The sequence below is a fragment of the Erythrolamprus reginae genome, chromosome Z (assembly GCF_031021105.1).
Source record: "Erythrolamprus reginae isolate rEryReg1 chromosome Z, rEryReg1.hap1, whole genome shotgun sequence".
In the NCBI taxonomy this organism is placed as follows: domain Eukaryota; kingdom Metazoa; phylum Chordata; class Lepidosauria; order Squamata; family Dipsadidae; genus Erythrolamprus; species Erythrolamprus reginae.
Genome location: NC_091963.1, coordinates 134,226,377 through 134,287,639, shown reverse-complemented (window position 1 = coordinate 134,287,639; position 61,263 = coordinate 134,226,377). Strand labels below are relative to the sequence as shown.

General features: G+C 41.2%; 3 protein-coding genes across 5 annotated transcripts in view; 2 read left to right on the top strand and 1 right to left on the bottom strand.

The window, feature by feature from the left end:
- The first annotated feature begins 10,553 nt into the window (after positions 1 to 10,553).
- On the top strand, positions 10,554 to 22,268 carry IZUMO3 (IZUMO family member 3). The gene is made up of 7 exons (XM_070728562.1): positions 10,554 to 10,785; positions 11,090 to 11,164; positions 15,765 to 15,854; positions 18,037 to 18,054; positions 18,244 to 18,324; positions 19,900 to 19,990; positions 22,180 to 22,268. The coding sequence occupies exons 1-7, from the start codon at positions 10,554 to 10,556 to the stop codon at positions 22,235 to 22,237; spliced, it is 645 nt and encodes a 214-aa protein (XP_070584663.1). The 3' UTR covers positions 22,238 to 22,268.
- Positions 22,269 to 23,224: 956 nt separating this feature from the next.
- Positions 23,225 to 43,510, bottom strand: IZUMO2 (IZUMO family member 2). Its single transcript, XM_070727554.1, has 6 exons — positions 43,276 to 43,510; positions 35,335 to 35,409; positions 33,693 to 33,779; positions 30,846 to 30,866; positions 27,022 to 27,102; positions 23,225 to 23,352 (listed from the first exon to the last, which is right to left on the bottom strand). Exons 1-6 carry the CDS (start codon positions 43,508 to 43,510, stop codon positions 23,225 to 23,227), a joined length of 627 nt encoding a protein of 208 aa, XP_070583655.1.
- Positions 43,511 to 55,194: 11,684 nt separating this feature from the next.
- Positions 55,195 to 61,263, top strand: part of LOC139153523 (myosin-10-like) — a 119,214-nt gene continuing 113,145 nt past the window's right edge. For all 3 annotated transcript variants that reach the window (XM_070727553.1, XM_070727552.1, XM_070727551.1), the window contains exon 1: positions 55,195 to 55,246. The gene's annotated coding sequence lies outside the window, so the exon portion shown is untranslated. The remainder of the gene's footprint in view (positions 55,247 to 61,263) is intronic.

Below are 61,263 nucleotides of genomic sequence, written 5' to 3'. Positions count from 1 at the left end.
CCATAGACTCGGGGCGGCTCACAGCAATAATAAAAACAATGTACAATAACAAATCTAATATATTTTTAAAAATATCTAAAAACCCCTTATTTAAAAACAAGACATACACACCAAAATACCATACATAAATTATATAGGCCTGGGGAAGATATCTCAATTTCCCCATGCCTGATGGCAGAGGGGAGTTTTAAGAGGTTTATGAAAGGCAAGGAGGGTGGGTCAACCATAATCTCCGGGGGGAGCTGGTTCCAGAAGGTCGGGGCTGCCACAGAGAAGGCTTTTTCCCTGGGTCCCTTCAGACGACATTGTTTAGTCGATGGGACCCGGAGAAGGCCAACTCTGTGTGACCTAACTGGTTGCTGGGATTTGTACGGCAGAAGACGGTCCAGGAGATATTCTGTTCCGATGCCATGAAGGGCTTATAGGTCATAACCAACACTTTGAATTGTGACCGGAAACAGATCGGCAACCAATGCAGACTGCGGAGTGTTGGTGTAACATGGGCATACTTAGGGAAGCCCATGATTGCTCTCGCAGCTGCATTCTGCATGATCTAAAGTTTCCGAATACTTTTCAAAGGTAGCCCCATGTAGAGAGCATTACAGTAGTCGAACCTCGAGGTGATGAGGGCATGAGTGACTGTGAGTAGTGACTCCCAGTCCAGGTAGGTCCGCAACTGGTGCACCAGGTGAACCTGGGCAAACACCCCCTTCGCCACAGCTGAAAGATGGTTCTCTAATGTAAGCTGTGGATCGAGGAAGACGCCCAAGTTGTGGACCCTCTCTGAGGGGGTCAGTAATTCCCCCCCAGGGTAATGGATGGACAGATGGAATTGTTCTTGGGAGGCAAAACCCACAGTCACTCCGTCTTATCAGGGTTGTGTTTGAGTAATCGCAAATATGTTTCTATATCAGAAACTTTATGTGATAGAGCAAAACTAAGCATATTTTTGGAATCAGCACATCAAACTCCATAAAACAGACATATTAACTTTGCTGATGATTTTTTGTGTTGACCAGTGTTATTATTGTAATTTTGTCTGGTACAAAATGTTCATCAAGAAAGCAGAAAAGGTGCAGTGAAGGGCTACCGAAATTTTCGCCACCCCACTGCGTCGCCCCCTCCCATCTGGGCAGTAGCCCACCCCTGGTAAATTTTACTTTCATCCTTTCTTTTTTTTTGCCAAGCTGAAATTTCATTTGGAATTATCGATCTTTTCAGACCAGTTAAGGCATGTTGCATTTGGTCTTTGCGGTGATAAATTTTAATCTATTTTCTACAGTTCATATTTATTGCTGAAAAGTGCTTCAACCTGCAGTGTTGCTTTCTGATTAAAAAATGTTTTGAGTTCATCATAAAGCTCAAAAACACATTTTAAAACTTCTCCTTTTGACGACCATCTCACTTCAGTGTGAAATAGCAGAGCATTGTCCGGCACATCCAACTTCTTGCACAGTTGCGAAAACAGTTGAGTATTTAAAGTGCTCACTTTTACAAAATCGACACAACTTAGGACTGTTTTCATTACTTCTTGTAACTCTTGTGGAGGCGTCTTCGTTGCTAATATTTGCCGAGGAATTATACAGTGGGTTGCAATGGCTTTGGGTGACTCATTTAGTACAAAACGTTGAAATCTAGATTGACATCCTAGTGTAGCTGGAGCACCAGCTGTACAAACACTGCAAACCTTTTCCCAAGAGATCTTGTGCTCTTTCAGAAATGAACCAACTGTGTCAAATACATCGCGTGCAGCAGTTGTCGTTTCAAAAAAGAGGTTTGCAAAAAAAGAAAGTAATCTTTAAAATGGCTATCAAAATGGCATTTTAGTTTGTTCAGCTTCATAGATTCGGCCGACAGAATTTCACAACAAATAACATATTGCAGTTTCTTAGTTCCTGCTGCAATTATTGAGGCAAAACCATACTGTAAAAAAAAATTATATATTTATATCTCTACACAATCCATTGCCATGAGATGGTTTGCTCAAGAAAATAATATATAACAACAGCACGCCATAGATCAGTATGACTATAACTTGTTGCTTGTATCCTAAGATTTTTATTAATATTGATTGTTTCTTCGTTGCTTATTTGACCCCCTAGGACAATCATTAAGTGTTGTATCTCATGATTCTTGAGAAATCTATATTTTCTTTTATGTACACTGAGAACATGTGCACCAAAGACAAATTCCTTGTGTGTCCAATTACACTTGGCCCATAAAGAATTCTGTTCTGTTCTATTCCGTTCCCTTCTGTCAATACAGTTCATTAAAGTTACCTACAATTTACCATTCTGTGTTGTTGTTTTTTACATACCTGATCTATCACAAGGGGGCAGTATTCACATCAACCACGGATGAATTTAAAAAGACCGATCAGCATCCAGATTAAGTTCCCATGGTACAGATATATACAGTACAGTATACATATTTGCAGTGGTTGATGATTTTACAGTGCATGCTTTTTACATTTATCCAGTAAATATAATTCATGAAGTGTCACTTTACCTCCAATATCGGGCTTTCAACACAGTAGCTGCTCTCTACACCTGTGTGACTGGTCCACATAAGAATATTATGGGCTACAAGCTGGAACACTAAATTGTGGTCACCGCCGCGGCTCACCAACACTCCACAGTCTGCATTGGTTGCCAATCAGTTTCCGGTCACAATTCAAAGTGTTGGTTATGACCTATAAAGCCCTTCATGGCACCGGACCAGATTATCTAAGGGATCGCCTTCTGCTGCACGAATCCCAGCGACCAGTTAGGTCCCACAGAGTGGGTCTTCTCCGGGTCCCGTCAACTAAACAATGCCGCTTGGCGGGACCCAGGGGAAGAGCCTTCTCTATGGCGCCCCGGCCCTCTGGAACCAACTCCCCCCAGAGATTAGAATTGCCCCCACCCTCCTTGCCTTTCGTAAGCTACTTAAAACCCACCTCTGCCATCAGGCATGGGGGAATTGAGATACTTTTTCCCCCTAGGCCTTTACAATGGCATGGTATGTCTGTATGTATATTTGGTTTTTATATTAATGGGTTTTTTAATCGTTTTTTGTATTGGATTATTATTGTATACTGTTTTATTATTGCTGTTAGCCGCCCCGAGTCTCCGGAGAGAGGCAGCATACAAATCCAATAAATAATAATAATTAATAAATAATAAGTTCTTGCAGGGCCAGCGCGATTTTGCAGCTGCACCTGTGGAGTAGCAAAATTACGCATGGAGCCGCAGGTGCGCCTGTGTTTCATCAGGTGCAGAAGCAAAAAAACCTCGCTGAAACACGGGTGCACCTGTGGCTCCATGCATGACTTTGCTACCTCCGCAGGTAGCTGGGTGGCATATAAATTTAATTAATAAAAATAAATTTAAAAGATGACAGTTCATTAGAAGGATCAATCATCTAGCTCAGCATGTGATTGTTTTCTGAATAAACAGAAATGGGAGAATTTGTGAGAAGGAAACAGAAAAGGCACGTACTTTCCTTCACAAAAAGATCAGATGCTTCTTCCAAACGCTTGACAAAGCCTGCTTTTTCTGCCTCTGCCTCCTTCATCAGCACTTCATGATCTTTTGGTAGAGAGAAGAGAGACAATAGAAGCCAAGACTTTTGAGATATAGAGGAAGGAGCAGCAGCTTCAGGCTGTGGGAACATAGTGCAAACCAGGGATAAATCAAGCATTCTACAAGAGTTTATTACCATTTCTAAGCAATGTTTTGCTTAGATTAACCAAGAGTAGTGGTTGGAATTTTATTACTTCTGATCTACAATACCTAAACATCTAACTGGAATGAGAATTCAATGGAATTTTTAATTGCATTAGTATGTTATTAACACAATTCTTAATTGTCCCACAGGGACTTTTTCAGGAGATAACTGGACTTTCTTGTTTTTTTTCTTTTGGAGACGTTTCACTTCTCACCCAAGAAGCTTCTTCAGGTCTGACAGAATAGCAGGGAATGGAAGGATTTATATTCCTTGCAGACAGTTGGTCCTTTGCATCCTTTTGTTGTGTGGTTAGCTCTGGCCCTGCTCCTGCCACAAGGACTGTGGATGTGGGGGAGACATCCACATGCTGCAGGCCTGTTTTGCCCCCGGTGGAATCTGCTGATGAAGGCTCCTCTGACCAAGAAGACATGAGTGACAGGGAGGAGGAGAGTGGGGCAGTCAGCTCAGAAGGAGATCAATTATCTAGCTCCTCCTTGGATTCAGAACAAGAGTTAATGATACAGCCACGCATGCGGAGAGCGATGCATAGGCAACAACAACTGAGAGATTATTATCAAAGAAAATGAGGCCACCTGTGGTTGGGTGGGGCTGTGGTAATTAGTGAGGCTGCTATAAATAGCAGCCTGTGGGTTTGGCCATTGTGGAGGATTATCTGATCGTTGTGTTTCGTGACTGTTTTACTGACTTTGACCTTTTGTGTGCTGGTTTTTCCCCGCTTTGAAACTAAAGCAGAGCAAAGTGTGTTTCACTTTGTGAAAGAAGAAGGACTGTGAGTTGCCTCACAGCTGCAAGCTAAGTATCACAGAACTGATAAGGGACTTGTACCAATTACCAGTTTGTTTGGAGACGAGTGCTCTTTGCTATATCAAAAGAGGGCTTGGTTTAAGTGAATTTTCATTATAAAGAACATTGTTTTGAATTTTCAAAAGTTTGTGTGTCTGAAATTTGTACCTGTGAATTTTTGGGAGGAATCTACCAGAGAGCCCGACAGAACACCTTTTAGAGAGTCTTTAAAGCACTTGGACATTTATCTGTGTCCTCAAGGTCACCTACGTAATGTTCCTGGTTCTAAAAGTTGACTTTTAGCTATACAATTTGAGATGAACACCCTTTGAATGGTGTGGGAGTAGAAACGGATTTCCAGAGGAAAAAACTGCAGACTACAGGAACAAGAACCACTACTCAGGTGACCTGGAGGACACAGATAAACCTCCAAGTGCTTCATCAAAAAAGTACAACAAAGAATGTTCTTTCTGTGCCAACTCAGGCAGCTCAAACTGCCCAAGAAGCTGCTGATACAGTTCTACAGAGGAATCATTGAGTCTGTCATCTGTACTTCTATAACTGTCTGGTTTGGTTCTGCAACCCAACAAGACCGACACAGACTTTGGGGGATAATCAGAACTGCAGAAAAAACAATTGCTGCCAACCTGCCTTCCATTGAGGACCTGTATACTGCACAAGTCAAAAAGAGGGCTGTAAAAATATTTACTGACCCCTTGCAACCTGCACATAAACTGCTTCAACTCCTACCCTCAAAACGTCGCTGCAGAGCACTGTACACCAAGACAACTAGGCACAAGAACAGTTTTTTCCTGAACGCCATCACTCTGCTAAACAAATAATTCCCTCAACACTGTCAAACTTTTTACTAAGTCTGCACTTCTATTTCTACTATTTTTTTCTCATCATTCCTATCACCCTTTTCCTCCAACTTAACTTGTAACTTGTTGCTTGTATCCTATTAATATTGATTGTTTCTTGTTTATTTGACTCCTTGGACACTCATAAAGTTTTGTACCATATGATTCTTGACAAATGTATCTTTTTCTTTTATATACACTGAGAGCATATGCACCAAAGACAAATACCTTTTGTGTTCAATCACACTTGGCCAATAAAGAATTCTATTCTATTCTATTCTATTAGCCTCTAAAATGATGCAAATTACCAGCTGTCTGCAAGGAATATAAATCATTCCATTCCCCATTATCCTGTCAGAGCTGAAGAAGCTTCTTGGATGAGAAGCAAAATGTCTTCAAAAGAAAAAACTAGGAAGTCCAGTTGCCTCCTGAAAAAGCACCTTTAGGACAACCATGACTTGGATGACTGAGAATCTCTACAGAATTCTTCATTGCATTAGATAAAATTTTGCCCACCAAAAAAATGAACTCTATATTGTTATTGTTATTGTTATTGTTATTGTTATTATTTATTAGATTTGTATGCCGCCCCTCTCCGAGGACTTGGAGCAGCTTCCAACAAACAATACAGTCTACAAATCCAACACTAAAACAAAACACATTAAGAACCGCTTATTAAAAACAATCACACAACTCAACAAACCATGCATAAAACCATGCATATATTTTTTTTCATTGTAAACCCAGTATAATCATCTTCCCTAATCTAATGCTGGTTTTTGACAAAAAAACATAAATTATGGTCACATAACCACAGGACATTACAAATGGCCTAGGAGTGGATTCCACTTACTTTCACCATTGGTTTGCATTGCAACATTTTGCAATTGTGCGCAAGTGAAGCGCACATCCCCTCATGAGAATTCACTTCCGCACATACTCAGAAGGTGGTTGTCAGGCCCAAGGTCATTATGTGAAGTCAAAGGTTGGCCTGACACATATGGTAGTGATAGAGGAACGGGGAGGTGTGTGTGTGTGTGTGTGAGAGAGAGATATGCCACCACACATTCCTTTCTGCAGATGCCATTGTAACGAACACAGGAAAGAATCAGGAATCCTGCATAGGATTGATTCTCATGACTGCAATTGTGGGTGTGGGGATGTGTTATGGGATTTTGATGTAATCTAAGGGACTCAGAGTTGGAATGATTCAAGTCAAATCCAGATATGGCTGTTAACAAATCGTACCCTGTGAGAAGCACAGGTGTGGAATTGATTTATTTCTCAGATGCTATTTGGTTCGCTGACAGTGGTTTCAGCCCGAAACACAGCTGAACTGCTCAACTGTGCTTCAGGCGAAGAAATAAAGGTCAGCATTAACCTGGGGGTGGGTGGAAGGGCTTTTTTCACAGCAGAGGACTAGGACAAGCCATCCAAACACTGAAAAAAATAGCTGAAAATTCTGAAAAAAGATGGCGGTGCACACAGATCAGCACAAACAAAACCGGATCCATGACACCATCTTCACTGTAGTGATCACTAGCAGGTTGCTAACAGTCTAGGAGATCTGGTCCAAGCCAGGGGGAACCCACCCACTGAAATTACCATAAATGATGGCCAGTTGCCAAAGGCTCAAAATGTAATTACATGATGGGGGAGAAGAGGGGAGGCATTGTAACATTGAATGACCTCTGAGTGGTCAAACATAAGGTGAGAACTAGCTGTAAAGGCACCTCAAATCTTGAAAACCAGGCCATTTTGTCACTACATTTTAGTTACATGACCACTGCATGCAAGACAAACTTGTGTACATAATAATAATAATAATAATAATAATAATAATAATAATAACAACAGCAGCAGCAGCAGCAACAACAACAATAACAACAGAATTGGAAGGGATCTTGGAGGTCTTCTAATCCAACCCCCTACTTAGGCAGGAAACCCTACACTACTTCAGACAGATCCAACATCTTCTTAAAAACTTCCACTGTTGGAGCATTCACAACTTCTGGAGGCAAGCTGTTCCACTGATCAACCGTTCTGACTGTCAGGAAATTTCTCCTTAGTTCTAAGTTACTTCTCTCCTGATGCATGAAATACAAAATTAATTTTCTTGAAACAGAAACATTTCTTTACAGTCAGAACATGTTAGGGCGATATTTTTCAACTTGGCAACTTGTAAGATGTGTGGACTTCAACTCCCAGAATTCCCCAGCCAGTCATTGCGCCTGTTAGGAGATAGCATGAGACCACAAGCAATTTGTAGAAGGAAAGGGCTAATTCATTTCTTACTTGTTTGACTTTTCTGTACAATTAGTTCGAGATGATGAAAGAGATTGCCAGCCTCCCGTTCCATATGTTCTCGTTCTGTGGACAGAAAGAGACACACACAAAATGATTTATGTGGAAACATGCTTATATCAGATCTTCCAAATGGACTCTTCTGCTCTGTCAAAAGTGACCAGGACTATCTTAGAGCTTATCCTACCACAACAGGGGTCTCCAACTTTGGCAACTTTAAAACTTGTGGACTTCAATTCCCAGAATTCCTCAGCCAGCTTTGCTGAATTCTGGGAGTTGAATTCCTCAGGTCTTAAAGTAGCCAAGGTTAGAGACCTCTGTTTTACGGGATGGAGCATTTTCCACTTTAACACTTTTAAGAAATGCAGTGCCTGCTATTATTCTGAGCCAGGATACCCAAACACATTAGAGGATGCCAAGTTCAGGAAATCATTCAGATTGTGTATTATTCACTCATGCTACACCCAGAACTAAGTTAACACAAATGTACTTTTCATCCATGTAGGCAATATATTTAACAGAGAAATCTTTTTCTGGTTTTATTTTGGATTGAGAAAACATTGCAGAGAGTTTTTAATATTTTCTATGATTACGCCCATATCATCTGAGGCACATGAAAAGCTTTGGGATGTTTGCTTTGTTTTTCTGCCAATTCCAAAGAATGTGTTTTGGAACATCTGGAATATGCATAGAGCAATGTTCTGCATGAAGCATTCCCTGCCTGAGTCCTTCATTGGAGCAAATTAATAAACAGATTTCGTGCTACGCTTTTAAAAATGAATATTTGTTTCTCCTTTTTTTTCAAGTTATACACATTTTTAATGAAACCACCAATAATTTTCTCAATCTAGAATTCTCTGTCTAGAATTCCTGATTGGCTGGAAATCTTACACAGATAATCTTCAACTTATGAAGTGGCTGTCACTACCTACTGGTCTCGGCTCGGCTCTCCTTTTTCCCCTTGCTGCAGCTGTTGCAGCTGCTACAGCTGCACTCCTTGCTTTTTTCCTCTTTCCTACTTCCTGGCCTCGGACGAGCTTCCCTCTCTCCTGCCTGGCTCCCACCTGAGGTGCAAGCAGAAGGCATAGGTGGAAGTGGCACTGGCAGTATTTATGCTTCTGGCAGCACCCGTTCGCCTAGCTACCCAGCCTGAGGCGGGGGGGGGGGGTAACCCAGGAAGAAGAGCGCGGGAAACACGAAGCAAATTGTCACCCCAGCGAGCGACACTGGTAAGGTTGTAAGTCAAGGACTTAACAGTTCACTTGAACAATGATGATCGTTCAACCCATTTCCACCTGGTCACATGGCCAAGCCACTCCTACCCAGTCACATGACCATTAAGTCACACCCACAAAATAAGCCACACCCACAGTGTGGCAGTAAAAATTTTGGCTGCCCATTACTGTGCACAGGCCTCACTGAAGTCTGGGGAGTGAAAAAATGGCCAACAGGCAAACCGGAAGTTCAGAGAAATGGACTTCCGGTTTGCCCATTGTGCAGTTTTTTGCACTCCAGGGCTTTAGGAAGCTTCCCTGAACCCTCTGGAGTGCAAAAAAAAACAACCCCAGTACAGTAGGCAAATGGGAAACGTGTTTTCTAAACTTCTGGTTTGTCTTTGGGTGATTTTTTTTTTTTTTTTTTTTTGCATTCCGGAGTTTCAGGGAAGTTTCCCAGAAGTATCTGGAGGGCGAAATGGCCTTTCCCAAGGCTGCAAATCAGCTGGTCAGCATGCGCATGGTGGAGCTAATATAGGACAAGGTCTCACATGCCTCCAGTATGGCTCCATGAGCCACCTCTGGCATGTGTGCCATAGGTTCGGCACCTTTTTTCTAGGCCACTGGTGGCAAACCTTTTTTCCCTCGGGTGCCAAAAGAGCAAGTCTACGTACTATCGTGCATCCATGAGTGCCCACACCCATAATTCAATGCCTTTGGAGGGCGAAAACAGCTTTCCCATACCCCCGGAGGCCCTCTGGAGGTCGGAAATGGTCTTTTTCCCAACTTCTGTTAGGCCCAGTAGGCTCGTCTTTCACCCTCCGCAGGCTCCAAAGGCTTCCCTGGACCTTGGAGGGAGGGTAAAAACGCCCTCTCCCTTCCTCCGGGAGGCTCTCTGGAAGCTAAAAATGCCCTCCCAGAGCCTCCGTACAAACGAAAAATTAGTTGCCGGCACACACATGGAACTGAGCTAGGGCAACGGCTCGCATGCCAGCAGATATGGCTCCGCGTGCCACCTTTGCCACCCGTGCCATGGGTTCGCCATCACTGTTCTAGGCTTTCTCTTACAGCCTCTAGCACAAAACAGACATCGAAAACAGCCTCTGTCTCTCAGCTAGGCCCAGTTTGTGATTCAGAAATGGGCATTTTGTACTCATCCGAAGTTCTTGACAAGAGGTAGTAGCCCTGCTCAGCCCTTCTCTTAATTTTATGTACCCAAATATCCACTGCCGTACGAAGCAGGCTCCTTAACATTTCCCAGGAAAAGTGTCCCCAGCTGATTAGAGGTTGCTGGATCCTTTTGCAGCAGCAACTTAGCATCGTAAATAAAATATGCAGCAGCATCTGGCCAGCAACGGAGGCAGGTCCCAGCCAGTTCCACGGGGCCAGCCCATAGAAGTAATCCAAGCAGGGAGGCTGTAGCCATGAGAACCAGAAATCAAAAACAGCACTTCCTGTGCCAGGATGACGTCAGCAATGGCCCTGTGCAGCATCGTACATCACTTCCTGTTCTATCCCTAGCATCACAAACGCTCACACCCACCGCCTGGTGATCTGTTCTTTCTCCTTGGCAACGTTTCTCTGAGTCAATTTCTCCTGCCATTGCAGCCTTCAGGAAAGAGGTTGCCGTGGTTACAGTCTACAGCCCTGTAAACTCTTGGCCATGTCATGGTGCTTCCAGGTTTCGCTGGCTTGCTTCTTTTGGCCCTTATCCTTCCAGAGGGTGGGCAGCTGCCTTCAGTGTGACCCCCGTTTCTTGAAATGGGTGGTGTCTCTGATGAAGGAGACCCTGCCAGAAGACCTTCCAAACCGAGAGTCCCTGATCACACGGCAGCTCCAAGCCTTGGCAGAGTTGCACAGCACTTTCCTTCGGAGGAATTACGAGCGAATTATAGGTGCGAACAGAAGGCGAATTTATTTATTTATTTATTTTATTTATTATTTAGATTTGTATGCCGCCCCTCTCCGAAGACTCGGGGCGGCTCACAACAAGATAGAACAAATCATAAATAATCCAAATAACTTTAAAATATTTAAAGATTTAAAAGAACCCCATATACTAACAGACACACACACAAGCATACCATGTATAAATTAACCATGCCCGGGGGAGGTTATCTTGAATTATCTTCAAGGCTGGGGAAGGTGGGGATTAGGGCAAGATTACAGGGTGACATCTGTGAATGTCTTTTTTCGCAGATGTCCGAGGAGCGTTCGCGATCAGATTGCATATCGTTAACATGTTGAAAAACATCAAAGAAAGGCAATGGAAAGGTGAGCAAGAAAAAACCTGGGTAGAGATTGCAACCGAGCGTGGACTGTGGTTACAATCTGCCCTCATTTATTTATTTATTTATTTATTTATTTATTTATTTATTCATTCATTCATTCATTCATTCATTCATTCATTCATTCATTCATTCATCCAATACACAAATACATAGGAAGAAAAATAGACATGTAGTAATATATATAAGGATAAAAGTGAACTTAGAGGAGAGGATATATGAAAGAAAGAAAATATATATGATGTGAGAGAAAGGAAAGACAATTGGACAGGGGACGGAAGGCACACCAGTGCACTTATGTACGCCCTTTACTGGCCTCTTAGGAACCTGGAGAGGTCAATCGTGGAGAGTCTAAGGGAGAAATGTTGGGGGTTAGGGGTTGACACAATTGAGTCCGGCAGTGAGTTCCACGCTTCGATAACTCGATTGTTGAAATCATATTTTTTACAGTCAAGTTTGGAGCGGTTTGTATTAAGTTCGAATCTGTTGCGTGCTCTTGTGTTGTTGCGGTTGAAGCTGAAGTAGTCATTGACCGGTAGGACGTTGCAGCATATGATCTTGTGGGCAATACTCAAACCAAATCAGACAATAATCTCCTGTTAATTGTCTCTATGAATGCAATCACTAAAGTGGGCTGTTTTCTCTATAACCAGTGTTGACTGGCCCACAGCTACGCTGCCTCCGAACTGATTTAACTGTTGTCCATAAAATCATACATCACAATGTACTCCCTGTTAGCGACTACTTCACCTTTAACAACAATAACACAAGAGCACGCAATAGATACAAACTGAATGTAAATTGTTCCAAACTAGGCTGCAGAAAATACGATTTCAGCAATAGAGTTGTCAGCGCCTGGAATTCACTACTGGACTCTGTTGTTTCCTCCCCCAATCCCAAAATCTTCAACCTTACATTATCTACAATAGACCTCTCCCCTTTTCTAAGAGGTCTGTAAGGGGCGTGCATAAGTGCACCTTTGTGCCTACCATTCCTGTCCTAATCGTCTTTTTTATCTTGTCTATCTCTACTTTATACTTATATTATGTTAAACATACTACAATACAATAGTATATTTGTATGACAGATAGATAGATAGGTAGGTAGGTAGGTAGGTAGGTAGGTAGGTAGGTAGATAGATAGATAGATAGATAGATAGATAGATAGATAGATAGATAGATAGATAGATAGATGTTGTGGTTGACTCTGGTCCAGCTCCTGCCCCAAGGAATGTGGAGGTGGATGTGGGGGAAACATCCACATGCCACAGGCCTGTTTTGCTCCCGATAGAATCTCCCGACGAAGACTCCTCTGATGAAGGAAGCGTGAGGGGCAGGGAGGAGGGGAGTTTGGGAGACAGCCCAGGAGAAGATCGATCATCCTTATAATCACTGCATTCTGAACAAGAACTTATGACAGACCCACGCATGTGTAGAGTGATGCATAGGAGAGAACAACTGAAGGATTATTACAGGAGATAAGTGAGGCCACCTGTGGTTGGGTGGGGCTGCTGTAATTAGTGCTACAGATAAAAAGAGCAGCGTGCTGGTTTAGCCTCGTGGAAGTTTATCTGATTCATAGTTTTGTCAAGATCGTGGTTTTTGCTGTTTCCCTGTTGAAGATTGTGTGTGGACATTCTGGATTTTGGAATTGGACTCAATTTCCCAGTTACTGGGTGAGAAATTGGATTGCATTTAACCTGTGCCTTGTGTGTACCAGAAAATCCCTTTGACATTTAAAAAGGGAGTTTTTTCTGCTTTTCTGTTGATAAAGACTTTTGGGTTTTCCTTCTATCGTGTGGTGTGTGTCTTTTTGGACCAATTACCCTGTAATTACGGGTGGTTGGGACATGCCGCCAGAATAGATAGATAGATAGATAGATAGATAGATAGATAGATAGATGATAGATAGATAGATAGATAGATAGATAGATGATAGATAGATTGATAAAAGTCATCCAGCCAGCTTTTGTTCCAAGGCAGGATTAGAACTCATAGTCACTTGGTGATTGGTCTGAAGTCATCAGGCTGGCTTTCATGCCTTAAGATGGTGAGAAAGAATTCAGCGTCTATACTGCTGCAATACATATTCTGGCGGTTACAAATCGGTTACTAGTGAGGGATGTTGGAAACATGAAGTCAATAGGAAAATTCCTCTCTTGATCTTGTGGCCTCAGACCTTGCCTCCATTAAACGAATGGATTCAAATACAGCAGAGGTGTCAAATTCAAGCTCCGCAGGCCGGATCTGGCTCACAAGACACTTAAATCTGGCCCGTGAGGCCAGCCTGGAGATAGCAAAGGACCAACCTGCATCCCATTTTGGCCAGCAAAATGCTGCAGGCGTGCATAAGCACACCATTGTGCCTACAGTCCCTGTCCTACCATCCTATTGTCCTAGTTTATCTATACTTATTTTTCTTATGTTTACGTTTATACCAAAACTTGCTAACTTGTACATGTTTTGACAAATAAAGTTATGAGATTTGATTCCTTGAAGCAGCTCCATCTGTTTCCTTTATCGATTTATGGCCAAAAAAACCCTGCCTTCCATCGCCGTTCAAAGATAGGCTGTTTTATTTATTTATTTTTAATATAAATTTTTATTGATTTCAAAAATATATACATCTACACATTTACAAAACCTAACAAAAAAAGAAAAGAAAAGGGCACAAAACAAAACATACAAAGACAAAAATAACAACAACAACAATAATAATAGTTGAATAATTAATTAAATACAATAAACAATATTAACAATGACAATAAACAAACCACAAAATATATATCATTTGTATTCTCTTGTGAGGAGGAAAAAATAAACAGTCTTTTCTGGTATCAAATTATTTTCTGGTGAAAGAAACAATCGGTATTTACTGTTATTCCTTTTGGTTATCAATGTCTTTTTTGTTGTTGTTATTTTCTTAGCCGCTTTCGTACGTTCCTACTTGATTAATTTAATTTCATACAAATTTTATTTTAACAAAGCACTGTATATATATCATACTTGATCTGTTGTATCAAAAAAAGGGAAAAAATTGCTATTGTTATATTTTAATTTAATCTTTTATTTCTTCTTTTAAACCAATCATAAAAAGAATTCCATGTTTTATAGTAACCGGAGTCTTCTTTATTTTTTAATTTAAAGGTTAAAGCATCAGATTCTGCACAGTCCACATGCTGTTTTAATAAAAGAGATCTACACTCACATAATTTATTTATTTTTATTTATTTATTTTGTCCAATACACAATGAGGGCTTTAGTGGGTATATATCTCTATACACATACCGTATTTCCCCGAAAATAAGACAGCGTCTTATATTACCGTAATTTTTGCTCTCAAAGATGTGCTATGTCTTATTTTCAGGGGATGTCTTATTTTTTTCCCCAATGAATTGTATCCTGTACCAAAAACTTGTATCCTGCAGCAAAAACGCATCCAAACATGCAGCCGCATGTTGGATGCATGTTGGATGTGTTTTGAATCTGATTGATGCACTGTTTAGGGATGCAATTTATGGACAGCAGTGTTATATATGTTCTGTTTGGGAATGCTGTGAAACGAAACGTCTCCTACGTCTTACTTTCGGGGGATTATATTATATTCGGGGGATTATAAATATATATATGTCACATGTTTTTTGCTGAATTTGAAAATTAAGGGAGACTAGGATAGATCTATTTCGGCCTTATTTTGGCCTCATCAGTTAGCCATACCCACTGGGACTTGAACCTGCAACCTTTGCCTTGTAAGGCAGAGAATTATCCTGTAGGTTACAGTATCCAATCCCTTCAGCTCTGCACCAGGGAAGGGTTACATATTTTTGTGTCGAATCACCCTGGTGTATTGGAAGGAACATCACAGCTCCTTATTTTGCCTCTCGGCCCAACCCAGAGCCATTTCCAAGGCAGTTAATTTTATTGATAGCCGATAATCCTATCTGTATGTGTCACATGTTTTTATATTATATTATATTTATATTATATTATATTATATTAGGCAATTCTACGAAATCTCTCCTATGTCTTACTTTCGGGGGTGACTTATTTTCGGGGAAACAGGGTAGTAAAATACATGATGAAGGTCATAGAGGAGATACTCATAGTAAAATATATCTAAGAAATAATAGAAAAGAAGATATAGTAATAGAAAATATCAATGAAAGAATAGAAGAAGAGATATAGGAATAGAAGAAAGGTATAGGAGATATAGGAGAGCAATAGGACAGGGGACGGAAGGCACTCTAGTGCACTTGTACTCGCCCCTTACTGACCTCTTAGGAATCTGGATAGGTCAACCGTGGATAATCTAAGGGTAAAGTGTTGGAGGTTTGGGATTTGGATAAGATGTGGAACACTTCTGAACCTGTGGTACTCCCTGACCTTGATTGTTTTTTTTGCAAACATTTCATTACCCAGCTAGGTAACAACCTCTGCAAGAAAACAGCCAAGCTCATAGAGCATCAAGGACCCCTCAGAGTCCAACTATGTTGTGAGCTACAAATATTCTGTTCTACTGGTACTTTTGAATCTTCTCCAACCGAATCTTGGCCAGAACCATCTTATCTTCCATTTTTCTCCTCATAGGAGTTTTACTGTGGCAGCTCTCAATGTACCAGCTACGCTTTTCCCTGAGGGAGAAGATTCACCAGAGTCTGGAAGAATTTGCTGATCTTGGTACCAATTATGAAGAGTGAAAAAAGAGAAGGCAAAACGTCCAGCACAGCCTATTTCCATCACGTATATGTGTATATACACACACACAGAGAGTAATGGGCAGCCAAAATTTTTACTGCCACACTGTGGGTGTGGCTTAATGGTCATGTGACTGGGTAGGAGTGGCTTATCAGCCATGTGACCAGGCGGGAATGACTTGAATGATCAGCATCGTTCAAGTGAACTGTTAAGTCTTCGACTTATAACCTTACCAGTGTCGCTCGCTGGGGTGATAATTTGCTTCGTGTTTCTCGCGCTCTCCTTCCTGGGTCGCCCCCCCCGCCTCAGGCTGGGTAGCTAGACGAATGGGTGCTTCCAGAAGCATAAATGCTGTCAGTGCCGCTTTCACCCACGCCTTCTGCTTGTACCTCAGGTGGGAGGGCCACGTGAGGCTGGAGGGGAGCCAGGCAGGAGAGAGGGAAGCTCGTCCGAAGCTAAGAAGGAGGAAAGAGGAAAAAAGCAAGGAGCACAGACGTAGCAGCAGCAGCAGGGGAAAAAAGGAGAGCCGAGCCAAGATCAGTAATCCAGGAGGTGACAGCCACTGATCAGCTGGAGCTGCACACGCATCTTCATTTTTTGCCAGTGGAACTGTGTTCCACCCCATCCTGCCTACTGCCCACCCCTGCACACACACACACACACACACACACACACACACAAATACACAGACTTGCACATTTAATAACTTTATGACTGTTTTCCAACCTTGTCATCTTTAAGATGGGTGGACTCCAATTGCCAGGAATCTGAGGAGTTTAAATCCACACATCCTTAAGTTGCCAAGATTGGAAAACATTGCTTTATGAATATCTATTTTTATAGTAAGTATTCCAGGTTAAATGGGATGGCGTACAGGCACGGGGACTCCAAAAATAAGTCTCTTAGCCATGTTGGATTGGGGGGGGGGGAGAAAGGATCTCCCAAATCTATAGTTACTGTAGGTAAAAGTATCAGGAGCATTTGCAGCACAGGACATAGAGAAAACCCAGGCAGCTCCATCCAAACCCTGATTTGCCTTTAAAGGCATGTTGGAAAAGGTGCTTCTGCAAGTTGTGTGTGTCCTTTTGGACCTGTCCGTCCTTCTCAGAGCTCCTTGATACTATCATGGCAAGAAATAGAGTGGGGAGAGGGGATATGCCAGGGATCATGGATGTATGTTGAAGTCAGTGAAGGGTTGCAAAAAATGTTACTACTATGCTGTGGGCATGGCTTAATTTGTGGGTGTGGCTTGCCAGCTATGTGACCAGGTGGGAGTGGCTTAAAGGTCATGTGACTGGTTTAAAGATGGCCAACTTCATGTCACTCACGTCAAGGGTTTGGGTTAGGTTTAGGGTGCCTGGCCTCTCCTTGCCTCAAAGAGATATAATTTCCCTTACTATTACTGAGCATATATACAAAATACTGTACACTATTTAATTCTATGTACATATCTATGCCATATATGTACATACATGTTACACACAGGCACACAAAATTATACATTACTATATAACGTGTTTGTACACACACGCGCATGCAACTATTCTAAAATTATACACATTCAACCTCATTTACAGTGATAGGAAAAACATAAACAGAGCCCAGAAGGGGAAATAAGAAAAAAATTCAAATTTTTTCTACCGGTTCTGTGCATCCGACCGTACTTGTAGCAACCCATCACTGGTTGAAGTTCAAATGATGCCTGTAATTATAGCTGCCATCTTGAATTTTACTCTTATTTTGTGGCAGAAAGAAATGTGTTTTTTCCTTATGAAAATTATGGACCTTTGTCATCAATGAAGCAAGATTTAGGAGCCAAGTTGGAGGTGGGGAAGAGTTGGAGTTTATTTCTGTCCCAAATCCCAAACATTCCATACATCTTTCAGTGCCCTTCCTTAGTACTCTAGCTTAGATTCACCCATCAATTTGAAATATATTAATCTTATTTAGAAGATGCTAATATCAAAATTGTCCGTTGGAGGAAAATCTATGAGACAATTCTAGGACCACTGTCTTGATTCTGTATTGTTGAATTTCTTCTTGCTTACTTAGCATTCTGTACTCCTGGGTCATCTGATTCAATTATGTATTAGCTGGGAAAAAGTCTCTTATGAGTTTTCATTCTCTAAAACAATCCTCTTTTCTTTTTCTTTGCACTTTCTAGCTTGTTCAGAGGATTGCAGTAAGTATGACAAGTTTCAACTCTCTTCACCTTCAGTTATTTACTACTTACATTACTGTTTCCCAACCTTGGCCACCTGAAGTTATATGGACTTCAACTCCCAGAATTCCTCAGCCAGCCACACAAGTAGCCAACACCTATTTAGACTATGGGTGCTTTTCTGAAGTTTACTACATTCTTCTTTTGCAGCAGTGATAGAAGGACCAATTCTGGACTGCTGGACATGTCTGCGTATCAACACACAGTGTTTTGATGGAGAAGTCTGTGGAGGTATGGATTTAGAAAGGGAAGGGTGATTTTTTTATTTATTCTGCATCTCAAATCTTTTGGAATAGTCTTCTCATCTCCAGATACGTTAAAATATTGTTAGCCATAAAAGTTAGCAAGATTCCTTAATCTGTTAAAGATTAAAGAATGCAGTTTACAGTGTGGTTTACAGATATCTGGGACCTCGTTTTACTGATGTTGGAAGGAAGGTTAGCCCTAAGATAGATCCACCATAACTTCAAACAATCATTAAATTACCAATTATAAATCAAGGTCTACCTCTATTCCTCTTTTCTTGCTCACTTAAAGGTGCCTTTTGGGCAATTGAAACAATAAACTAATAGCAATAGCATTTAGACTTATATACCACTTCATAATGCTTTTATATCCCTCTCTAAGCACTTTACAGAATCAGCATGTTGCCCCCAACAATCTGGGTCCTCATTTTACCCACCTCCAAGGATGGAAGGCTGAGTCAACCTTGAGCTGGTGGTGAGATTTGAACTGCTGAACTACAGCTAGAAGTTATCTATCTATCTATTTATTTATTTATTTATTTATTGTTAGAGTTGGAAGGGACCATGCAGGTCATCAAGTCCAACCCCGTGCCTAAGCAGGAACCCTATAGCATCCTAGCCAAATGGCAGTCCAATTTTCTCTTTAAGATGTTCAGAGTATTGAAGTAGCCTGCAGTGCTGCACTCTAACCACTGCGTCACTCCAGCTCTTAATGGGGCAGAAATGTACTCTATCCCAGCATTAAATTTTATGTCGGTTCAGAGGTGGATTCCTCCCTTCGATAGAACCGGTAGCAAACTGCTGGTGATGTCACGGAGCAGGTTCTGTGAGTGCTGGTCCGTGGACGCTGACATCTTTTCTGGGGATTTTTTTTTTTAAAGTTGGGGATTTTTTTGCTGAGTTTTTCCCTTGTGCACATGCGCAGAAGTTGAGTTAGTGGCACTGTGCATGCGCCACCAATTTGTTTTTGGCTTTTTGTGTGGATTTTTTTGCAATTTTTCAGCACTGTGTATGCACACCCACGCAACGCAGGAGCAAGCGAACCAATGGCGAGGTAAGTTAGAACCCACCCCTGTGTGGGTTCACACAAGGCTCTAAAACAGTGGTTCTCAACCTGGGGGGTCAGAACCCCTTTGGGGGTCGAACGACCATTTCACAGGGGTCTCTGAAGACCATGGGAAAAGACAAATTTCCCATGGTGTTAGGAAGTAAAGTTTCTATTCTGGCGCCTTGGAACATATTTTTACAATCCGACCAATCAGGCGTTTACAGTGGGAGTGTCCCTCTGACCTTCCTGCCAATCAGCCCAAAGCTCTGTTGGGAGAATTGGTGTTAGACTTATGGTTGGGGATCACCACAACATTAGAAAGGTTGAGAACCACTGCTCTAAAAGAGGTTTTTGTGATGGAAGCTGCTTCTGACTTGAAAAGTGAGCCCATCGAATTATGATCTAATCGAAAAATATTAAGCAATCCCAATATTCACCAGGCGTGAAGAGTCCTTGCTTCCATTCAAAGCTTCTTGATCATAAAAAGCTAAAAAATTATTTTCTCTTCTTCAGTGGAAGACAGGCGTCTGGCAGAATACAATGAAATCGTTCTTTATGTTTTCCTTGTTTGCGAGTCGGTCGTAATAACCTCAGTCATACTTATGTGAGTAAACTCTCCAAACCCTAAGAATTTTCCCAAATGTTTAGGAATACAATCATTAGATTAATTCTCCTTACTTTCCTTTATTCCTAAAGAAATCAAAGGATGTTAATGAAAGGTATTTTCTTGTGATTATGCTTACCGCCTAAAGCAGTGATGGCGAACCTCTAGCACGGGTGACACAGGTGACACGTGGAGCCATAACCGACGGCACGTGAGGCGTTGCCCTATGTCAGCTCCAGCGCGCATGTGCGCCCTGGTCAGCTGATTTTCAACCTTCCTTTTTGCTCTCCCCAGGTCTCAGGAAAGCCTCCTGAACCCTGGAGATGGCGAAAAATGGCCCAACGGGCCTACCGTAAGTCTAAAGGCTTCAGTGAGGCCTATGTGCAAGCACAGGGGGACAGTGTGGGGGGACACATATATGCGAGGGAAGGGCATTGCATTATGGATGTGGGCACGCACTGGCGTGCACACACCCTTTTGGCACCCCGGGCCAACAAAGGTTCTCCATCACTGCCCTAAAGGATCTGGACTGGGGTCCCCAAACCTGGCAACTTTAAGACTCATGGACTTTTGCCGCACGAATCCCAGCTGCCAATGAGGTCCCACAGTTTGTTTGTTTGTTTGTTTATTTGTTTGTTTATTTGTTTGTTTGTTTGTCAAACAATTATAGGGTGGTAATTTGTACATATTAAACATTTGATAAGTAATGATAAAAAGTAGACAATAGGACAGGGACGGTAGGCACAATGCCTTCTCCGGGTCCCGTCGACTAAACAATGCCATTTGGTGGGACCAAGGGGAAGAGCCTTCTCTGTGGCGGCCCCGGCCCTCTGGAATCAACTCCCCCCAGAGATTCGAATTGCCCCTACTCTTCCCACCTTCCACAAGATGTTGAAGACCTATCTAAGTCACCAGGCATGGGGGGAATAACTATCTTTTTCCCCCATTACCACCTTTTTCTGACTGTAATATATGAGAATGGTGTGACTGTGTAGTAATGATCGTTTTTAGTATTTCTGGGTTTTAAATTAGTTTTTTTAAAACTTATATTGGATTTGTACTTTGTATATTGTATTGTTGTTGTTGTGAGCCGCCCCGAGTCTTCAGAGAGGGGCAGCATACAAATCTAATAAATCCAAAGCCAAATCCAACTCCCAGAATTCTCCAGCCAGATACCTGGGACTTGAAGTCGACAAGTCTTAAAGTTGCCAAGTTTGAAGACCTCTGATCTGGACACTCTCCCTATTCTATACATTGCTGGAAAAGTTTCTGTACAAGCATGGAATTAACATTTATAAAATGAAAACCTTGATTTTTTTTTTTAAGTAAAAAAGCAAGATTTCCAAAGCAATTTTCCTCAATTTTGACAGCTTTAAGACATACGGATTTCAGCGCCCAGAATTCCCTAGCCAGCATGAATGCTGGGACTTGAAGTCCACAAAATTGCCAAGGTTGAAAAACATTGCAGAGAAAGAATAGGAATGCCTTCATAGGTATAACTATTTTGTCACATTCCCTGGTTTGTATGCCTGTGTTATGCTTTTTTGGGGCACAATATTAATGAGCAAGATCATCCTGTGGTGTATGTAGGGCATATAAAAATATGGTATAAAGAAAGCAAACAGAAATCTGAAAGGTTTGGGCAGAACATTTCTTGGATGGTCAAGAATTTGCGTAGTTTATTCGTTTATATAATGGGTCCTCTACTTATGAGCACAATTGAGATCAGAATTTCTGTTGCTAAGCAAGAGGGTTGTTGAGCAAGTTGTGCCACAGTTTTTACCACAGTTGTTAAGTTAATCACTGTGGTTGTTAAGTGAATCACACAGTTGTTAAGCAAATCTGACTTCCCCCATGGACTTTGCTTGTTGGGAGCTGACTGGGAAGATTACAAAGGGTGATCACATGATCCCAGGACTTTGCAACTGTTGTAAATTCATTCTTTATGCCAAACCCCCAAATTTTGGTCACATGATCATAGGGACGGTATGATGTAAGTGTGAGAACCAGTCATGTCAATGCTACTGTAGTTACTACGGTGACAACGAATAGTTGTAAATAGAGGACAACCTGTAAAGCAGAATAGTATAATTAACCACCAGATTTGTCTGTTATTATATGTAGATTCGAACTCAGTTCAGATCATCAAACCTAAGAATCCTCTCCTAACCATATTTACTCACTTGCAGATACACAGTGTGTTTCAAGTACAGGAAGCGCATGCTGCTAAAATCTTTGGGCTATTAATTGCATATATAGGCCAGAAAGCCAATCTCAGTGACTTTTCTTCGCTCAAAGTATTTTTGATCTTCATTCTTGACAAGCCTGAATAATAATTAAAAAATCCATTTGTACAGAATAGAATACCTGTCATTTTTTGAGCAGACTAGAATCACTTGTTTTAAACTATGGAGTAAGTTTGCAGTCACAAAGACATTTCTGTTTATTACGGGGAAGAGGATCAGGAGACAAAATATGTGGGAATACCAATCTGTGTCTTGAAGTTTGTGTTGGGCTGGTCAGGCTTCATACACTGAAGGTTTAAGAATGAGGAAGGAGTAGGTCACAGCTAAACATACCGATAGAGCTGACTTTTCCAGTACACAAAAATCCTAGGAGAAAAGCAGAATTAATAATGACTCCCAAAAATCTTTATGAGGTGTGGTTATTTGTATCACCTTTGGAAAAATCCATTGTATATAAAATAGTTTAAGTTTTATTTTAAGAAGACCAGTGTCTGCTGTTTTAGGTTCTAGTTTAACAAGATAAGTGTTTGCTGTTTAAGTTTTGTGATAAGAAAATAAGCGTCTGCTGCTCTTGTGGAAGGGACTGTCTACCCAATTTGTATGTTAAGAACATATGATAAACCATATAAGGTACTATTCATGTTTAGGAGAAAGGAAACAGGATGTAGACCATATTTAGGCAGGAATTCTGTGTACCTCTGTTGTAGGTTATAACCTACCACGCTAGATTAGCTAGCGTAGGATTGGGAGGTCTTGTAATAGTATATTAATCTGCTCTTTAGCTTCTGTCTGATGTGTCTTCTTGTGAAGAGTACCATGTTTTACAAATTGTTTTTGATATGCCCAGAGAGCGTAAACATTTCTGTTCTCATGTTCAAAAGTCTTATGTGAACTTTTTCATCAAATTTCAACGCACAGTATGGAAGAAAATTTTAAACCTTTAAACTAAAAATTGCTTTCTATGGGGATGGCAAGCTGTTTGCAATACTTACGAGCCCATAATTACCAGGAACAACACTCCGCCCATACACAGGACAATGGCAACTCCAGTTCGAGCAATGTCGGGATCCACCAACGGTTCCCCGAAGCGAAGGGCCAGGCGCTCTTGGTTATCAACTGAAGATAAAGAGCCAAGATTTGTGTTTAAAACAGCAAAGCACAATCACTTCTCCTTCCCAGAGCTAAAGTACTCCAAGCAACCCTCATTTATTTCTTCCAGCGGTGAAATTCACCAGGTTCTGGAAAACCGATAGCAGAAATTTTGAGTAGTTTGGGACAACCGGCAAATACCACCTGTGGTTGTAGGACTGGTATATAATATTATCAGATAATATTATATACCAATCTGATATATATATTATATATACTCTCAAAAAAATAAAGGGAACACTCAAATAACATGTCCTAGATCTGAATGAATGAAATATTCTCATGGAATACTTTGTTCTGTACAAAGTTGAATGTGCACAACAGCATGTGAAATTGATTGTCAATCACTTTTGCTGCCTAAGTGGACAGATTGATTTCACAGAAGTTTGATTTATTTGGAGTTATATTGTGTTGTTTAAGTGTTCCCTTTATTTATTTTTTTGAACAGTGTATATCAGATAACATAGCCGCTTGGAGTTCTCGGATAGTGGTGGCATACAAATCTAATAAATTATTATTATTATTAATTATTACCAAAAAGCATTATAAAACAGTTAGTTCAGACTTGAAGAATTGCACTCTTTTAACGTGGTCAGATGGATATATTAGGGTGCCTCAAAACCTTCCCTCCAACAATAACTGTGCAAAACAAAATTACACTGTAGTACATTATAAATTTTCAAATGTTTAAAAATCTCCCTGACCTCTTCCTTATCTGCTTATTATGTATAGCATCATTGTGTCCTGTTAACTATTTTTTATACTGTGTCCGCATCTAACTGCTTTGATGCTATAGTTAATTTTATATTTGCTCCAAGTTGGATGGTCCAATTTTTTTAAAAATATGGTTTTTACAATTAACACAATTAAACTACAATTCAGTAGGAGTTTTATTGCTAGTCAATTATGTTACAAAAATTTTGCCTGTTAAAGTATTTCTCAGCTGTGACTTGTTAGACAATTTGAGAGGTGATTTATACCAGCTACTTTATAAGCACCAATCTACATTAGCCCAGGTATGTTCCACTATACATTAAAGAGAGCAATTGATGGTTATTTTTGCTATCAGGGATGAAATGTCGCAAGGGGAAACAAAGAAAAGCAAATCCACCAATTGAATTATTGAATTGGATTCCCCATTAAAATAATAAGTACAACTCGGCAGATTAATTACTGGAGCAAAATAGGCCTTGTCAGTGAGGGCAGGACAATTTATGCTGGCATGTTATTTTGCTATAGCATGCAAAGTATTTTAAAATGGCAGTCTGGTTATATTCACAAAACAATTGTAAGTGCTGCCCTCTGCTGATCAAGACAACACACAACAGGCTTTGAACCAAATCCTGTTTTTCAGTCATTCTCTGAAACATTTGCAGACAATCTTTATGGCTGGCTTTCAACCAGCAAAGTCAATGGGGAAACCTCCAGGAAGTTGAGAATCGGAGTCAGGTGATGTTCAGTTATGTGACATTGCACTTAATAAAATTTGGAACTATAACTGCAGCTGGAACTCACATTTTAAGCAGTGAAGGGCTGCAAAATTTTTTACTATCGCACAGTGGGCGTGGCTTATTTTGTGGATGTGGCTTGCTAGCCATGTGAGCAGGTGGGAGTGGCTTGATGATCATGTGACCAGGGATGCCTTAAAAGGTTTGGGTTAAGGTTACGGTGCCTGAACTCTCCTCGCCTCAGAGAGATACAATTTCCCTATCTATTTACTATTATTGAACATCCAAAATATACTATTTAATTCTATGTATATATGCTATATGTGTGCATACATATTACACACAGGCAGATAAAAATATACATTATCTACTATATAAACTATGTGTATTGTTCTGTCTGGGTCCCCCCAGACGCAAACCCCAACCAAAAAGAGTAGCCAGACACACTGGTAAAAAGCAAAGGCAGTTTATATACTTCAAAGCAAACACAGGTAACAAAAACTGTTCTTACAGACAGGAACACTATGAAGCTTCACAGAGGTTTCATGAAGGCCAGGCAATAAAACAGGATTCTTGCTGGCAAAAACAACGCTGGAGATAATAAAACCCACGCCTCCCCCAAGTCTTCCAGACTTCTAGGCCACAAGCCAAGATCAGAGATGCCGAGAATCGAAGCAAGGTCACAGGACTCCTAGTTGATAACTCTCCACAAGACTGTAAGGGCGGGCCTGCCTTTTCAACCCTGCTGAGGAGAACCACACCCAAACCCAGCTGTTGCCAATTCAGGGATGGAAATATCTTTCTAATTGGCCCCGTCTTTGAGCTGCACGTCGCTGCCTCATGTCTATTATAGCCTGTGCGTCTTCATCCAATGAATCCAGGCTACTAGCTGGGGAGAGCCCCCCCCCCCCCGGGGGTCTCAGGCTGCTATCCCTCCTTCTCTTCCTGACGTTCCTCTCCCCCGTCTGCCTGGTCCTCCCCCTCCTGTTCACTGTCCTCCTCCTCTGGGCTTGGATCCGGCAGAGATCCAGCCGGTCCCTGAGGAGCCTCAGGCTGAATCACAACAGTGTATGTACACAGACACACACACGCACAGCTCTTCTAAAATTATACACATTCAATCTCATTTACTGTGATAAGAAAAACATACCCAGAACCTAGAAGGGAAAAATACCTGACCAAAACTTTTCTACCGATTCTGTGAACCTGATCATATCCGTAGGAGCCCATCACTGATTGTAAGTCAGCATGTTCATGTGACATTTCGCTTTACGACAGCTTCATTTAGTTATGGAGTTGCTGTCCAAACAGTTGGGAAATGAGGACTACTGGTAGCTTAAGTCCAAACTTCTCATATATCTTCTCTTCTATACCTATATCTTTTTCTGCTCTTCTCTCATAGTTATATTTCACTCCTTTATTTTCTCCTCTATTCCCCCTTTAATACATTCTACCTGATTATATCCTCTATAACAGTGATTTTCAACCTTTTTTGAGCCGCGGCACATTTTTTACATTTACAAAATCCTGGGGCACACCACCAACCAAAATGACACCCTAAGATACTCTCCTCTCTTTTTCCATTCCTGTCTCCTCCCCACCCTTGTATGTGTGTGTGTGTGTGTGTGTGTGTGTGTGTGTGTATACACACTCTTGAACTATTTCCAAAAAAAGGTGAGGGCTGGGGTTTTTTATTCTCTTATTCTTTGGGTGCTTTTTATCATATGCTTTAAATCAAGAGTCACTTCTCTCTCTCCTTTGTTTCTCTCTCTTTCCTGTCATTCTCTGCCTCAATCATTTTCTCATTTCTCTTTTTTCCTTCCCTTTTTGCTCATTTCTCTCTCTCTCTCTCTCTCTCTCCCTTCCTCTACTTTTCTCTCTCTCTCTCTCTTTCTTTCTTTCTCTCTCTCTCTTGCCTCCTTTCTCTCACTCTTGCTTTCTCTCTCTCTTTTCTTTCTCTCTTGCTTTCTCTTTCTCTTTCTCTCTCTTGCTTTCTTTCTCTCTCTCTTTCTCACTCACTCTCAGCAAAAAGTTGCGAAACCGGAACCTGAGCTTCCTTCTTTGCGGCACACCTGACCATGTCTCACGGTACACTGGTTGAAAAACACTGCTCTATAATCTTCATTGTGTATTATTGTGTATTGGACAAAACAAATAAAAAAATAAATAAATAAATAAATTTACTTACCAAAGCACTGACTTAGTGACAAGCAGTATGCCGCTGTTGGTTGGCATCTTCTGCAATTAATTACTCTATATGTCAGTGATCCTGCAAGGGTATGGGTGGATAGAATGTGCAAGAAATTGACTTTTAAAATTGCCACACGAGAAATGAATATATCAAGATAACCTACCTGCTCTAACCCCGATTCATGCAACAAATGGGCATAGCACATTTATTAATGGTCCCAGTCAATCACAAAGAAAATAAAACAAATTTAGCCAGGACTCTGTCATTTACTTGAGAAAGGGCTGTGCTGAATTTATGTTATAAAAAACTGCACGGCTGTTCATAGAATGGAGTCCAAAATTCAAGGTGGCAACTGCAATAATGTGATTGAAGTTCACCTGTTTTTTTAATCTTTGAACAAGAAATGTTTTCCCCTCTTTCTTTTAATATTGACCAATAGAAAATATATCAAGACTGCTCATAATTTGTTCTTTTGTATGTTTTGCTTATTATTGTCTGCTATTTGTACATTTGTTTGTTTATGATTTGGGTTTGGTATTAATTGGATTTTTTGGTATTTGGGGAGGTTTTTTTTTAAGGTAATTAAATCATCCACCCATCCAGGTTTTCAGTCCTGTAGAATATCCAGCAACATTCCAATGAATCAAGCAGGGTGAAAGATATAACATGAAGTTTCACAATCTTATGAACCTGAGAGCTTGTCCGTCAAGAATGCAAATTGTGGCAATTATAAAACAGATCAGTCAAATTACTAAGCTGATTTTATAACCTTTTTTGTGGCAGTCTAAAGCAAACACTGCAGTCATAAAACAAACTGTTATGCTGCTTTGGTTCGCTACAGGCATGATGCTAAAAATGAAAGTAAGTGATGGTGGTCACTTGACTGCAGGACATTGTAAAAGGCCATTTCGCCAAGCCCCTAAAATTCCATCATGTGACCCTGGAGATGGTTCAATCATTGGCACTTCAGAACTAGTTCCAGGTACAGTGGTAACTCTACCTAAGAACGCCTCTACTTAAGAACCTTTCTAGATAAGAACCGGATGTTCAAGATTTTTTTGCCTCTACTTAAGAACCATTTTCTACTAAGAACCCGAGCCCGGAAAAATTTCCCAGGAAATTTGAGAGCGGCACGAAGACTCGGACATTTTCCTGTCATTCTCCCTTTAATCCTGGCCATCTTGGGCTTTTCTCGGCTGCCAGAGGAGCCTTTCGGTGGCGCTTAAAGAGGCTTTGGCAATCCAGAGGGAACAAAGCATTTTCCTTTCTCTGGGCACTTGGAGAGGGAATAAAACACTTGGCTGTGGTGACTCACTCGTGCTGCCTCCCATACACCCAGCGTGAGGTTGCTTCCCGGAGTGTCTGGACGCGGAAAGGCAAAAGGGGACACTTCGCCCCAGCCAATCAACTTGGCTTCAGCCAAAGCGAGGAGTCACCACAGTGAAGGAAAGGCGCTGGCTAGAAAGTGAGCGAGCGAGTGGAGAGGGGAGCCCTTCAGCATGGGAAGGAAGAGGAAGCAGGTAGCAGCAGCAGCAGCCGTCTTTCGGTCAAAGAAGCAGGAGATTCCCCCCTCTTGCCTGCCTGGGTTTCTCTCTCTGGCGCAGTGTATGGGAGGCAGCCTCATGCCGGGTGTATGGGAGGTGTGTGCTCCTCCTCGCCACCTCAGACTCCCTCTTTTTTTTTAAGCCTTAAAGTTTTGAATTTTTTTGATTCCCCTCACCTCACCTTCTTCCTTCGGCAGTGACTGTCCTCCTCCTCTTCTTCCTCCTCCTCCTCCCACTCAAATTCCGAGCTTTTATTTCTTTCTTAATGGGTTTGCACACATTATTTGCTTTTACATTGATTCCTATGGGAAAAATTGCTTCTACTTACAAACATTTCTACTTAAGAACCTGGTCACGGAACGAATTAAGTTCTTAAGTAGAGGTACCACTGTAATTGTAAATAACCTAAGGGTGTGTTTGTTTTAACTTTGAATAGTTGCTAAGCAAGTGGTCATAAATTGAGGACTATTTGTACCTCTAGAATTCAGTTCCCTTTCCCAAATGTGGCGCCCTAGACCTTGGTCTGAACTGCCTCTATTTACAAACATTTCCTTAGAGTCAACCCTTGGCTAGACTTCAGGGGTGGGATCCTACCAGTGTGATTCCGGTAGTGGTCCACCGATGATGCAATTTTGGGGCAACGGGTTCAGTGCTGTCTTTGTGTGCCACCATTTTTTTTTGGTAATTTTCAGCTATTTTCTTTGGCTCTCTGAGCATACATGGAATTAAAATAATCCCCCTGAGCATGCGCAAAAGTGAAATCATGTAGCGAGAGCACACTGGCAAAACATTGCAATGCGCACCCGTAGGAAAAGATAAAAGGAACCCACCCCTGCTGCACAAAATGTATAAGGTAAGAAAGGTAAAGATTTTGACAGGCAAATGCAAGAATAATTACCTAAGCCAGTGATGGCGAACCTATGGCACAGGTGCCACGGGGGACACGCGGAGCCATATCGGAGGGCACCCGAGGCACTGCTCTATGTGAATTCCAGCATGTATGTGTGCGCTACTCAGCTGATTTTCGACCTTCTTTTTGGCTGTTTTTGCTCTCCCCAGGCTTCAGGAAAGCCTCCTGAACACTGGGGATGGCGAAAAACAGCCCAACAGGCCTACCAGAAGTCCGGAGGCTTCAGTGAGGTCTATGTGCATGCGGGGGGGAGGGGGGACAGTGTGGGGGATTGTGTGCATGTGCGTGGGAAGGGCATTGCCTTATGGATGTGGACACACACATGAATGCTATCGCATGCGCGCACACCTTTTTGGCACCCAAGCCAAAAAAGGTTCGCCATCATTGACCTAGGCAAAGGAGCCATATTTTTTTGAAAGAATCTTGAAAAATGAGATAACGTTTAGAAGTGGTATCGGCAGACACCTCCCTATTTCAATAAAGTAAAATAAAGGACGAGGGGAGCAGTCTATCACCATTCAACTTGTACAATTCTGTTTTAGAATGGAATAGAATAGAATTAGAATAGAATAGAATTTTATTGGCCAAGTGTGATTGGACACACAAGGAATTTGTTTTGAAGTCAAAATCTCAATAAAAGTAGTTTTAATCTTCCTTATCAATAGCATTTAGACTTATATACTGCTTGATTGTGCTTTATAAACCCTCCCTAAGCGTTTACAGGCTCAATATGTTGCCTCCAATGATTGGGACCCCCATTTTACCAGCCTCAGAAGGATGGAGGTCTGAGTCAACCTTGAGTCGGTAAGATCGAATTGCTGACAGTCAGCAGAGTTAGCCCGCAGTACTGCCTTCTAACCACTGCGCCACCACAGCTCTTGATTCCCTGGTCTGACCCATCTAATGGGGCGGACACATAGATGGGTCAATCATTGGGTCAATTCTCCACCTTGTTCAACCTACTCCAACCCAATATTCTGTTTTGTGACCATAATGAAAAATATTTAAAATATTTTAATACTAAATATTAAAAATACTAACCACGAAGTCAGGGATTTCTAGAAGTTCCACATCTAAAGTGCACCATGTTGGGGAAAGCTAATGAAGCTCAGATGCATCGGCTCCCCCTCCTGTTACCCTCCAGTAATTCTTTCTTCCTTTTGTTGCTCTGTTGTGGTTTCTCACTGTTTGATCCACATGTGTGCAAGATAATTTCCTACACACTTCTGGGTTTTTTGCCTTGATCCCTCAGGGGCCACCCCTGAGTTCCTCCCAAGCCACATCCTTTCCTCATTATTCAATCACGCAAGGCAGATTTATCTGGCAGATTCTTGTTCCACCCACCCACTTAAAACCGAGCAACTCACCACATGTTTCTGCATCGCAACCTACAAGGAAAGAGATTCCAAAAATGAATGCCCATGCCTCCAATGATACATCCTCCGTAGATATTTTCCCCTTCACATCCAAATTGTTCCCACATTCCCTTCAGTTGCAGCACCAAATGTTACAGTTCCACAGAACCAAATTATGAAGCTTTTACACCTTTTTGGTCTGTGTAACCTGTGAAGGGCTGCAAAGTTTTTACTTCCACACTGTGAGCAATGGCTTATTTTTTGGGTGTGGCTTACTGGTCATATGACCAGGTGGGAGTGGCTTGGTGATCATGTGATGGGGGGTGGCTTAAAATTATGTGACTGGCTTAAAGGTGGCCAATTTGACGTCACTCACGTCAAGAGTTTGAGTTAGGGTTTGGGTGCCTGGCCTCTCCTCGCCTCACAGAGATACAATTTACCTATCTATTTACTATTACTGAACACCCCAAATATGCTGTTTAATTCTATTTATGTATGCCATATGTGTACATACATATTACACACCGGGGCACAAAAATATACATTATCTACTATATAAACTATATGTGTATGTACATGCATACACACAATGCACAGCTCTTCTAAAATTATACACATTCAACCTCATTTACTGTGATAGAAAAAACATACCCAGAGCCCAGAGGGGAAAAAAGAAGAAAAAAAATCATTTTTTTTCTACCGGTTCTGCGTACCTGACTGTACCGTAAGAGCCCATCGCTGTGTGTAACAATGAGAAAAGGTTTGTACAGGTAGTCTTTGACTTAACAACTATTTGTTTAGTGACTGTTCAAAATTACAATGGTACTGAAAAAAGTCACACGAACATTTTTTTAAATGCTCGCAGCATCCCCATAGTCATGTAATGAAAATTCGGATGCTTGGCAACTGAGATGTATTTATGTTCAGTATCCTGAGGTCATGTGATCACCTTTTCTGACCTTCCGACAAGCAAAGTCAACGGGGAACCCAGATTCACCTAACTGTGTTACTAACTTAACAACTGTAATGATTCACTTGATAACTGTGGCAACAAAAGTCATTAAATGAGGCAAAACTCTTCAGTAGAAAATCTAAAGACAAATTTTATGACAATCTGGCCACCAGTATCAAGAAAATTCCTGAGAAAGAATCGCTGTTTATCCTTGGAGATTTTAATGCCAGTGTCAGAGCTGATAATAATAATAATAATAATAATAATAATAATAATAATAATAATGAAAAGAAAGTATGGATCATCAACATCGCAATCCCAGGAGGCAGCAGAATTGAGGAGAAGCAGCTAGAGAAATTAGTGAAATACGAAGATCTAAAAATCGAGCTGCAACGACTCTGGCATAAGCCAGTGAAAGTGATCCCAGTGGTACTTGGCACGCTGGGCGCAGTGCCAAAGGATCTCAGCGGACATTTGAAAACCATTGGAATTGACAAAATCTCCATCTGTCAATTGCAATAGGCCGCTTTACTGGGATTGGCAAACATAATTCGCCACTACATCACACAGTCCTAGGTGCTTGGTAAGTGCCCGACTGGTGATGAAATACGAAATCCAGCATAGTGATCTCATTTGCTGTGTTGTACTGACATAATAATAATAATAATAATAATAATAATAATAATAATAATAATAATAATAGTAATAATAATAATAATAATAATAATAATAATAATAATAATAATAATATATTAGATTTGTATGCTGCCACTCTCTAAGGACTCGGGGCGGCTCACAACAATAATAAAATACAATAAACAGTGGTACAAAACTAATATTAGTAAAACTGAAGTTAAAACCCCTTAATATTAAAAAAACAACCAATACTACACAATCTTACCATTCTCAAGTGTTATAATCAGCAAAGTAGGGGGGAATCAATCCACCCACGCCTGGTGACCTAAGTGGGTCTTTAACATCGTGCGGAAGATGAGGAGGGTGGGGGCAATTTGAATCTCTGGGGGGAGTTGATTCCAGAGGGATGGGGCCGCCACAGAGAAGGCTCTTCCTCTGGGTCCCACCAGATGGCATTGTTTAATTGATGGGACCTGGAGAAGGCCAACTCTGTGGGACCTAATCGGCTGCTGGGACTCTTGCGGCCGCTGGGACTCATTTAGGTCAATTTGGTGTTGGGAAGATGAATGAAAATGGCCAATGCTTGCTGGAGTTTTGCTGCTACTACAGTTTATGTGTTAGAAATACATTCTTCAAAACAAAGCCTCAACAGAATCTCTTAGAGGCATCCCAAGATAGAGGCACTGACACCAGCTCAACTTAATCCTTACCAGGCGTTCTAATCTTCCTAGTATTACAATCACACATTTTATTGCTTTTTACTATTATTATTATTATTATTATTATTATTATTATTATTATTATTTATTATTATTATTATTATTATTATTATTATTATTATTTATCATTATTATTATTATTATTATTATTATTATTATTATTATTATTATTATTATTATTGTATGCTGCCTTTCTCCGAAGACTCTGGGCGGCTCACAGGGTACAAAAGCAACACAACAAATCTAATTAATTAAAAGTTACTACTAAAATCCCATATATAATAAAAAACAGTCAACCAATTCATTCACAACCACACATTACATCTCGTAAACAGAGGAAGGGGGCTTGATCTAATTGCCCCATGCCTGGCAACATAAATGAGTTTTGAGGCTCTTGCGAAAGACGAGGAGGGTGGGGGCAGTGCGAATCTCTGGAGGGAGCTGATTCCATACCTTCTACTATGAAATAACAAAAGAAAGGACAGACAAGATTTTCAGATTAGAAAAAAACCTCCTAAAGCAGATGAGCAGAAATTAGGAAAGATCCAAAACCTTCTACTTGGTGCCTCTTTAAGGCTTTCTTGAGTTTCATGGTTGTCTCTCTCCGGAATTCCACCAATTTGTCCAGCAGTTCCTCATCTGCAGAAATACAAAGCATTTGAATTTTGATCTCATGACCGTGGTATTAGGTAGGAGACATGGCTGGGTAATTAACTGTGGTTTATTAAGTCCAGCATGGAGAACGAACGATACAAGCAATAAAACGAACTCAGGTAACTTAGGCTGGTGACAGCTCTTTTATACTCCACCCCAATAGTAAATCTACCAATTGGCAAACAATAATGTTCCCGCCAAGAATTGTCCCTACCCAGTGACAGGAATACCCAATGGCTATTTCTCTAACAGTCACTGGGCAGAGACATAACACGTGGGATGCTGCAATGGGGTGAAAAATGGCCATAAGCACCAGTGTGTGATTATCTGTATGGTAGGGGACGGCGTACCGATAGTGGCCGCCAGATTGCTCAATTTGCACGTGGCCACTATGGTGCCAGCCCTGTTTTTTCCGCCATCTTTTTTCTTCATTTTTCCGTATTTTTGCTTCGTGTGCATGCACAGAAACAAAATCTTGCGAGGGGATGTGCATGCAAGAAATATTTTGGTGAATGTTTTGCTTCTGCGCATGCATGGAAGCAAAAAGATCACCGAAATGTCACACATGTGCACGACCCTTCACAAGATTTCAGCATGGTTTCTTCCTCTGTATGAGCAGAAGCAAAACCACACTGGGACGCATGCGCATAGCACATGCGCACACACGAGAGAACTGAAGAATTAATTTATTCGAAAGGGAAAGACTGGAGGATAGATTCAGCTTCAGCCACAACAACACACAAACACACAGCAGTTACAAATCTAAAGTAAACTGCTCCAAACTCAACTGCAGGAAATACGACATCAGTAACTGAGTAGTTGATGCATGGAACCCACTACCAGACACTGTAGTATCATCACCTAACCCCCAAAACTTTACCCTTAGACTATCCACTGTTGACCTCTCCCGATTCCTAAGAGGTCAGTAAGGGCCGTGCATAAGTTCACCAGAGTGCCTTCTGTCCCCTGTCCTAATGTTTCTCTTTACTAGTATCACGTAGGTACAAAAATATTATTATATCTTTGTATACCACCCATACATACATGACAAAACAAATAAAAATAAATAAATAAAATGGTAGATATAGACAGACAGACAGACAGACAGACAGATGGTGGATGGATGGATGGATAGATAGATAGATAGATAGATAGATAGATAGATAGATAGATAGATAGATAGATAGATAGATAAATGATGATGGACAGAAAATCAGATAGATGATAAATGATGGTTTCATGAATAATGAATGAATGGATGGATTGATGATGGATAGATGGATGGACAGACATAGATGGATAATGATGGATAGATGATGGAAGGATTGAGACAGAAAGAAAGACAGATATGATATGATATATGATATGATATGATCGATAGATGATAGATAGATACATAGATAGATAGATAGATAGACAGACAGACAGACAGACAGACAGATAGACAGACATGTAGATGATATACATAGACATACAAGCTTGTAGATAATGGATAAATAGATGATAGAGATATATGTATAACTGTTGCTGGGATTCTCACCTGTAAGTTTGGTTTGTAGTAGTTTTTCTATTGTGACCTTCACCTCTTGGATCAAGGCATCAACCATTGCTTTAACTGAAAAGAAGAGAATAAGAGACAGTCACAAAAGGTGGTGGGGGGATCAATTTTTAATTATGTTTTTAAAGGTGGGGTATGTTACAACTCAGAGGTGGGCCACATTTTAGTGGTGGAGGAAACTTTGGGAAGGAAAGAATAAGACTTAATCTTAGCTGGAATAAATACAAAGGACATGAAAATAGCTAGGATTCTCAGGGGTGGTTTGGGTTTTTTTAAAGATCATAGCAGAGATGCACAAGTTTCTTAGGCTAAAGTCACACACATTATCTGTGTGCAATGCAAGACACTCTAAATTTAATTTAATTTAATGATTTATGCATTGAATTTAATTTAATTTAATTAACCATTCAAATTAAATTTAAATTAATTAAGCATTAAAAATAAATTAAAATTTAAACATTAAAAAAGAAAATTAAAAATACATTAATTTAAATTCAAACAGACAAATTAAATTAAATATCTTAAAGCATATGAAATTAATTATTCACCTCCCATTTATGAATAGTTCTCTTTGGTGGAAAATTTGGTAAATGCCCAAATTGTTTACCTGTATTTACTCTTTGTGTAACACCCCGCCAAATTTGGGGTGCATGCAATTTGCAGCCTCAGACTGTGAAACCTTCACAGTGTTTGCATTCCTCTCCTCAGAGCAGTGGAAAATGGCATTAAAAAATCACAGATATTTTCCCAAGCACATTTTCAAGTTTGATGGTACATTTAGAAGAGCTCTTGAATAAAGCTGGGGAGGGCGGGGGGAGCTTTTTTCCTATCATTCCTGTACGGCTTAAAGCTTAAAGGATACAATTTTCTTACCAAGCTTCCAGACATCTAACATCTTGCAAAATAACACTTTCTATTTATTTATTTATTCATTCATTCATTCATTCATTCATTCGTTCGTTCATTCGTTCATTCATTTATTTCCCATCTAGATTTTTTAAATAACTCATTCAAGTCAGTGAACACATTCAACACACTTTCCTAATAACAACAACCCAACGTCATTGAGCTGACTTTAATGGCTAAGGCAGGACCTGAACTCAGGATCTGTCTGCTTTCTAGCTCTGTGCCTTAACCGCTAGGCCAAACTGGCTGTCCCAAATTGCTCTTTAAAAACTCATCTTTTCAATGAATTTTTTGGTGTGAATATTAGCCCACCTTAATTCTCAGTTAACTCCCAGGTAGATAATTCTATCAATGTATGTTTCCTGTCCTCATGTACAGTGTTCGCTCGATTTTCGTGGGGGATGCGTTCCGAGACCGCCCGCGAAAGTTGAATTTCCGCGAAGTAGAGATGCGGAAGTAAATACACCATTTTTGGCTATGGACAGTATCACAAGCCTTCCCTTAACACTTTAAACCCCTAAATTACCATTTCCCATTCCCTTAACAACCATTTACTCACCATTATTACTGGTACTCACCATTGAATAAGACACTTAGTGATCCTGATATTTATAAACATATTTATTAACAATAATTATTTTTTTGTTATTTATTTACAAAATTTATTAGTTTGGCGATGACGTATGACGTCATCGGGTGGGAAAAACCAAGGTATTAATTAATATTTTTTGAAAAACCGTGGTATAGGCTATTCACGGAGTTTGAACCTGCGAAAATTGAGGGAACACTGTATACCAGTTTCTATGTCTGTCTCCTTTTCCTGTTTTTATCTATTAGGTTTCATCTCACTTTGATTACTATATAAGTAACCCAAGGAGGTGAACATACATCATACTTCTTCCACCTCCTATTTTCCTGGAGTGAAATGTGGGATTCTGAGCAGAATAGTCTGACCTCGTTCTTACAGAATCAGCAAAACTTTATGTTATAGAATAGAATAGAATTGAATTTTTATTGGCCAAATGTGATTGGACACACAAGGAATTTGTCTTGGTGCATATGCTCTCAGCGTACATAGAAGAAAAAGATACATTTGTCAGGAATCATGTAGTACAACACAATGATTGTCATAGGGGTCAAATAAGCAATGAAGAAACACTATTAATAAAAATCTTAGGATACAAGCAACAAGTTACAGTCATACAGTCCTAAGTGGGAGGAAATGGGTGATAGGAATGATGAGAAAAACTAGTAGAATAGAAGTGCAGATTTAGTAAAAAGTCTGACAGTGTTGAGGGAATCATTTGTTTAGTAGAGTGATGGCATTCGGGAAAAAACTGTTCTTGTATCTAGTTGTCTTGGTGTGCAATGCTCTGTAGCGACGTTTTGAGGGTAGGAGTTGAAACAGTTTGTGTCCAGGATGTGAGGGGTCAGTAAATATTTTCCCCGCCCTCTTTTTGACTTGTGCAGTATACAGGTCCTCAATGGAAGGCAGGTTGGCAGCTATTGTTTTTTCTGCAGTTCTGATTATCCTCTGAAGTCTGTGTCGGTCTTGTTGGGTTGCAGCATCAAACCAGACAGTTATAGAGGTGCAGATGACAGACTCAGTGATTCCTCTGTAGAACTGTATCAGCAGCTCCTTGGGCAATTTGAGTTTCCTGAGCTGGCGCAGAAAGAACATTGTTTGTTGTGCTTTTTTGATGTTAGGTGACTATTTTAGGTCTTGAGATAAGACAGAACCTAGAAATTTGAAGGTCTCTACTGTTGATACTGAGTTGTCTAGTATTGTGAGAGGTGGAAGGATGGAAGGGTTTCTCCTAGTCTACCACCATTTCTATGGTTATGAGTGTGTTCAGTTCTAGATTGTTCTGGTCACACCACAAGGATAGTTGTTCAACCTCCCGTCTGTATGCGGATTCATCATTGTCTCAAATGAGTCCAATCATTGTTGTATTGTCTGCAAACTTCAGAAGTTTAACAGATGGTTCGTTTGAGATGCAGTCATTAGTGCATAGAGAGAAGTGGTGAGAGTACACAGCCTTGGGAGGCACCTGTGCTAATTGAACATATATCTGATGAGATTTTTCCTAGCTTCACCTGCTGCTTCCTGTCTGTTAGTGGCGTTATTTAGAGCAGTGTTTCCCAACCTTGGCAACTTGAAGATATTTGGACTTCAACTCCCAGAATTCCCCAGCCAGCATTCGCTGGCTGGGGAATTCTGGAAGTTGAAGTCCAAATATCTTCAAGTTGCCAAGGTTGGGAAACACTGATTTAGAGCACCACAAGAATTCCCTCCAGTCACAGTTTTACCTTCTGCTTCTATGGAGTCATAGATATAGGACAAAAGCAGGCAGAGCTGGGGAGGTGGAATTAAATGAGTCATGAGTTTAGAATCCTTGCATTGCCATAAAAGATCCAGATTCAGCCCACAAATTCTGTGGACCCTTATCTAGCTGCAATGCAGTGCTGTTACATTCTTGCATACAGGCGTGAATAAATATTCTATATCTGCAACTTGGTTAATGGTCCTGATTCTTTGCACCTGATAATAGTGATAGAAGACCTTGGAGGTCTTCCGGTCCAAGGACCCTTCCAACTTGCCTTGATCTTAAGCTATGATTTGCCAGACCTACCTGTCTGTTTTCCCTCCCACAGAAAAAAAACCCAGCAGCCACAAAACAAGACAATTTGTTTTAATGCTTCTATTTCCACCTGTCATCGCAACAAAGGTTGGGTTACATTAAGGGAGGAAAAATTGTCTGTTAGAGTGCTTTAGACCTGCTAAAATCCCTGGGGATATGACGATGATTCACTTATTCGTCCCATAGATTTCAGCACCAATTCACTCAGCAGAGCTCCAGTCTAGTAATCATTATTTGCAGGGTTGGGGGAAAATTATAGTTGAATTGCATTAGACACACCCAAATTGGAGACCAAAGAACTGCCTGTGGCTGATGCTTTTTCCAAAAGGATTTTTGAATGAGGAATGTTATTGTGTATTCTTTGTTTCTTTTTGATTCATGTTCCTCCCATGGATATTTTATTGGATTTTAATGGTTGCAAGCTGCTAAAAGTATCAGCTGTGATCGACAGAAATAAAATAATAAGCTAGAACCTGAAACAATAACAGCATGTGTTATTTTATTGACCCATCTGTAGAGATATTTGTAATACCGTATTTTTCAGAGTATAAGATGCAGCTTCTTCCTTCCTAAAAGAGACTGAAATTTTGGGTGCGCCTTATACTCTGAATGTAGCTTTTGAAAGCTTTGTTCCCAGCTCTAACAAGGTGCTAATAATTTTCCCAGCTCTTTCATTGTTACTCTCTCCAAATAATGTTTTTCCAGCCTTAAGTCTTGGCAGGCTTTTTTTCATTGCTCTACTTGCTCTGAAAATGTTTCTTTCCAGCCCTAACAAGGTGCTAATGAACTTCCCAGCTCTTACTGGCTTGCAAGCTCTTTCATTGTTACTCTCTCCAATTAAGTTTTTTTAAAGCCCTAACCAGGGGATAAAATAATGTCTTGAAGCTGACCAGACTAAGGCTGCTAGCCAGATGAATACCTGATTCTTTTCCCTACTTTCCTCCCCAAAAACTAAGGTGTGTCTTATACTCCGGTGCATTTTATACTCCGAAAAATATGGTACCTATATCCTTCATCTTTTACATCAGTATCCTGGAAGATCTGACAATGCTTATAAAGTGATACCATGTCTTATGAACTTAATTGCTTTCAGGACGAGGTTCATAAGGTGAAAAGTTTGTAAGACGAAACAATGTTTCCCATAGGAATCAATGGAAAAGCAATTATTGTGTGCAAGCCCAAAATTCATCCCTTTTGCCAGCTGAAATGCCCATTTTTGTGCTGGTGGGATTTCCCTGAGGCTCCCCTCCATGGGAAACCCCATCTCCGGATTTGGCGATGCTGCAGGGGAATTCCCAGCAGGGGAATCCCACCAGTGCAAAAACGGGCGCTTCGGCTGGCAACGGAAGTCCGGAGGCGGGGCATCCCAGCGGCGGTGGCGGGTTCATAAGGTGAAAATATTTTGGAAGAAGAGGCAAAAAAATCTTAAACCCTGGGTTCGTATCTCGAAAAGTCCGTATGACGAGGGGTTCGTAAGACGAGGTATCACTGTATATTCATCGTTTCCCCCCATTGTAATTTTTTTCTAATTCAGGTTGCAGCTAAATATTGTGCAGCTGCTGTGAAAATTAGACACCAGTTGGTGAATGGTCTCCCGCATTGTAACATACTTTTTATATCAACTGTTACAATTGCCTGTATTAGTGTACTTTTGTTTAATTATTTTTTTAGCTGTTTTCAGTTATATTCTCTCTCTCCGGCCCTTAGTTGCACTAAAAATTCATTCAATATGGTGCAGCATATTTTTACAAAATCTGTAAGATACGGTAGCTAACTACTTTAAAATTAAGAGAGGTGGTTGTATTTATTTATTTATTTGATTTCTACTCCACGTTTGTTACTTTATAAGTAACTCAAGGTAGCAAACATACATAATATTCCTTCTTCCATCTATTTTCCCCACGACAACCTTGTGAGGTAGGTTGGATTGAGACAGAACAACTGGCCCAAAGTTACCCAGCTGTCTTTCATGCTTAAGGCAAAACTAGAACTCACTGTCTCCCAGTTTCTAGTATTGTTAATATCTCTGTACAAAGAAAAAATGGTATATTTGTCAGATGTAGGGTTTTTGGCACTTTCCATGGGTTTTGTCATTCCTTTCTCTTTTTTATTTATGTTCCTTTGTATTTTAATGCATGATGTTGAAACTTTATAAAGACATTTATAGAGAGGGAGGGAGGGAGATGACTATGAAATATTAACATAATGGCAGATTTATTTATATTTTAATAGCAAGGGGGGAAGACTCTTGCAGTGATGCAGCCTGAGGGAAATCAGACCATTCAGGGAGAAAAATAATGTATTGACTAATAAATATTAATTTAATTATAATAATATTTAGAATAAATTCTTCTAACTAGCTGTATTTCCAGGAATGAGTCACTAGGTGCAAATTTATTGTCCCAAGGACAGAAACTCCCAAAATACAACATCATGAATAAATGAAATCTCCCTTCTCTACTTCCTCCACTCCTGTTCCTGATCTTATTTTTAGAAGGGGTGTGATGGGAAAAACTAAGAAAAGAAAAGAAAGATGAAAGATGTGATGATAGAAGAGGAATGTTGGGGTTCACTCCTGGCAGTGTTATTGTGTTTTAGGATAATATAATTACAGGTGCTTCTCGACACACGATCACAATTGAACCTCACATTTCTGTTGTTGAGCAAGACAGTTGTTAAGTGAGTTTTGTCTCATTTTATAACTGTTCTTGCCATTCATTGTTAAACGAACCATTGCAGCTGTTAACTTAGTAACACAGTTGTTAAAGCGAATCTGGTTTCCTCATTGACTTTGCTTGTCAGAAGGTCGCATAAGGAGATCATGTGACCCTGGGACACATCAACCATTATAAAAATATGACTCAGTTGCCAAGCATCTGAATTTTGATCACATGACCATGCTGCAAATGTCGTAATCAGTAGTGGGTTGCTAACGGCATAGTAAAGGATGGCACACATTGTTTTGAATTTTCAAACGTGTGTGTGTCTGAAATTTGTACCCTTGAATTTTCGGGAGGCTCCTACCAGAGATCCCGACAGAACAGCACCCAATTTGCACTGAAAGATGCTGAAAGAAAATGCAGGGCATCTTGCATAAGTCACACCCACAGTGTGGTAGTAAAAATGTTGGTAGCCCTTCACTGGAAGATACTGTATATCAACCGTGATGCCACTAGCCTCCGTGAGCGCCCCGTGCTACATTTCATAAAGTGATTCACAACCTGCACTGCAATTCACAATTTAATGAAAGAGGGTAGGCAGACTGAACGATTTTCCTAGCTGCAAACCATATCAGTGCGCAGAAAGACATTTTAATCATTGCTGTATAGAAGCAAAGGGGCTTCAATTTATTTATTTGATTGGATTGATTGATTGATTGATTGATTGATTGATTATTTATTTATTTATTTATTTATTTGTTTGTTTGTTTGTTTGTTTGTTTGTTTATTTATTTATTTATTTATTTAACAGATTTATATAGGGGCCCAACATACATCAAGGTGCTGATAGGCGGGTTACAATTTTTTTAAAAAAAAATTTCAAAGATATAATTAAAAAATCTAATTTAAAAAAAACAGCACCACCCCCATAGGATCAATAATACAATCAAAGCAGACATTTAATCAGCTCTATCACTATTGGGGTCCCCATGATTGCTAATTAAACCATGTTTTAGATCTTTCAAAAAAGCAACAGGGTAGGGGGGCCAACCATACCTCAGGAGGAATGATGTTCTGTAGAGAAGGGACCACTACCGAAAAGACACTTTTTGTGATCTCACTAGTCTCTGGTTCTCAACCTGAGGGCCGGGTTGAATTATCATTTCATAGGAGTCACCTAACACCATGTGAAAAAATAAATTTCACATGGTGTTTGGAACTAAAGCTTCTATTCCGGCGCCTTGGAACATATTTTTACAATCCAACCAATCAGGTGTTTGCAGTGGGGGGTGTCCCTCTGACCTTCCTGCCAATCAGCTTAAAGCTCTGTTAGGAGAATTGGTGCTAGACTTATGGTTGAGGGTCACCACAACATGAGGAACTGTATTAAGAGGTCGCGGCATTAGAAAGGTTGAGAACCACTGTGTACATTCCTAATTGCTAGGACCTGCAACATACTCTGCCTTCCCATCCTGGCGAGCTGAGTGGACAAAATAGACAAGAGACAATTCTTCAAACAGCCTTTAAATCAGGAATGTCCAACCTTGGCAACTTTAAGGCTTGTGGACTTCCACTCCCAGAATTCAGCAAGGCTGGCTGGGGAATTCTGGGAGATGAAGTCCACAAATCTTAAATTTACCAAGGCTGGGCCCTTGCTTTGGATGAAAGGCCCAGAAGGCAAAGGATTACAGAGGCAAAGGACTACAGAGTTGTACCTGCCAATCCTGAAAACTGGCTAGTGGCATAATGCAGGAAGAAATCCCCCTCAAGGCCTCTGAGCAGGACTTCCGCCCGTGACTTCAAGCGAGTGTCCCGTATGTTTTTCGGAACGAGGTCAGTCCGGAGCTTAGCTATATTGTTCTTAAACTCTGGGTCACATTGTAAGCAGGCCCAGATTCTGGTGGGAATCCATACCAGGAAGAACAATGAGGAAAATCCTAGGAGCGGCATGAGGAAAAAGGAGAACCACCAAGTTCTGCTGATCATGACATCAGAATGGCACAAGCAGAACATTATCACCTGGATCATAAGGTTCTGTTTGGGCAATGAGCCAATGCAGATAATCCTTGACTTACCACCACAGCTGGGACCAGAATTTCTGTCGCCAAGCAAGGCGGTTGTTAAACAAGCCAGGCCCAGTTTTATAACCTCTTTTGCCATGGTGGCTAAGTGAAACAGTTTGTTTGTTTGTTTGTTTGTTTGTTTGTTTGTTTGTTTATTTATTTATACCACCCTTCTCTTTAGACTCAGGGCGGCTTACAACATGTTAGCAGTTGCTAAGTCTGAATCACACAGAATATTAAGCAAAACCTTGTTTCATACACTGGCTTTGTTTGTTAGAAGGAAAAGAAGGAGAAAGTGGGGTTATCATAAAACCTCAGGATGCTGCAATTTTCGTAAATAGGTGCCCATTGCCAGGTACGGGGGTCACCCAGAAAGTAATGCCCAGTCACTAAATGAAAGAACATAAGAACATAAGAAGAGCCAAAGCCCATCGAGTCCAGCATTCTGCGTCACACATTGGCCCACCAATTATCCATGGGGATCTTGAGCAGAAAGAGAAGGCAACCCCCCCCCTTTCCCTTGACCCCCAACAAATGGTACTCAAGGGGATCCTGCCTGCCTCAACCAACATAGAGGCAGCACATGGACATCCGTTTCAATAATCACTGATACACTTGGCATCCATGAATCTGTCCAATCCTGCCTTGAAGCTCTCCAGGCTGTCAGCTGTCACAAACTCTTCTGGAAGTGAATTCCATAAACCAAGGACCCTCTGGGTGAAGAAATATTTCCCTTGATTTGTCCTCACTTTCTTACCTGTGAGTTTAGGGAGTGCCCCGTCGTCCTAGTATTGTGTGATAGAGAAAAGAATTTCTCTATCCACCTTTTCTACCCCATGCATGATTTTATACACTTCGATCAAGTCACCCTTTAAACGCCGTCTTTCAAGGCTAAAGAGACCAAGGTGTTGCAACCTGGTTTCATAAGGGAGATGCTCCATTCCCTTGATCATTCTTGTTGCCCTTTTTTGCACCTTTTCCAGTTCCATTATATCCTTCTTGAGGTGCGGTGACCAGAACTGTACACAGTACTCCAAGTGTGGTCTCACCATTGATTTGTACAGAGGCAATACAACAATTACCGACTTATTTTCGATTCCCTTCCTAAACATGTCAAGCATGGAATTTGCTTATTTTTTTTTTTTAACTGCTGCTGCGCACTGGGTTGACATCTTCATTGAGCTGTCCACCAAAACCCCAAGATCCCTTTCTTGGGTTGTCTCAGAAAGTTTGGTCCCCATCAGTTGGTAGGTATAATTGGGGTTCTTTGCCCCGATGTGCATAACTTTGCACTTGTTTAGGTTTAAATGCATTTGAGTCAAAAAACTAAGGATTTGTAGGTTTCGAATTTGCCACTTTGTTGCCCACTCATTAAGAAAGTTAAGGACTACCTTTACATTCTTCTTCAAAGAAAGACCGTAGGAGCTGTACATCAGCTCCCAACTTAGATTAGCTTCTTAGCTTCTTCCATCTGTATATCAGCTCACTGCACTGATGTTCTCCAGATATTCTGGGACTGCAACTCCCAGAATTCCCTGACAGCATGGCCTAGCTAAAGAATCTTGGATGTTGTAGTTCCAACAAGTTTGAAAGGTTATGAACAGGAAAGCAGCTACAATGTTTTCCAGTCATATTTTATAAACAAAGAGGTTTTAAATTTTTTTAAATATCTATTGAGCCCTTGTATTATTTTTCCAACACTGCTAAGATAATATTTATATTTATAAACGCTCTTAAAACACCTTGCAGAGATTAAAAGCGTGACAATCCTTGCTCTTGAATTTATAATTTATAATTGAAGGCAGAGGAAGGGATTTTCACTTGCTTAGAAATGTGTAAATGACAAAATATGAATTAGCCAGTGTGATTTTTGAAATTGTTTGTGTGAAATTGACTATATAATCTTACTTGCGTGTGGAGACAAGTCCTTTCTGCTTCAGATGCTCCAGAATTGTTCTTACACCACCACCTAAATTTCTCAATAGGCAGGAGTACAGAGAACTATATGGGCAGCTGAGTCTACCATATTTTGTAAGAAAATATGGGGATTGCTGAAGTAGAACAGCCCTTCATCACAATTCACATAATCCTTTCAGCTATATTGTTCTAATCTAAGAGGTATTTTAACCCCAAATGAGGTGGAAATAATTTGCTGGAATGTACTGATGTCTTCTTTTGCTAGTGCATCTGATTAATTGGCCCTTCCGAGACTCAAAAATAATTCAGAAACTAAAATTTGTTATGTAAACCACAAGTCACATAGATTACTACACACCTTTAGGATAAACACTGACATTATTCACCATTAGTTAAACAGTAGGTATTTGCTTTTCAGTTCCCTGTATTAACATTCTGCTTATGTAATTAGTACACCCTTATGTGTTATATCAGAAATTGTGATTCTTGTGTAAAAACTGCATAAATATCTCTCTGAAAGCTACAATCACCAACTGTAGATACTGCCCAACTGCCAAGAAACTAGCAAAGTTCACACACACTGTCCTAAGCCATGGTCTGATTAACAAATAACTATTCCTTATACAGTCTTCCCTCGATTTTCACGGGTTCGAACTTTGTGAAAAGTCTATACCATGGTTTTTCAAAAATATTAATTAAAAAATACTTTGTGGTTTTTTTTCCTATACCACGGTTTTCCCCACCTGATGACGTCATATGTCATCGCCAAACTTTCATCTGCCTTTAATAAATATTTTTTTAATAAACTTTAATAAATAAACATGGTGAGTAATAATCTAAATGGTTGCTAAGGGAATGGGAAATTGCAATTTAGGAGTTTAAAGTGTTAAGGGAAGGCTTGTGATACTGTTCATAGCCAAAAATAGTGTATTTACTTCCGCATCTCTACTTTGCGGAAATTCGACTTTCGCGGGCAGTCTCGGAATGCATCCCCCGCGAAAATCGAAGGAACACTGTAATGGACTACCCTTGAAAACCAACCAGAAATTTTAACTGCTTCAGAATGCAGTGGAATGAGCAATGGTGGGCTTATCTCAGAATGCCCACTTGACAAGCCAACTTTATGAACTGCATTGGTTGCTAGTGGGTAAGTTTATTGATGTGATTCAAGGGGCAGATTATCAAATGTCTGTGGAAATTCTGTCATCCAGGTTATAGTTGTCTCAAAAGTCCTTTTTTCTCTCCCCGTTTTATTTAATATATTTTATTAATTTTTATAATATCAATAAGAAAAGATCATACGCACAATACACAACATATAGCAATGGGCTCAGTGTTTAAGTGCCTGCCACCAGACAACATTCACACCACTCCACCAAAATGGGGGCATATTTTGTATATACCATGTTAACTCAAGAGCAATAGTATATCTATTTACATGTTATAAAGTGATTCTAATTTATTTTTTATAGCTTGGTCTTGGAATTCTACTGACCACATATCCTCTTACCTTGTTCCATCATCCCATCAGTTCCTGCAGATTGGTTACCTGAATTCTTCCTCTTATCCATAATCTCAAAATGAATGTGATCCACCATGTACCAATACAGTGATTCCTCGATTTTCGCGGCTTCAAACTTCGCGAAACGCTATACCACGGTTTTTCAAAAAATATTAATTAAAAAATACTCCACGGGGTTTTTTCTACCACGGTTTTTCCCACCCGATGACATCATACGTCATCACCAAGAGTCACTTCTCTGTCTCTTTCTCTTTCTTTTCTGTCATTCTCTGCTTCAATCATTTTCTCATTTCTCTTTTTTTCTCCCCTTTTTTCTATCATTTCTCTCTCTCTTCCTTCCACTCTTCTCTCTCTCTCTTTCTTCCTCTCTCTCACTCTCTTCCTTCCTTTCTCATCTCTTTCTTTCTTTCCTTCTCTCTCTTTCTCTATCTCTCCCCCTCTTGCTCTCTCTCTTTTTCTCACTTTCCCTCTCTTGTGCACCCACCAGCCTCCGGAGAATGCCTGTCCCGCCTCTCTTGCAGCAGAGGAGAAAGAGAGGTGGAGCGGGCGGCAAGCGGGCGAATGGGCGAGCGGCGAGCGAGCGGGCAGGTGAGCGGCGGGCGGGCGGCGGGCGGGCGGGCGAATGGGCGAGCGGCGAGCGAGCGGGCGGGCGGGCAAGCGGCGGGCGGGTGAGCGGTGGGCGAGAGGGCGGGCGAGCGGGCGAATGGCAGGTGGGCGGGCGAACGGGCGAGCGGCGAGCAAGCGGGCGGGCGAGCGGCGGGCGGGCGGGCGAGCGGCGAGGAGGCCGGAGGCGCTGGGGGGGTGGCCGACATTAAAAACAACCATTGCCAGCCTCCGAACTTTCGTCGCTCCCCGCCTCCACCTGCAAGCCCTCGCGCGGCCATGGAAAAAGGGCGCGCATGGGCAGATGGTGTTTTTACTTCCGCGCCGCTACATCGCGGAAAATCGATTTTCGTGGGAGGTCTTGGAACATAACCCCCGCGAAAATCGAGGGATCACTGTACCAATTTTGTATTGTTCATTTTGTCGCATCCTTTGAGCACTTTCTATAATTCTTCTTTTATTTCTCTAAATTTTGCCATCTTGTTACTTTTAATACCGCTATTTCCTTTGTAATAATAATAATTATTATTATTTATTAGATTTGTATGCCGCCCCTTTCCGTAGACTCGGGGCGGCTCACAGCAATAATAAAAAACAATGTACAATAACAAATCTAATATTTAAAAATATCTAAAAACCCCTTATTTAAAAACAAGACATACACACAAACATACCATACATAAATTATATAGACCTGGGGGAGATCTTCCAATTCCCCCATGCCTGATGGCAGAGGTGGATTTTAAGGAGTTTAGGAAAGGCAAGGAGGATGGGGGCAATCCTAATCTCCAGGGGGAGCTGGTTCCAGAGGGTTGGGGCCGCCACAGAGAAGGCTCATCCCCTGGGTCCCGCCAGACAACATTGTTTAGTTGACAGCACCCAGAGAAAGCCAACTCTGTGGGACCACTGGTCACTGGGATTCGTGTGGCAGAAGGCAGTCCCAGAGATATTCTGGTCCGATGCCATGAAGGGTTTTATAGGTCATAACCAACACTTTGAATTGTGACTGGAAACTGATCGGCAACCAATGCAGACTGCACAGTGTTGGTGTAACATGGGCATACCTAGGGAAGCCCATGATTGCTCTCGCAGCTGCATTCTGCACGATCTGAAGTTTCTGAACACTCTTCAAAGGTAGCCCCATGTAGAGAGCATTACAGTAGTCGAACCTTGAGGTGATGAGGGCATGAGTGACTGTGAGCAGTGACTCCCAGTCCAGGTAGGGCCGCAACTGGTGCACCAGGCGAACCTGGGCAAACGCCCTCCTCGCCACAGCTGAAAGATGGTTCTCTAATGTAAGCTGTGGATTGAGGAGGACGCCCAAGTTGCGGACCCTCTCTGAGGGGGTCAATAATTTCTCCCCCCCCAGGATAATGGACGGACAGATGGAATTGTCCTTGGGAGGTAAAACCCACAGCCACTCCGTCTTGTCAGGGTTGAATTTGAGTCTGTTGACACCCATCCAGGCCCTAACAGCCTCCAGGCACTGGCACATCGTATGTTTAACATCCTATTTTTTTTCAAAAAGCAACTGAACTGTTTGTTTTCTGAGGCAGTGTTTTTCAACCAGTGTGCCGCAAGACATGGTCAGGTGTGCCGCGAAGCTCAGAGAGAAAGAAAGCAAGAGAGAGAGAAAGGAAGAGAGAAAGAAAGCAAGAGAGAGGAAGAGCGAGCGAGAGAGAAAGGGACCAAGAGAGAAAGCAAGAGAGAAAGAGAACAAGAGAGTAAGAAAGCAAGAGAGAAAGAGAACAAGAAAGAACAAGAGAAGGAGAGAGAGAAAGAAAGAGAGAGCAAGAGAGAGAGAGAAAGCAAGAGAGAGAGAGAAAGAGGGAGGGAAGAAGAGAGAGAGAAAGACAGAGGGAGGTAGGGAGGGAGAGAGAAAGGGCAAAAAAGAGGAAGGAAGGAAGAGAAAGAAAGGGATGGAGAGAGAGAAAGAAAGAGGAAGGGAGAGAAAGAGGGAGGGAGAAAGAAAGAAATAGAGCGAAGGGGAGGAAGAGAGAGAATTTTTTTGTCCAAACTTTTTTTAGCCCCCCACCCCCCCGCTCCATGTGCCCCAGGGTTTCGTAAATGTAAAAAATGTGCCGCGGCTCAAAAAAGGTTGAAAATCACTGCTCTGAGGAAGGAGAAGACGTTTCGCTTCTCATTCAAGAAGCTTCATTGGTTCTAGCCGGACTTCTTGGATGAGCCAGAACTGATGAAGCTTCTTGGATGAAAAACCAGTCCAATTGCCTTTGGAAAAAGCACCTTTGAGTGCTGATTATCAACTATAAAATCCTACATGAAATATGGTCCAGTTATTTGTGAGACCACCTACCTCTCATGGTCTCTCTTAGCCACTATGAACCAACAGAGTGGGCCTATTCCAGGTCCCTTTGATTAAACAGCGTCATCTTTCTGTCTTCTGGAACGAGGTCGTCTTGAAATCCAGATGGCTCCCAGCCTAACGACATTCCAGTAACTTTAAAGACCTGGCTGTTCTCCCAGGCCTTGGGGTAAGGTGGCAGAAAGCTCTTGTTTGACATATGTTTGACATATGTTGTATATGTTTTGGTTGGATGTCTGGATTTTCCATCTCGCTTATTTACTTTATTGTATTTTATTTCCTTCTTGTAGTTCTATCGTGTTTTCTTTATGTTGTAGGCTGCCCAGAGTCAGTTTGAATAGTGCCAAAATATCAAATAAATAAATTTTATTGGAGGCTGGGACTGGTGATACAGAATTCTTACTCAGGGAAATTATTTCTTCTCTTAAATAGGAAATGCAAATAAAATTAACATTAATACTATGGAATGCGTTTTAATACGTTAATAAGTACTACCATCAAATCTTAACCACAGCCACAAGGCTTCTTGGCTTTTTAGTTAAGATTGAGCAGAGAATTATGATTAAGACTGTCAGAGGCACAAGACTAAAAGTTATATGGATTTCTTATTTCCTTCTGTTCCAGAGAAACACTGTATTTTGGGAAATATTGTGTGTGTGTGTGTGTGTGAGAGAGAGAATGAGAGTGAGAAAGAGAATGAGAAAACAATACCTTTCTCAATAATACTGGACACGTTTGTCTTTTTGAATTTTTTGATATATTGAAAGTTGGGATTCAGCAGGTTCTGACCAGTTCTGGAGAACCAGTAGTGGAAATTTTGAATAGTTTGGAGAACCGGTAAATACCACCTCTGATTGGCCCCTCCCCATCTATTCTCTGCCCCCCGGGTACCAGCTGATAGGGGAGAAATGGGGATTTTGTAGTAACCTTCCCCTGGAGTTTGGAGGGAATGGAGATTTTACAGTATCCTTCCCTGCCATGCCCACTAAGCCATACCACATCCACCAAGCCTTGCCCACAGAACTGGTAGTAAAAAAGAAAGAAAGAATCCCACCACTGGATATACAGTGGTACCTCTACTTACGCACTTAATTTGTTCCAGGACCAGGTTCTTAAGTAGAAAAGTTTGTAAGAAGAAGCAATTTTTCCCATAGGAATCAATGTAAAAGCAAATAATGCATGCGATTGGGAGAACCACAGGGAGGGTGGAGGCCCTGTTTCCTCCCAGGAGATTCCTAGAGAGGCCCCAGGGAGGCTTCTTCCCACCTTTTCTGGCCCTATTTCCTCCCAGGAGATTCCTACAGAGGCCCCATGAAGGCTTCTCCCTGCCTTTTCCAGCCCTGTTTCCTCCCAGGAGATTCCTAGAGAGGCCCCACAGAGGCTTCTCCCCGCCTTTTCTGGCCCTGTTTCCTCCCAGGAAATTCCTAAAAGGCCCCACGAAGGCTTCTCCCTGCCTTTTCCCATTACAGTTTCGGAGTCTCTGGTTTGTAAGCAGAAAATGGTTCTTGAGAAGAGGGGTGAAAAAATTTGAACATCCGATTCTTATCTAGAAAAGTTCGTAAGTAGAGGCGTTCTTAGGTAGAGATACCACTGTATTCGTTGTTTTAGTCAATACTATCTCAAGTCTCCTTAAGGTCTATGCTACATTAGTCACTGAGAAAGAGTGACAGGCTTGATTTGGTTATGGATGAAGTTTCAGGAGTTAAAAAGAGAGAGCAAACAAAAGAGAATTGAATGAATTATAGCAGTTTTTCCTAGGGAAGACTTAAATGAACCTTTATGGGGTGGAAATGTCTCTTCCTATAGTTTAAAGTCGTTTACTCCCAGAGCGGTTCACATTGCACACGTTATTATGAGATGCAATTCATCTTTTTGCATCCTCCTCTTTTAAGGCCTGAGAAAGTTTTTTTTTCTTTTGCTCACGAATGTTGAATGCAGCATCAACACATACAAATATAGCAGGAGTGCCTCATCCCTCTGGATGGGGAAAAAGGATCACTGCCCAGTTTGTTGAGTCACTTCAGTCTCTAAAAGTAGCATGGAGAACCTTTCCTCTCGGCTTTGCTCCAGCTAATTTCATTGATGATGGTTCTGTGTGGACTTTTGCTGCATCACTGCCAGCGTGACCTTGGTGTGGTGGAGTGGGACATCCACAAGAGGGCAGAATTGCGCTGGCAAAATGGAGAATGAAAAGAAAAAAAGGGGGGGGTCTGGTCTGCCAGAGTTTTAAGACTGGTAGATTTATTGCAGCATAGGTTTTATGCATCACACTCTATTTCAGATATGTCTGACATTATGTGTGCGTGTGTGTGAAGGCTTGTTCCCATCACCTTGTTTTTTGCATGCATGCGTGCCTCAATTAATCTCTCTCAAATTGATGTAAGCCTTAAGAGTGCCAAAGTTAGATTTTTGGCAGCGTTTGATATTTCCTGCACATCCAGATGGGTATTTGAACAAGGACCAAGAGTAGTGATGCCACACTTATAAACTCGACCTGTCATCTGTCATCTCACATGTCCGTGAGCAGATCACACCACAACTTGCATCCTTGCATCCGACACACAGGTACACAAGGTTGGCCTTTGTCTGATGACATCAACCCCTCTATGTCATCACTTTGCTATCCTCCTGATGTGCTACAGACACTGCTGCATTTCATAGCTCCACTCTTTCCTGCCGTTCGCTTAGAGATGTAAACAATGGGATAGTGGTAGGGGAAACGGTACGCCTCTCAGCCCTGCCTTGTGGGAAATGCCAGTTGATTCCTGTGCAATTCTGAAGAAAAACAATCCTGTGGTAGTGGTGTTTGCTTAAGAGCCCTTAAGGAAGGTTGGGCCGAGACTGGCCTGAGCTCACTCAAATGGCGTTCATGCTTAAGGCGGGATGAGAATTCAGTCTCCTGGCTTTTCGCCTGGTGCCTTAACCACTAGACCAAACTTGCTCTTTTCAGTAACTCTGGCAAATACTGTACATCAGAAAAAACAATGGGCCGATAATTATATCTCCAATTAAACATTATTTTAATTAACAGCCATTAACATTAAAAGTAGAATTAAAGTAAGAATTGATGATGCCACACCACCAAGATTCCCAGACCTAAATTACAAGAAAGGCAGATAAACTAGGCTTTCTAGAATATTAAAATTCTGGGGGCCACCTGAATTTTGGGGAGTAGCGTGTTTCAGAGAGAGGCATTACTCTTTATAAGACGCTTGCTTGTAGGTTTTGACTCTTTTCCAGAAGACGATCCCACTTGAACTGACTGAACTGGATAGGTAGATTCTATTTAGAAGAGATTATCCTATACATAGCTTGGATCCAAGAAATTTAAGATCAATAGATTGTGAAACAAGGTCCCGAACTGGGTTCAGAAATCTATTTCCAGCCAGCTCGGCACCCACATTATAGCTGGAGGAAGACTCAAGGAAGTTTGAAGGTTGGAATCAAAAAATGGTGGTTTCATCAATCCAATCAAAACTCTATTTGGTTTATTTTTGTGCCATAGGCTTTGGTTCTGAGCAAATTGTCAAACTGGCATATGATTTCTGATCAAGAGGAATCTATGAGAGACTGTGACAGCATTCACTCGAATTGTTGAACTAAAAGCTAAAAAAAACCTCATCATAGAGTGTTCGGAGTCTTCAGAGAAGGGTGGCATATAAGTTTAAATAAAATAATAATAATAGCAACAACAAGAACAACAACAACAACGGAGAGGGGCGGCATACAAATCTAATAAATAAAAAAAATTAATAATAATAATGATGATGATGATGATGATGATGTTATGTCCCAGAACCAAACCAGAGTTGTGGTAGTATTCACACAATACTCTACGCTGGGTTTCCCACAACATTTTGGACCACACATATCCAACCTATTAAGCTTGTAGAGAGGTTGTTGGATGAATCCAATCTAGATGCTGTAATAAAAAATCTCACTTCAGAACTTAAGAAAAAACAATTGCTGCCAACCTGCCTTCCATTCAGGACCTGTATACTGCACGAGTCAAAAAGAGGACTGTGAAAATATTTACTGACCCCTTACATCCTGGACATAAACTGTTTCCTACCCTCAAAACGTCGCTACAGAGCACTGCACACAAGACAGCTAGACACAAGAACAGTTTTTTTCCTGAACGCCATCACTCTGCTAAACAAATAATTCCCTCAACACTGACAAACTATTTGCTAAGTCTGCACTACTATTGCTACTAGTTTTTTCTCATCATTCCTATCACCCATTTGCTCCCACTTAGGACGGTATGCAACTTGTTGCTTGTATCCTTAAGATTTTTATTAATATTGATAGATTCCTCATTGCTTATTTTTCCCCTATATCAAAGTTAAGTGTTGTACCTCATGATTCTTGACAAATGTATTTTTTTCCTTTATGTACACTGAGAGCATCTGCACCAAGACAAATTCCTTGTGTGTCCAATCACACTTAACCAATAAAGAATTCTATTCTATATCCTATACTCAGTTTTTTTTAACTAGCTTGAGTCTGGGAGACAGATTTTTCAAAAAGCATCATGAGGTGGAATGACAGCCAGTCTTGATTAAAAGAAGCCAATCAGCAAGAAAGAGGAGCTCCGGCGGCCACTCGTTCAGAGTTGCTACGAGCAGACTCCCCTGCAATCTTGAAAGGCGCTTCCAGGTAGCCAAGTTGGATGATGTCATTCTTGCGCAGCTAGTTTTTTTGTTCTTTTTTGTTCCGAAGTACCAAGTTTGGGGAATCTCTGATCCTGCGACTGAAGGAAGGGCTGATGCGGGGAGGGAGGGTCCTGATGGAGAGCTAGGAGTGGAACGGAGAGAATGCATTTGATTTCCCCCCCCTTCCCCTGAGGGTCTAGCCTCTGACGTCATCTTAGTTTCCCCCCGCAGACAATAGACCCCATTCATCCTTCCCCTTCCCCCTCCCACCCTCTGCCCGAACTGTTCCCACATAAAGAAGCCCATTCAGCTTCTCCAAGGGCCCCCTCCGCTCTGCTTCCTGTGATTGGCAAACTCGCCTGTCAGTCAATCCCACCCGCTCCTCCAAAGGGGTGTGTGGGTCTGCCCTCTCAAGCCTCTCTTCTTGCAGTCAAAGATTACCACCCCCCTCGCCCTCAGAGCAGCATTGCGGCCACACCCTCTCCTCTCCGATTGGGCCGGGTGGGCGGGGTTACACCCGCCGGACTCCTCCCCCTAGCCACTGGCAGCTCAGTTGCGGCTGGGCCTTGGAGGTGTCGGTGTAGCGCTCGGCCATCTGCTAAGGTACCGTAAAGCTTATTCGTTATTTCCCCCTCCCTTTATATATACAGTATATATATATATTTAAAAAAATCAATTTTCTGTATGGTTGCCCTTTGGTTCCCCCCTCCCCCGGCCCTTGAATCTTGACAAGCCTGCAGAGGCGGCGAGCGGGAAGCCTCTGGGTCCGCAAAATCTGCCTTTACTGTACGAAAGGCTAAATTGCTGATGGATTGTGCAGAGGTGTGTCCTTTTCAGTTAATTGGGGTGAGCTTAATTAAATCCCTCAGAGAGCAGAAAAGATGGCATTTAGCTTGCACTGAGTAGAGCAATCAGCACAGATGATTTTCTATTTGCTTTCCCTAATTTTAAAAAAAGATAAAACCCAAATAGCTTGTGATTCCTCCCCCCCATCCACCTTACCTGAAAATAGACTGAATGAGAAAAGACCAGTCAGCTTGTATCCAGTCGCTCTTATGTGGTTGAAATTGGGCCCCTGCTTTCCTTTGCTAAATGCCTAGTTTTTGTTCACCACTCTGTGCCTTTTTAATTCATCTGTGGTTCTGCTACCTGCTTATATTCAAAGACAAATTCTTTGTGTGTCTAGTCACACTTGGCCAATAAATAATTCTATTTGTTTCAGTTTCTATTCTATTCTATCCACTTCACTATTCATCTGTCAGTTTCCCTGAACCAGATATTCTCTAATTATGTGCATCTCATCATGCTTGACTCTCCCAACCTGATATCCTCGAAACGTTTCAAGACTGCAGCTTCCACGTTAGCTGAAGATTATGGGGAAGCATGGAGAGGTGGGGAAGGAGGAGAAAAAAGATCGCGGAAGACTTCGTTATGCCCTCCTCGGCTGCCAAATTTCTGCACAGTCCTTTCTGAGAAAGGTCTCTCTCTCTCTCTCTCCTTCCTCCATCCCTCCTTAAATTTCCTTCTGAGCTTTTTGCTTCTTATGGATAGACATTCCTTTCTCTTGGTTCAGCCAGTGACTCTGTGGTATAAAAATGCCACTGCTTTGAAGGGGTACAAATCATTGTGCTTGCCATGCCTTTATAAGAGGCCTTCTCTTTATTTATAAAGTTTTTGTTGTCGTTTCCTGTGTGGGTCATTGTGTCTAATTATGAAGCTTGATTAATGAGGAGAGATGTTGGCATAAATTGAATTGGCACCACTGAAGGGGACTTCATTTAGAGGCATTTGGAAATGACAAAGAGGAATGTATTTCAGCTGCTGTTGTATTATCCATATTGCAGGACTTATGTCAAGAAGCGGCTTGGCCTAGCTGTGGAGACCCAAGTAGCTTAAGATAGGCTCCTGGGTTTCAGAGACTTTATTCTTTGCAACACCCCCTGCCCCCTCCCATCACATGGCACTGCATGTACTTTCTACATGTATATATCTGCCATGTTCAGGCATGGAATAAGACTACCCATGGAGGGGCCATCCCATGGCAGCGAAATGTGATGGGCGCACACATTCTTTGGATTTAAAACAAAGCAGTTGGAATTTCTCTGTGTTGTTCTCAAAATAATACCAGCTATTCCAGGAATGTAGTTGTATTTTTCCACAATGAGAAAGGCGACATTCTTAAATTGAGGTTTTGAGGTTTTCTGCATGTGTCTAACCTCTAATTTAAAGCAGCTGGGAAAAAGTCTGAATTTAATTAAGCCAATTAGGTGTTTTATTTGACTGTCCACCAAAATGAACAAATCAGATCTTGGAATGTTTAGCATTTGGAACTTGCTATGTCAACAGAATGGAGAATTCCAAAGGCGGGTAGAAATGTTAGTCTGCTAGAAAGAAAATAACTTAGTGTTCATTGGCCCTTAAAGAGAAATACTTTTTGTGGCATAGAGTTCTGTTATGAACGAGAGGTAATTTCTGAAAATGGAAGAACAAAAGAGTGGAAACTCTTGAACTCTGTGCTGGGCCACCAAAGGAAAAGGGAATATGCAAAGGATTAAATTTAACAGTGCTTGGATATTTGAAGTTTCTGGTGGTTAAGCACCCTCTGTAAAACTAGGATTTTTAAATAATAGAAGTGCTAAAGTAGAAATTTATTAAAGCTAACTTGATAGAGTATTTATTTTCCTTTATAGTTACTATTCAAATCAGATTTAAGTACTATTTGAGACATTTGCTTTGAGTCATATTGTTGGTTCCACATATTTGAAAGAACTGAATACAGTATTCTATTTTTGATTGAGAACGCATGTTTCTGTGGCCGAAGATGCTGGCAGATATATTATGGGAAAGGTGAAAGAACCAGCCACTTTAAGAAGAAATGTGCTGATTTAGGATTTTTTTTCCTTCTGTGGGTTAAGTAATGGGCTAGAAGAGTGATTTTTTCCCCTTTTTCTGAAGTGGGTTCTAAATAATCGGGTTGAACGTGGCACTTGAGAAGAGAGTTTAGTTGATTTTCTTCGTTTCTCAAGGGTTTTTCCCCCCCTATAGGCCTTGTTTATGCTGGACTTGAGTAGCAAGCAGTTACGTTGTAAGTTGTCGTGCAATTGGTATTTATAGCAGCAACCGGCATGCAAGTGCCATGAAGGCAGCCTGCTCCCTGCCCCCCACCCTCCACCCCAACCCTTCTGGGTGGGAGAGAGAGATCTTGACAGAAAGTATTCGGGGCCACTGAGACTCTCTGTGAACTGCCTGGGAAAACAATTAGCAGGCTTGTGGCAACCTCCTGGGGAAAGCCTGGGAGCCATGTGGGCAGGCTCAGAAGTTGTATACTCTCAGACATAAACTTGACACACAAGTCCTCGCAGCCAGCGACACACATTTGCGCTGGGTTTGTTATTTCAGCCTATGACTGTGGTAGCTATAAAGATAGCGACTGTCAGCTTAGAGAGACTTCGAGTATTCCCAGGGCCTGGCGCTCAGCCACTCACTCACTTACTTTCCAAAAGTTGGTTCTGTTTTGTCTCCTTGCTTTAAAGCAGTTTTCCCAAACATTGTATGGAATCCTAGAACTCTCTGAAGTTCCATGAGATTCTAAAGCGGGTGGGGGAAATAAATAAAGAAATAAATGAAAGGCAGCCAGTTTATAATCATAAGAATCTTATCTTTGGAGTGGGCGCTCTCAAAAATCACATTTTAAAAAGCAACACAAAACTTTCCACAGTCTGAATAAGTTTTGAACCTCCCCCATCTTGAGGCACTCGGTGTGTATTACATTGTGTATTGCACAATCCCAACTTCAAAGCTTACCCTCTTGTCATTTTCCCCTTTTCTTGCTTTTTTAAAGAGGTCCCATCTGTAAGGAACAACCTCTTGCTACCATAATCCTCTAATTTAGTGCTTCCTTCAGATGGCTATGGTTCCCATCATCCTCAGCCAGCACAGGAATGGTGAAAAGTACTGTTATAGATAATATCACCCTTTCCACAAATAAGGCAGCTTTTCTGAGTTCAGATTACTGATGATTTAGAGAGAAAGGGAGGAAGGAAGGAAGGAAGGAAGAAGAAAAAAGGAAAGAATAAAGAAGGAAAGGGGAAGAAAGAAAGAAAGAAAGCTGAGTTCCTTGAGGGAGATATATATGATGGAGATATTGCTTTAAGGAAATTGAATATGTGTCGTCTCTACAGAGAATATATTGTGGGGCCTATCTACTTGTGTACTGGCATGGAGGATCAAATTAGTCCCATTTTATAGGCTGACATGCATTCAGAAAGTTTCTAAAAGTATTCATTGACTTTATTTGTAGCAGAGCCATCAGCTTGCCTTGAATATACAGTTGAATCTCATTCCCTTAATCGGGTTTCAATGTGTTGAAATGGTCACACCTGGGGAGCTAGGTGTCATGTACCTGTTTGTGGCCATAAAGATGGAGGATAATCCATGTGAGACTGGCTAAATGTGTATTTTTGAAACAGGGATGTGAGTTTGCTGCTTAATGAATGAATGGAGAGTTGATACTTTCTGCAGTGGCAACTGATATAGTGCTGTATCATAGGAATAGAACCATGGAATAACTTAGTTATTCTTAGGCACATTTTGTTTGTCTGCAAGCAAATAATTTGAAAGTGAAATAATTGTACTGCAGTATGAAAATGCAGAACTAGGCTTATTGTATATGTCTTTCATTCTCTCTCTTTCTCTTCATCTAAAAGATAAAGAAAAGAAGAATAGGCTATAAGGTTCAAGAAAATCAGGATTGTGGCCTTACGTGTAGTGATTATTTTATTTCTCTTTCCCAGGCATCTCTCCTACATCAAATGCAAATATGTTTTGTCATCAGTGCCACCTTTGGACCTGGGAGAGTGATAACTGCCATAATGATAAGCATTCTCTTGGGTGTCTTTCTTTAGCCTTAAAAGATGTGTGTGGGGTTGTAGTCCAAAGGGGGAACAAGTTAAGAGTGTTGGTAGGATATGAGCTGGAAGGCGGAGTTAAATGTGTCATCTGTTTGGGATAATTGCACAGACAGAAGAGACCCAAATCCACCCTCTGTGAATTCTGTTGACCCTTATAGAGCAGGGGTGGCGCAGTGGTTAGAATGCAGCACTGCAGGCTACTTCAGCTGACTGTTCAGCAGTTCAAATCTCACCACCGGCTCAAGGTTGACTCATCCTTACATCCTTCCTAAGTGTGTAAAACGAGGACCCAGATTGTTGGGGGCAACAATATGCTGATCTGTAAACGGCTTAGAGAGGGCTGTAAAAGCACAATGAAGCGGTATATAAGTATAAATTATATTGCTATTATCTAGTGCCAGTTTCAACTCTGACCGTCAGTTGACCGGATTCTTCTCTATAGGTAACAATAATAAAATCTTCTGTCCTTTGAAGTCAGCAAATGCTTCTAGTTATTTGCACCTGGCAACAGCAGTTGTTTGTGCCAGTCAAATGTGGGGAGAATTGAATGAAATGCCATGGGGGTCTTGCTTGTTCCATGGCAGTTGCTTCCTCCCATGGCTAAATGGTTTGTGTGTGGGGTGGGGGGGAAGGATAGTCCCAGACATTTCACAGTGTCATTGATGGAGTGTGGCAGCTCACCTTATCAAAGTGGGATACAGTGTTCCCTCGATTTTCGCGGGTTCGAACTTCGCGAATAGCCTATACCACAGTTTTTCAAAAAAATATTAATTAAAAAATACTTCACGGGGTTTTTTTCTATACCACGGTTTTTCCTGCCCGATGACGTCATACGTCATCGCCAAACTAATAATTCTTGCAAATAAATAACAAAAAAAATAATTGTTGTTAATAAATAATTATGTTCATAAATATCAGGATCACTAAGTGTCTTATTCAACGGTGAGTACCAGTAATAATGACGATGGTAATAATGGTTGTTAAGGAAATGGGAAATGGTAATTTAGGGGTTTAAAGTGTTAAGGGAAGACTTGTGATACTGTTCACAGCCAAAAATGGTGTATTTACTTCCACATCTCGACTTCGCGGAAATTCGACTTTCGCGGGCGGTCTCGGAACGCATCCCCCGCGAAAATCGAGGGAACACTGTATTCACTTTTCTTAATGGCAAATTCAGCCTGCATCACTCTCCAAAGTTTAAACAAGTCATAATTACAGTCCTTGGTCAGTGGTAAAGGATTGAGTCATGCAGGATACCTCTTGGGTTGATGGAGATAAGATATCCCCGGAAATCTTTGGGCTCCTGCTAGGAGAGGGAAGCTACTTATTTATTTTATTTATTTTAAATAAATAAACCCTGGAAATCTTTGGGCTCCTGCTAGGAGAGGGAAGCTACTGTCTTACATCAAAGAAGAGGGTCCTCAGATTTTGCTCCTAAGTTCAACTGTATTGTCTGTGAGATGGATTGCTGTGAGGTTTGTTGCATCCTCTCATTGGGGGGTGGGGGGTGTCGTTGAAACAAGAAATCTGGGCAGATGGAAAACAGAGGAAGATCATTCTTAACCCAGACGAGCTCCAATCAAGGAAGCTGAGTTTGCAGTTCAGGCCACCACCTTCTGGAGCTTAAGGCAATAGGAGAGGCGGCCCCCGCCAAAAAATATTCCAGCCATCCCAAGCAAAACAAAGTCCTGTGGTTATCTGAACTAACAA

Bases quoted from the DNA above. Each gene is read 5' to 3' on its own strand.
- IZUMO3 (XM_070728562.1), top strand. From the start codon at position 10,554: ATGTCATGGTGCTTCCAGGTTTCGCTGGCTTGCTTCTTTTGGCCCTTA. The intron at 10,786-11,089 runs GTGCGAACAGAA...CTTTTTTCGCAG, and splicing joins GAATTACGAGCGAATTATAG to ATGTCCGAGGAGCGTTCGCG. The intron at 18,325-19,899 runs GTATGGATTTAG...TCTCTTCTTCAG, and splicing joins TGATGGAGAAGTCTGTGGAG to TGGAAGACAGGCGTCTGGCA.
- IZUMO2 (XM_070727554.1), bottom strand. From the start codon at position 43,510: ATGCCGCTCCTAGGATTTTCCTCATTGTTCTTCCTGGTATGGATTCCC. The intron at 30,867-33,692 runs GTTTTGGATCTT...CTTTCCTTGTAG, and splicing joins AAAGAGGCACCAAGTAGAAG to GTTGCGATGCAGAAACATGT. The intron at 23,353-27,021 runs GTAAGTAAATTT...CTTTATCTTCAG, and splicing joins GTCACTAAGTCAGTGCTTTG to TTGATAACCAAGAGCGCCTG.